Source organism: Equus quagga, chromosome 1, assembly GCF_021613505.1.
Source record: "Equus quagga isolate Etosha38 chromosome 1, UCLA_HA_Equagga_1.0, whole genome shotgun sequence".
Taxonomy (NCBI): Eukaryota; Metazoa; Chordata; class Mammalia; order Perissodactyla; family Equidae; genus Equus; species Equus quagga.
Genome location: NC_060267.1, coordinates 140,934,247 through 140,995,194, shown reverse-complemented (window position 1 = coordinate 140,995,194; position 60,948 = coordinate 140,934,247). Strand labels below are relative to the sequence as shown.

General features: G+C 43.1%; 1 protein-coding gene across 1 annotated transcript; it reads right to left on the bottom strand.

The window, feature by feature from the left end:
• Window positions 1–9,751: 9,751 nt before the first annotated feature.
• ZNF445 (zinc finger protein 445) lies at window positions 9,752–39,313 on the bottom strand. The gene is made up of 7 exons (XM_046682591.1): window positions 39,174–39,313; window positions 22,302–22,870; window positions 19,743–19,911; window positions 19,309–19,385; window positions 18,878–19,004; window positions 18,274–18,378; window positions 9,752–17,292 (listed from the first exon to the last, which is right to left on the bottom strand). The coding sequence occupies exons 2-7, from the start codon at window positions 22,737–22,739 to the stop codon at window positions 15,131–15,133; spliced, it is 3,078 nt and encodes a 1,025-aa protein (XP_046538547.1). The 5' UTR covers window positions 22,740–22,870; window positions 39,174–39,313; the 3' UTR covers window positions 9,752–15,130.
• Between the last annotated feature and the right edge of the window lie 21,635 nt (window positions 39,314–60,948).

The window sequence follows — 60,948 nt, the reverse complement described above, 5'->3', positions numbered from 1 at the left end:
ACAGCCGTCTTCCAAGCTGTTTACAGGACCTTGCACAGGGTCTTCAGGGGCTTCCAGCCTGTCACAAATCATGACCTGGTTTGACCTTTAAAATGTCTCAAAATCTAATACTGAAGCCTTTCTTGAATGTTTATTTTATTGCTTTCCATATATACATATATAATTCTTCTAAACACTTTTTAAAACAATATCGTGTTTCATTCTTTGTGCTAACATGAGCTTTTTCCATTTTAAAAATTAAAAAATATGATCATTAGGAATAAGAAGTCAATAGATTAAAAATAAGATAGGACACAGATGACATAAGGCCTAAGTGAACTTCAACAAGATCCTCAATGCCATTTTCCTGGAGGAGCACAGAGAGGAGGGGACAGGAAATTGGAAGAAGTGACAACATACAGAACACAGAGAGAGAAAGCTCTGGGGAGATAGAACAGGGAGGGGGGAGGCCACATCAGACTGAAGACTGGGAATTCTCCAAAATTAATGAAAGACAGGAATTCTCAGAGTTTGGGATCCCACTGAATCCCAAGTAGGAAAATGTAGGGGCTGGCCCCGTGGCCGAGTGGTTAAGTTCGCGCGCTCCGCTGCAGGCGGCCCAGTGTTTCGTTGGTTCAAATCCTGGGCGCAGACATGGCACTGCTCATCAAGCCACGCTGAGGCAGCGTCCCACATGCCACAACTAGAAGGACCCACAACGAAGAATATACAGCTATGTACCGGGGGGCTTTGGGGAGAAAAAGGAAAAAAATAAAATCTAAAAAAATTATTTAAAAAAAAGGAAAATGTAAAACATCCACACTTAGTTACATTGTAGCAAAACCACAGAACATTGAAGACACTCTTGAAAGCAGCTAAAGAAAATAAATAAATGACAACATCAACAATGATGGAGTTTAGTGGAACATCCTTAACATACTGAGAAAAAATTATCACCCCAGATTTGTGTGCTCAGCTAATTATTCAAGAATTAGGGAAATATAAAGACTTTTAAGATAAAAAGTTCACCACAATCAGACCTACACTAAAGGCATGTCTCAAGCAGCGTTTCTTAACCTCAGGATTCTTGACTTTTGAGCCAGATAATCCCTTCTGGTGGTGGGGGGGGGGGGGGGGGGGGGGGGGGGGGAGGGTCAGCCAGTGCTGTGCGTTGTAGGATATTTGGCAGTGCCCCTGTCCTCTACCCACCAGATGTCACCCTCTTCCCAGTTGTGACAACCAAAATTGACATTGCCAAATGCCCCCTAGTTGAGAACCATTGGTCTAAAGGATGTTACTCAGGGAAAAAGAAAATGATGCCAGAGGAAGCTATAATGGAGACAAGGTGAGGGTCCGCCAGTGTCCATTCTCCACTTTTCCCTAATAACAGAAACCCAGCTTTGAGCTGGGCAGAGACTGGGAGGCTGGTGCTTCAAGTAAAATGTTTGGCCAGGTTGCAGTCTTCTTTAATTTGGAGGGTAGACCACAATTTAACAAATTTGTGGCTTTAGGAAAATGGTAAAAAGAATCCAGAATGGTGGTTTTCTTGGCTCCTTCTTGGCTGCTTTTAGCAAAGTCCTGTAAAAAAGGTGGTCTCTGGCTGAAGCTAGCCAGTATGCCAGGAGAGGTGGAAGGATCCAGAGTGTTGCTAATGTGGGTGACTCCCCTCTGTGGCCTGCCATACATGGACAGTTGCATAATTTGTTTCCTTGCAAGTGTGAAAAAACTAATCACTTCTGTACACTCAACCAAGGCAGTCACGAGCTGTGGCTAATGAAGAGGCAGCCTTTACAGGAGATAACACTGGTACTGCTGGCAAAGAGAAGATTGTGTGGCTTTTTGTAACAAATCTGTCATATTGGCAAATGTGAAGAAATCTGGCACAATCAAGTGTTAACAAGAGGAACTGCTACGATTTGGCGTTATTTCGTAGGGTCGGACATAGGCGTTGCCAGGACAAAAACTGGAAAGAGCCCACTGTCCGTCATGAGTGGACTGGGTATCAGTTGTGGTGTTAGCATACAGAATATCACAAAACAATGAGAATAAAACAAAGTGACTTGCATAAAACTGACATAATTTTGAGCAAAAGATAAAAAACACTTTATGATTCCATTTACACAAAGTTAAAAAATAGGCAAAAGTAAACTATAAAGATGTCTACATCAGTAGTAAACATTGTATAAAACAATAATAAAATGTCTAGTTTATGGGATAAAAACCAAATAAAATAAAAATATTAGACAATAAGATGGAGAGTGTCTTCCGGGAAGGAAGTCCATGATGTATTGTTAAATGAGAAAAGGAAGTGGGAGAGATTCAAGGAGATCTATTTGAGCTTCTGATTATTAATTTTTGCTTTATAAAACTTTATATAAATAATAGTTGCTCATTTTAATTTTTTAATTGGATAAAAATAAAACAAAAAGATGGAGAATTATTAGAGATAGTGTTTCAAAGTAATTGAGGTAGAGATAGTAACCTTACAAATTAATAGAAGTATAACTGTGTGTATATGGTTTTTAAAAGCATGATCTCTTCAAATAATAGAAAGTGAATATAACTTCTAGTATGGTATAGAGGAAATATTGAATTTAAAGCCTTCAATACATCTAAAACAAAAGTAGAAAAAGAACATCTTAGATAAAGCAGGACAAATTAAAACACACACACAGGGGCTGGCCCCGTGGCCGAGTGGTTAAGTTCATGTGCTTCATTTGGGAGGCCCAGGGTTTCGCCGGTTCAGATCCTGGGCAGGGACTTGGCACTGCTCATCAAGCCACGCTGAGGCAGCGTCCCACATGCCACAACTAGAAGGACCCACAACTAAAAATACACAACTATGTACCAGGGGGCTTTGGGGAGAAAAAGGAAAAAGAAAATCTTTAAAAAAAAAAAAAAAAGGATTACAAAATCTTGAGGCAGTTATGTAAGGAAAATGAGCAGTAAGGAGGGGGTTTAGAAAGGTCTGCCTTCAGGCATGATAGACTCCAGGGTCCCTCATTGTTCTTTTCTTCTGTCAGTGAGGATGACTATCCTACAGGTATTCCTTCTTCCTGGAGGCCGTCTTATTCCTTGGGAAAATTTGTTAAGATTGTCAAGAACAAAGCTATCAGAATCCCTCAGCAGGGGTATGTGCACAGGATCAGGGCCAGGAAATCATGAAAGCGTGTAATAATTTATAATGATTACGTGCTGGAAGGGTTTTAACTAGGAAAAGGTCATTTAGTGTAACAAGATGGCCTCACTTACGTCCACTTAAAATATTAGCAAATTGAATCCAACAATAGATGCTTTAAAAAATACATGTTTGGATTTATCTTAGGAATTCACAAACGATTTCACATTAGGAAATCCATGTAAGTCCCCATATCTGAACAGAAGCAGAATAAGCCTGTGATAAAATAAGACACTCATTCATAATTTTTAAAAATATTGACAAACTAAAACTATAGAGGAGCGTTTCCTTAACACAATAGAGGTAGTATTTTAATCATACAAAAAACTTCATACTTAACAGTGAAACCTTAAAATGATCCCCTTTAAAATCAGGAATCAGATGAGGATTCAATAGTGTAAAATTAGCCAGTTCATTACAACGTGTAAAAGAAATAAAAGAATAAAGATTGGGAAGGAAGAAACAAAACAGCCGGTAGTCATAGTTGGTAAGATTATCTACATAGAAAAACCCAGGGAATCTACAGACGATGGGCATTGCTACCGTTGAACTGGAATTCCTAAATGCAGTGGGGACGATGGAATCCTGAGGAGGCAGGGACCATGTGGTAACACTCAGTCCCCAAAGACAAGGTGGGTGTGGTTACTGTAAGGGACAGCGGAGGGAGCAGTAATCTGGAGAGTCTGACCCACAGAGGGAGGTCCTTGACGTTAGCTAGCTGATCACGGTGACCCTAGAACTGAAACGGGAGGCAGCCCACTAAGGCTTTATTGGATCTGAGTAAGTGGAGATTCTCCAGGTCTAGTGGATAGAAGTTTGACTTGAATCACCAAAACAGTGACAGTCTACCTCTCAGTTCCCAGACTTAGCTAGATCACAGACCCGGATCTGCTTCAGTAAGGGGTAAGCGGCTCCCTTTGAAGCAGGCCCCTGCTACAACTGAGAACAATTTAGAGTTTTAGTCTTTCTCATCTACCCCAACGCCCCCCAGGGACGTTCACCAGAGTGACCGTGCATTGGGAAGGGCAAATAATCAGACTTTTCTGGGATTGCTAGAGCCTGGTCCTGAACTGACACTAACTGCAGGATTCTCAAAATGCCACTATGGTCTCCTGGTCAGAGTATGGAGGTGAGGTGATCAATGGAGTTTGAGCTCAGATCCATTTCACAGTAGGCCCAGTGGGTCCCTGAACCCATCCTGTGATTATTTCCCCAGTCTGGAATACATAATTGGAATAGACATACTCAGCAACTGGCAGAATCCCCACACTGGTTCCCCGACCCATGGAGTGAAAGCTGTGATGGTGAGAGGCCAAGTGGCAGCCACTAGAACTGCTTCTACCTACAAAACTAGTGGACAAAAGCAATACTGCACCCCTGGAGAGACTGCCGAGATTAGTGACACTGTCAAAGACGAAGCCACATCCCCATTCACCTGCCTACGCGGCCTGCGCAAAACACAGATGGATCTTGGAGAGTGACAGGGGTTTATTATAAACTTAAGCAGTGACTCCGAGGGCAGCTGCTGTTTCCATGTGTGGTTTTGGTGCTGAGCAAATCAAGACATTTGGCACCTGATTAGCAGTTACTAATCTAGTGAATTTTTTTCCCCCTCTAAACCTGTTAGTAAAGACCATCAAAAAGCAGTTTGGTCTCAGCTACGTACACCTTCACTATCCTACCTCAGGGCTACATCAGCTCCACAACCCCAGACACAATCTAGTTCACATTGCTTTGATCATCTTTCCACCGCAGGACACCACACTGGTCCATTATATTGATGATATTATGGTAATTAGATCTTCTGTAGAAAGTAGAAACTCCTCTGAACATTGCTTAGACACACAACATGCCAGTGTGGGAAATAAACTGGGTTCAATTTGGTTAGGGTGAACAGTGTTTTCCAAAATTCCACTCTTTGCAATGTTTCCAATATTTATGTTCTGTACGCTTAAAGGGGCCACCAGAGGCCATTTTACATGGGATTTGCCGGGTCATGCGGTAACTCTATGTTTAACGTTTTGCGGAACTGACAAAACGTTTTCCAAAGGGGCTGCCCTCGAGCCTCAGATAATTCTCAGCTCACAGCAGTCACACACCCCTCAGTGGGGCCTTGGCGCCGGCCCTCCGAGTAGTAGTTTGGGGCTGCCTTGAATCTGATCAGGACCAGCTACATAATGTGCCTGGTCAAGTGCAAAGTGTTCAAAATTATTCCGAATTTCAGGGCAGTGACAACAGGGCGTTAAAGCGAGTGTGAGGCTAAGCACAGGGCCCTGTGCAAATGCACAAGTCGCACACCCGTGAAGCCAGCCCTGGACCTGCGGCAGATATATCTGCTTTGGTGAGGAGGAAACTGAGCTGATGGTTCTTGACCTTCCCACCCTCTCTCCCCAGGTCCGGCCCCTCTGAGATCAGGATCCAGAACTTGTTCCCTAACTCCTGAACCTTCCCCACTCCTCCTCCCCGGGCATCTCCCTTGTGTCCCCACCAGACCCCACAGACATGGGCCTGACATGGGTTCTAGGAGTAGCTCCTAAGACTCCACTGAGTTGCCTGTCCTATTTCCTTCTTCAACAAAATTTCCATATCCAAAACATCCCCTTCTATCTCATCTGAAAAGATAAAAACAACGATGAGGCAGGGGCCAGCCCAGTGGCGTAGTGGTTAACTTTGTGTGCTCTGCTTCAGTGGCCCATGGTTCACCGGTTCAGATACCCAGCACAGACCTACACACCACTCACCAAGCCATCCTGGGGTGCATCCCACATACCAAATAGAGGAAGACTGTCACAGATGTTAGCTCCTCAAGGATGTTAGCTTCCTCAAGCAAAAAGAGAAAGATTGGCAACAGATGTTAGCTCAGGGCCAATCTTCCTTACCAAAAAGACAAAAACAAAAAAACTATGAGGCTTAGCTTCCCAGAAAGCTTAGGGTGCTGAGTGATGGAGAATATCAATTTCCCTTCCTGTGGTACTTTATTTTCTAGTCTTCTTGTCAGAATTTTGAAAAGCTAACCTGCTGAGATCTTATGTGATTGCCTATGCTACCTACTTCATGCGAAAAGAACCAAACAGAGTACACAACACGGATGAATCCCAAAAACAGAAGTTGAGAGGAAAAGGAATCAGACACAAAGGAATACAAACCGTATGAGTCCAACTATTTAAAAAACACTCAAAACAAAGAACAGGTAAAACTCTGTTTAGGGGAGTGTGCTTAGGTGGTAAAAAGGTAAAGAAGTGCAAGGCGATGATTATCATACATCAGAAGACGGTTTGCTTTGTAGGAAGGGAAGGGGAAGTGACTGGGGAGGGCAGGAGACCTCTGGGCTTCCTGCAAAGCTCTAGTTCTGGGTCTGGCTGGTGACTCCAGGGGAGCTCACTTTATGAAACTGCATTGAGTTTTACATTTTTGTTTCATATACTTTGTTACGTTGCACAAGAAAAATATTTTTAAAATATAGTTACTTACACCATACTTCCAGAGTTATTACCCAGAGCTGCCTTCTAAGCCTCCTGATTTTCCTTCACAGGGCCCTCTAAAACTAGAAGTAGTTCTCTAGGTCAAGTCATTCACAATCTTAGGGCCTCCTCTCATTGAGAAAATTATCTGTTCAACACTATTTGGATTTAACTCTGCTTTGCAGTTAATTTTGATCAAACTCAAAATAGGAAACGCAGTCAAATAATTTAAACTAAATTATGAACTCATTGACAGTTTTCATGTTCTTCCCAAGTCTGTTAAAAAACAAAGTAGATAGGAAAGTAATCTGTTCTCAACTTGAGGCAGCCCACCACCACCTCAGAGGCAGCGTCAAGTACTAAATGTGTTCAGTGCCCAAGAACGTGGATCAAGCTGTGTCTCTTGTCAGTGTTCAGCCAATCTGAGACCAGACTATCTGGTTACTTTTATATTTAAAATCATTTTTAAAAGATTGCCAGGTCCAACTAATGTGACCACTGACAAGTGAAAAGTCATCCTAGGGTTGAAGCCTCATAGTGTGTGAATGATGCATTTGAGGACAGGAAACACCGTCATCGCACAGTGGATTACTCCAGTGCTAGTGACCAAGGCTTATCACTTGGACCTTCTACAGTCCACCTCGTGCAGTTAGAATCAGTGCAGCAAGACCTCCTACCCACCCCACACAGCTCCTTCCAGCGACAATGCAGCCACCACGCTTGCTTTCGCGGCTCCAGCCAGACTTCCTTCTCCTCTGGAACTACCTCATTTCTCTTTTTTAACGTATAAAAATTCCTGCTTATGTACACACTAGCATGCACCTTGGTAGAATGAGCTTCTCAGCTGACAATCTGATGAAAGAAACTTACATGTCCATAGAGTAATTGTTTTAATTCTAAAGGGATCAAAAGAAAGGAAAACTTGTGGATTTTCCCCAAAACATTCTATTTTCTCTACGAATAAGATTCATGTGTACAACTAGTACGTGGAAACGTCTGAATGAACGTAAAAGTACGCTTCTCTGGGGTTGCTGACCTCAACATTTAGTATTGGTTTCTGTACGTAACGACTCTTCAGACTCTTCTCACCAGGGTAGAAGCTTCCATGGCCATTTTAAATACATCTGAGGGCCGTCTGTTTGCTGCTCTCATTCAAACCTAAACTCACAAAGGGAAAACAGCCATACTTAAGCCAATTTTCTCTATCTCTTTCCAATATATTTACCATCTTCTTTGATTCACACCAATAGTAATCATCTGTTGAAACCACTTGAACGTCCTATGACCCTTAGTCAGTAGACCCAGATGCGTACAGTCTCCTTGCCTTACCCACTTTAAACGGATTTCACAGCAAAAGGCATGAACTGATGTGCTCCCAGATCAGCTGGACAAGAAAGACAGATGGTTCAACCATGGGACATAAATGGAGGCAAGCTTGCGTTTTTAATCAGTTTTCTCTTAGAATTCAGGGCTACAGGAGCCTGCTGTCTCCTGTCCCCTGTGCTCTGTTGTGGCCTGATCATCTAAATCGCTGCTTCATTTGAGGCAAATCAGGATTCTGCGCTGTATTTATTAAAGTTACTTATTAAATTTAAAATTTATTAATTTTGCTGTAAAATAAATGCTTATAAAGAGAAATATCTTTAGCCATGTTCTTAATTTTGAGACATTCTTCTTGGGGCTTTTATTAAGTTTGAGTTCATTACAACAAGATGAGTAAAGTCACAGCCAACAGCTACTTATTACAAGGTCCACAGGTAAAGTCAACTGATTATGACATAATTTACACCTTTAAGTGACCAGTTGTCCACAACTTAAACACACATAATTTCCTTAACAAGTACTTTTAGTCTCAAATTTCTAGGTCGAACATCCTAGGAATTTTTAAGATAAAATAATTCAAGAAAGCTAGGCTAGTCATTAGCTTACTGCCTCTCTGCTTCAAACCCATCTTTCTATAGATGCTTTTGAGATGAGGGGGTTGGACCTCTTCAATCCACGTCTTTTTTGCCAGCTGGTTCTCTGTCAGCTTCTGCCATCAAGGAATATTAAGAGAGAAGCTACAACGTTGGAGGATGGCGATGATTAATTTTGTGTGTCAACTTGGCTAGGCCACGGGGTGCCCAGATATTTGGTCAAATATTATGCTGGGTGTTCCTGTGAGGGCGTTTTTGGATGAGAGTAGCATTTAAATTGGTGGACTTTAAGTAGATTACTCTGCATAATGTGTATGGGCCTCATCCAATCAGTTGAAGGTCTGAATAGAACAAAAAGACTGGTCTCCCCCAGGCAAGAAAAGATTCTCAGCAGACTGCCTTTTGGACTTCATCTGCAACACCGGCTCCTCCTGGTCCTACAGCAGCTTTCGGACAGGAACTGGAACATTGGCTCTCTGGAGTCTCCATCCTGCCAGCCCACTCTACAGATTTTTGGTTGCCATAATCTCCATAATCACGAGCCAATTCCATATAATCAATCTCTTTCTATATATATACACACATCTTATTGGTTCTGTTTCTCTGGAGAATCCCATCCTAATACAAGGAGGAAGAGGGGACTTGTTCCTCCTGGTTAGTTTTTTATGGGCATTGATTGCTGTTCCCAAGGCTTCATCACAGCAGCAGCGGCAATTCCTTCTGGTAGCAGCAATTGAGTCCAGTTTGCACTTTTGCCAACACGTGGCCCTTCTGCTGAGTTCAGACACGTGTCAGCCCAGCAGTGCTCTCCTCCTCATAGGTCTAAATTCGGCTACACTGGGGCTCTCTTCCAGTGTCCTCCTTTTAACAATTCTAACCACTTCTCTTCGTTCCTGGCTTTGTAGCTTGCCCTGTGGAGGTGGGATTAATACCATACCACCACCCCAAACTGGTTCAGATGTTGAGACTGATGACATCACACAGATCAAGAGGTTAAGAGAGAGTTTATTATTCACATGAGGCTCCCTAGGGAGAGCATGACAGGCACCCAAGCCAGTCGGTTTGCCTTGACTCAAAGGAGGAGCATGCGGCTCTGGTTTTTATTGTGGTTAGGGGTGAGGGTTCCAGGGCAAGGAAAAAAGCCAGGGTTTGCACAAACTCCCCCTCAGGTGCTGAGAGGGTGTGCCTGGGCTTTCTTATCAGCTCAGCCAGATGTGAGGCAAAATGGGGAGCAGGAGGGCTTGAAAGCTATCATCAAAAATGGGGTCAGAGTCTGGAGGGAATTGTGCTAAGCAAAATAAGCCAGACTGAGAAAGACAAACACTGTATGATTCCACTCATACGCGGAATATAAACAAACACATGGACAAGGAAACAGTTCAGTGGTTACCAGGGGAAGGCGGGTTGGAGGAGGACACGGGGGGTAAAGGGGAGCACTTATTTGGTGACAGTCAAGAAATAATGTACAACTGACATTTCACGATATAAACTATTATGAACCTCAAAAAAAAAAAAATGGGGTCAGACTCTACTACAGTTCCCCCAGTCCTGGGGTCGTAGCTGCTTCTCAGTTACTGCCTCCAGGATACCTTAGCATTTTCTTTTTGCCTTTTTAGTTACTTAGATATTTATCTAGCGACAGCTTCTTTGTCAGTTCCTCTTGTTAAAATCACTGATATGGTTCTGGCTCCTGACACAAAACCTCTTTGTTGTTCTTAGCATGGTTAGCATTAATTTAAAAGGTGTGCTAGTTGGTACATAAACGTTTACTCACCTTTCCTGATCTACCTAACAAACTGCAGTGGCTGACTAAGCGTCTCTGTCCACAGGATCCCATTTCTTAAACTTACAAGTCTATAGCTTCTGGGTTCACTTGTTATTTTTAGGCAAGGAGGAATTAAAAGAAATAGAGCTTATAATTTCCTGTAAACTGCATGTCTTGGAGATCACACGTCAATACATGAACATCCTCCTTCTTTTTAACAGTGGCATGGTATTCCATCAGATACACCCACCTGTTGAACCATTCCTTTACTGACAGCCATTTGCGTTGCTCCTGATCTTTGCAGGTGAGGGAACTGAGACCTCGAGAGATTAAGTGGTTCACTCTAAGTAACATCACACAAATGGCAGAGCCAGAATTTCTATAAAATCATAAAATGTCAGAGCCAAACCTTAAGAATATTTTTATTTTTAAATATTTTAAGCAAACAGTTAAAAAAAAGAATCTGCCACACTATCCTGTTAAATCAACATGCTGACCCATCTACACCATTTTTTAAAACAAAATCAAACACACCTGAAGCCCACATGTACCCTCCCTGATTCCATCAGCAGCTCCCACCCAGGGGAGGCAGAGCACGACTTTCACACATCATTCCAATGCATGATTTTATACAATCTTAGTTCATATAATTAGAATCCACAGGAAATACATTATTGTCAAAACAATAACACCACTGTTTACCCTCTGCCAATAACACTTACATGCCAGCCACTATTCTAAGCCTTTACATGCATTACTTCATTAACCACCCCCCGCCCCAATCACCCTGTGAAGTCGGGACTACTATTCCATTTTACAGAAAAAGTGAAACACAAGTAAGTTTAAACAATGTGCCCATAGATACACGGTATGTTTAACTTTACATAAATGGTATATTGGATATAGCTTCTGCAACTTTCTCAGCATTTCTGATTTATCTGTGTTGAAATATGTAATTCCAGTTCTTTCACATTCACTTCCCAAAGTACCAAAAACAACCCATTTATTTATCTGCTTTTCTGTTGATGGAAATTTAGGCTTGTCCCAATCTTGCTACCTAAACAATACTGCAATCAACAATCCTATGCACATCTCCTTCTTCACGTGGAGTTCTTCTAGGGTTTATCAGGAGTAGAATCATTGGGTGGTAGAGTGTACACAACTTTACAAAATTTTGCAAATTGCTTGGCACAGCAGTTGTCACAATTTCCACTCCCACAGCAGTGAGTTCCCATTGTTCCACACACTTACCCACACTAGGACTTTTAAAAATTTGCCAACTTGATGAGTGTGAGATGGTCCATAGTAATTTACATTTCCTGTGCTTGCTTCTCCTCACAACTCTGGGCTGACAAGTCTCTGTTAGCAAACGTGGGGCCGACCACACTGAAGAGGTGGCTGACAGCCCGTCTGATGCCCACTCCTCTCTGTGGAGTTCCAGCCCATCTGGCTCTCCCCAGCTGCCCCTAGGGAGCAAGAGAAGGCTGTGCAGGGCCAGAAGAAGCCTGAATGTTCTCCAGGCCAGGATAGGGGTATTTGATGAGAACTGTGGGCTGGGGCAGTGAAAAACTGTCAACTGGAGCCATATGGCTCAGAACCACCCACAGCTGGGTTCCTAACTAGCAGGAGTACACTTGTGGGTGGCCTCCAGTCAACATTTCACTCAGGGCCTTTTCAAAAAACTCCAATCCTGACTTCGCTGAACTGACTTCAGTTCTATATTCCTTAACAACGACAATGTTATGCAAAATTTCCTCTGCACAGCAAACAGACAAATGAACAGCCTACCCTGGCCTCCAGTGCGCTTAGCCCGGCTGCAGCGGGAGGCACAACTGTTGGAAACCCAAATATCACCTAACAGAGCAGGATACTGGCACCAGGAGTGGTGGGGGCAGGGGAGAGGGCTCAGAGGGATGGGGGTCAGGAAGGGCTGGGCCTTGAGAGTGAGGACCTGGGCCAGCATGGATCGGGGTGTGGCACTCCAGGCGAAGGGAGACAGCACAAGGCAGGCCAGGCCAGGGAGGTTCAGGGAAGGACAACGAAGTCAAATCCAACACTGATTACACCAAAAGGTTTACCAGTTAGCTCCAAGTAGGTAGGTGTTTCTTTTTCCTTTTAGCTAATCTGTATTTACTAACATTTCTATCATGATCACATATTACCCATATAATTAAAATTATTTAGAAACAGGTTATTTAGCAGATTGCATCAGTATAATCACAAACATTAATGGCTCGCCTCAGTATAGAGGGATTTCTGTTGACTTTTATTTCATTCTTTGTACATTTTAAAATTTGATTTGAACGTTTAAAAATAAGTATATCTCATTTTATAAAAATGGCAGTAAAAATTCCCTTATTGGGACAGGAACTCTGTGAGGTGCCAGGTGGCACAAGAGAAAAGGGGTATTTCTGTGGTTGCAGCATCAGCTGATGGGAGCAGGGAGCTGCAGCTCTGTGAGGTCTCTGGTCTTACAGATCAGCCACCTAACCCAGAGCCCCAGGAAACCAAGCCCTCTTTCGCCAATCTCAGGAGTCAGGTAGCATAGCCAGTTACTCAAATTTTACACATGAGGAAATAAGCGCAGATGTGCAGTGACCTGCCCAAGATCATCCTGCCAAGAAAAGGCACACTGAGCCTGGAATCCAGCTCTGATGACCCCAAGGCCCTTCCCACAACCCTGGGCCCTCAACACATGTGACTCTGGTCCCTGCCCAGCTACTTCTAGCGCCAGTTTTTGGCACGGTGACAGTGATGGGACACCAGATTCCAGGCTGCAGCAGGTGCTGCTGTAGGAAGCAAGAGAGAGGCAGAGCCAAGAGGACCAAACCTTCCCGAGTACAAAGCTGAATGGGCAGCAGAACACCAACAGATGCTGCCCCAGTATCTCTCTCCACTACCCCCTGCCCATCCCACGTGACATCACCACACAGCGTCAGAGCTGTCACTTTCACCTGCCCCTGACAATCCAGAGAGGGTAAGATTACCCATACTCTACTAAAGAGGGCATGTCCAAGTTGGTTTCTTCTCAGTACAAGAAACAGCCTGCCCCAGGAGCGTGCCCCTGCTCACAGCAGTAAATGGAGTCTGAGACAGTACTCTACTACTGGGCAAGACATTTGTTCTGATATTTATAATCTGAGCTCTTCAATAAACAGAAGCAATGACTACTGACATAAACTTTAGAAATACCAATCCTTTACCCTTACATCACTGAGCTGATTCTTGCTTTTCGCTTCAACACGAGTGGGCAAGTGCAAGGGGGTGCCTCCCACACCAGGCCACCTTTTCTCCTGAGGGCCTCATACACATGAACTGGTACCTTTGGGTTGAACTCAATGCCACCAGCAGACCCAATGCATGGAGAAGGCTACACGAAGGTAAGAGGATGCTGCAGGGTGCAGAGGTCAGAGATACAACACAATAATCAAGTGTTTACATCTGCTGAGAGCTGAAGGTCTTGTACCAAATTCAGACACGGGCAGGGCGGGGTTGGGGGAGTCCCATTCATGGAAACTGGGAGCAGGGATAACTGCATAAAACTCTTTCAGCCACCGAATTTTACTGAATCCTTAGGTCTGTGGTTAACCCTTGTGAAATGTAATACAGATTCAGACCACACAGTCCTCAACTCAAAACTGTCCAAAAGCTCCCTACCTCCCTTTGAGGCACCCCAAGGCCCAGCGAAGACCCATGATCCTCACACGGGTTGGCCCTCCACCTCTCTTCCAGCTGGCACACTCCACTTTAGCCCAAGGGCCTCCCTGCCATTCCCTGAGGACACCAGACAAGACCCCACCTCCTGTGCCTAGATCTAGAGACCGACAGGCTCACTTCCTGACCTCCTTTAGGTCTTTGCTCAAATTTCACCGTCTCAGTTAAGGCCCTCCCCGATCAGCCTATTTAAAATCACAACCCACCTCCCAATCCAGCACTCCCTCTCCATCTTCTCTGATTCATTTTGTCCACAACACACATCACCATCCAAAATACCATATCTATCTCATTTGTTTATTGTCTGTAAAGATCCAAGACGGCAGATGTTTTCTGTCTGTTCCAGTCACTGCTGGGTCTCTGGCACACATAACAGTGCCTGGCATACGGGAGGTGCTCAGCACATTTCCTTTAACAGATGGACCACTGCTGTTGTGCACACCTGTGGGACAGAGACGGCGACGGGGCACTGGTAGAGCTCCATTCTCCAGGTGATCGAGCCCAGCACCCTGCTCTCCTCCGCTGGCTGCTGAGACAACTCTATGCCCACAGCAGATATCCAAAGCCAGCTGTGAAGGCTAAAGCCATGCCAGAACTTTCCAGGAGGCATCTAGGGAGACAAGGAGGAGTTCTCTCTGCTGCTGCTTGAAAGGTCAAACAGAATGGGCACCATCACAGGCCAAACTCAAAGAGAAACTTAGGATCCAAGTGGCCCCTTCCCAGCAGCCACAGCCTACCAGGCCACAGACATTCTGTCGAACCACAAAGGGCAATGGTCTCTTTAAAGTCCTTTAGAGTTATGGAAGGAGATACAGAATAACCTTTAGAGTTATGGAAGGAGACCTGGCTGGGGGAGCTCCAGGCCATTGTGCAAAGGCCATGCCTGGGGGCCCAAGCCTCCAGAAGGACCCCAACGAACAAGCTGCTGCTCTTCCCCAGCATCTCATTTTCCAGCAGGTAGGAGGCTGGATGCCTTGAGTTTTTGAAGCCTCAAGATTCTCTGCCACTAGCTTCCCAAACAGAAAGGCCTTTGTGAAGGTTTTCCCTGCACTGCCTACAATTATGAGCTCTCCAGCAGGGCAGTTAGGATCCCCTCACCCCATTGTCAGGCCCCAAGTTAATCTCCACTATGTTTTTTCATATGCCGAGCCAAATTTGAAGTCCACCTGAAGGTCTTCCCACACTCTCTGCATTTGAATGGCCTCTCTCGAGTGTGAAATCTCGCATGGTTAATGAGTTGTGAGCTCTTCTTAAAAATTTTCCCACATGTGCTACATTTGTGGCACTTTTTTCCAACGGGTGTGTTCTGGAGTCCAGCGAGCCTGGAGCTCTGGTCACAAGCTTCCTCACAATCTTTAAGGGGCTTCTCCCCACTTGGTTTTAACTCCTGTGAACTCACCCCTGTATCATGGCAGGACGACAACCCAGCCAGGCTGCCTTCAGACTGTGCCGCTCTAGTGTGCCTTCGCTGATGAATGCAGAGGGTTTGTCTCCCAATGAAATTTTTCCCACACCACTGACATTTAAAAGGTCTCTCTTTAGTGTGGATTCTCTGATGATTAACAAGGCGATAATTTCTATCGTAAGATTTCCCACACAGATTACATTTATAGCGCTTCTCTCCACTGTGTATTCCCTTATGATCTAACAGAGATCGTTTACGTGTAAAGGTTTTCCCACATTCTTGGCACCAAAAACGTTTCTCGCCAGTGAGGATTTGTGGCTGTAGTTCTGGAGTGTTTCCACTTTCATGGTACTTGTACTGCTTTTCCAAAGCGTGAATCCTCTGATGTCGGGAGAAGTTAGAACTCCATCTGAAAGCTTTCCCACACTCCTTGCACTTATAAGGCCTCTCTCTGGTGTGAATCCTCTGATGGATGAGGAGAAATGAGTGATTACGGAAGGCTCTGCCACACTGGCTGCATTTGTAGGGCTCCTCCGTGGTGCCCTCAGGAACCTGGAACGCTCTGTCCTGACTGAGAGATGGCCCATCCTTAGGTTTCCTCTTAAGGGCGTGCTGCTTCTTATGAACAATAAACGTTGTCCTATGACTAAATTCTTTCGCACATTCACTACATCGGTATGGTTTATCCCCTGTGTGAGTTATCTGATGATCAACAAGAGATTTCTTGCGAGTAAAAGTCTTCCCGCACTGCTGACACGGGAAAGCTTTCTCCGCGGTGGGGGCGCTCTGGGGCTCACTGCAGCTGGAAGTCTGCCTCAAGCCTTCCCCACGCTCGTTTTGACTATAGAACTGTTCTTCTTGGTGCTGTCTCACATGACGAGTAAAGTTTGACCTCCACCTAAAGGTTTTCCTACACTTGGTACATTTATAGGGCTTCTCCTGGGTGTGAATTCTTTGATGTTCAAGAACATATGATTTACAGTGGAAGGATTTCCTACACTGGCTACAGTCAAAGAGTTTCTCCCCACTTTGGTCTCTAAAATGATGATCAAATCCTGAGCCATGAGTGAGAACTTCCTCACACTGATTTGATTCAAGAAATTTCTGCTTAGCGTGGGTTTCCTGGTGCAGACGATAGGCAGACATGCGTCGGAAAGCTTTGTCACATAGACTACACTTATAAGGTTTCACACCCGTGTGAATTTTCTCATGTCGCACACAGTTTGAGCTCCACCTGAAGGCCTTCCCACACACCCTACATTTAAATGGTTTCTCCTGCGTGTGAAGTCTCTGATGACATGCAAGATGGTAGCTATTACGGAAGGTCCTCCCACAGTCACTGCACTTATACAATGTCGCGGCTGGGTGAAGATTCTGCCCATGCTGGTGATGAGAGCTAAGGCTGAAGTCTTTTCCATGCGCATCCTTCATATTCCCTTTTAGTCCACCATGAATTCTCTGATGCAGGCTGAACCCGCCAATCGTGAGTCTGAGCCCTTTCCCATAATCTTTGTAGTCACAGTGGTATGAACTCCCTCTAAAGTGTCTGCCATGGCCATGTTTAAGAGATCGCTTCCTTCTGGGAACTCTCAAATAGGTAACATGTTTTAGATTAAGACTATTACTTCTTCCTGATCCTTCAAATTCTTTTCTTGCCCTGTGACTGAAATTGGTCTCTTCTTTCTTAACTCTCTCTTTTACAGGGTTTCCACACTGCTCCTTTAACCTGCTCTTCTGTTCAAAAGATTCTCTGAGCCCTGTTCCCTCAGAAACACTTGTTGCATGACATCCTGATGGCACAGCTAAGGTTTCTGCTTCTTGCAAAGGTTCGTGTTTTAAGATGAACTTGTTCGTTTTAATCTGGAGCTCATCTCCTGACACAAAACAAAAACACAAGAGAATGTATTCTTCCCACCCCTGGAACCGGAGAAAGCACCAAGGGATAAAAAAATGCCGTGAACTTGGGTGGTGAGGCTTTTGCCTGACTGCCAATACCATTCCAAATAGTTAGGGATAAAGCAAAACATGGACAAGTATCCCAAATGACAGGGGAGGAGGAGAAGCAAGATGGGCACAGGAGCTAGACATATGCAGAATCACATTCAGTTGAAAAATTAAAAAGGTTGAGAGGGGAGTGTTAAACAGCAAGAGAGGGGAGAGGAATCACAGCATAAGAGCCTGATAGGAAGGTCCCCAAAAACCGAGGGGTGGGGCTCCAAGGAGGGCTGGCTCAAAGGACTGGAGATCAAGATTGTCATGGGGGAGGGAACAGGAAAAGAAGAGGAGGAGGAGTAGGATGAGGGCTCCAAAGAACAGAAAGGGGAGGGTATGGGGGATTCAGCGAGAGTGTAGCAAAGGGCTGAAGAGGAGCATCAATAAAAGGAAAAGAGAAATGGTGAAGCCCTCCAGTGGGCAAGAACTGGTACTGAGAGAGCCACTGGGGAAGGGGCAGGGCCAGAAACAAATGTCTAATGGGCCAGTCTGGAGGGGAGAAGTCCAGGGGCCCAGCACTTCTTAGCAAGACCATTAAGGATCTTCCTTATGCAAACAATGGAGTAAGTTCTCCATCATTTACTTAGTGTAAAAGACCTTCAAAAGAGAAGAGGAGGGGCCGGCCCAGTGGCGCAGTGGTTAAGTTCACACATTCCACTTCTCGGCGGCCCGGGGTTCGCAGGTTCAGATCCCGGGTGCGGACATGGCACCGCTTGGCAAAAGCCATGCTGTGGTAGGCATCCCATGTATAAAGCAGAGGAAGACTGGCAGCAGTTAGCTCAGGGCTAATCTTCCTCAAAAAAAAAAAAGAGAGAAGAGGAGATGCAGGAGGAGCAGGATCTGGTAGGTTCTCTGGAACTCACCTGCAGGAGTGGCACCTGGATTCCCCTTAGCTCCCTGGATATTCAGGCCCCACGGCTCCCTTGCCTCCAACCAGGAGATCAGAGCAGGTTTGGTGAATGGCCCCACTGTAGAAGAGAAGGGGAGGGGATGGGAAGGTAGATGAATCATACAGAACTACTCTCCAGGACCCTCTCAGGCCTGAGGTCCTAGTCGGGAAGGGGGAAAGGCCAGGGAGGGAGGTGGAAGAAGCCACAGCAGGAGGCCCAGACAGCCATTTCTAAAGCCTCAAGCAGAGACAAGTTGCAGCCAAAAGGATCATGAGGATTCTCTGGAGGTGGGAACCACATGACAGCTCAACCAGTTAAATCAGCCAACGTTTTCTGGATGCTTAAATGGACTAGGAACTTGATATGTGTTACTTTTAATTTTTGTAATAACCCGGCATGACAGATATTATTATCCCCATTTTTCAAGAGAGGAGACTGAGGTGATAGATTAAGTGATTTGGTCAGTAGTTACAGAGCCAGGATCTAAACCCAGGACAGGCCCCTTTCTATGTACCATCAAGAAAACTAAGAAGGCAGAAGTAAAGGTGGTAGAAGCATGGGGACAACGATGCCTTACCCAAAGAAGCCATATTCCCATAATTCTCCAGCATCACATCCCGGTACAGGTTCCTCTGAGCAAAGTCCAGCCATCCCCACTCATCCTGGGAGAAGGTCACCTCCACATCCTTGAAAGTCATAGCCTCCTGAAAAAACACAGTCCTACAGTGCTACACCCTAGAGCTGGTCCACAGCTCCTGGCTTGTAGGAGAGGATGGGGAAATGGGGCTGGCTCTGAGTGAGTACAGGATGGGTCTGGTGAGGGTGAGAGAGAAGACTATTACCCAGCAGAAGAGCTCTGGGCTCAAGAGGGGTACTCTGGTCTCTGGGACATAGGTCCTGGGTGTGAGGTCACTGGACAGAGAGGACCCAGGATGAGGGGGAGCTACAGCTACTCCATTCGGCAGCAACGATGGGATGTCAAGAAGGACTGAAAGTCTGGTGGCTCACCTGAGGCTCAGCTGTCACCTGGTCTCCTGAGCACCCCTCTCTCTGAGAAAGAGCAGGCACCTGGGCAGCAGAAGAGTCTGAAGGGGAAGAAAGAACCATGAGAGAGGGCAGCCCAGTTCTTGGCACCCCACTGAGAAGCCCACTCTTGCCCCCACACAGAGGTTTCCTGGGCCCAGGAGCAGGTATGGACTGTTGTTAAACACCCATTTCACATTTCCCCAGTGTCGGCTGGGGAGTGGGGAGTGGGGAGTGGAAGGTGCAATGGGAGGAGGAGCTAGGCAGACAACGGTCACAGAAGGGACAGAAAGGACACAGAGCTAAGGGCCAGGACAGAAAAAGATTCTCGTGAGAGGACAGATAGTGAAAAGACAACATTATAGGAAACTTGGGAAGGATGGCATAAGGCTGGGGTCTTAGGGCCAGGCAGCGAGTACCGGATTGCCCAGCCAGGAAGTCACGCACTCCTATTTCATAGGGAGGCTCCAGGTGGTCCCCCAGAGCAGAGCTGCTCCTGAGAGGTGAAGCAGGGGGCCATATCTGTGCGGCTCGCAGGGCTCCTGTACCCATCCAATGCACATCTGGGCTCTGGGCAGGGGCTGGGTCCTGGCAAGAAGAAAATGTGGTGAGAGGATCCCCATGGGAATCAGAAAGCAAACTCAGAGAAGAGGCCACATGGCCAATCCCTAAAGGGCAGAGGTCCGGGGTAGGGAGAGTGAGGGCCTTTATTATCTACAGGTAGATGGAAAAGGAGGAAGAAGCCCAGGGAGGACCCCCTCACCCCTCAGCCTCCCTGGGCTCTCATGCGGGCCATGGAGGAGACAGGTGGAGCCAGACTCCAGCTCGACATTAAAAAGCAGCTGGCAGGTCAGTAACAGCACTGCTACTGCTACGGTGACAGCTCCCCAACAGCCCTCAGCCCCCATCCCTAGCCTGAAACTTAGAAATGAAAGAGAAGAAATTTATCCCTGGGAATTAAAGTGATAATGGTTCACAGCAGAGATGCAGTTGAATAATGTCTACCAAGTATCAGGCACTGCTCTGGGCACCGGCACGCAAAGTGACCTCACAGAGGCAGGGTGGCTCCCAGGCTGCACTGCACACCTGCCGGAAATGGTAGCACTGCTAGAGAGGCAATGCTAATTGTGACGGTCAGCCAGGGAACCAGAAAGGCGAAGTCTCAGGTACAAAAAATGGCAGTGCCCATTCAAGCAGAGACCTGGAAAGAGGAGGCCTTTGCCCAGAGATTTCAAGTAGTTCTGGTCTCTGAGGCAAGGCCATGCCTGATGTAGAAATGAGTATGGGAAGCTACTGCCAACGAACTTCAAGGTTTTCTGGTCCTGTGGCCAAGACGTTCTCTATGCTGATAGGGACGAATCTTAGCCTAAGGCCATTAAACATCTGATCAGATAAAGCTACAGACTAAAGACGATACACTCATCACAGTGTTTTATCTCCTGTTCCTCCCAAACTCTACCCAAGGGAGAATAAAGAAACAATAAGAATATTGTGGCACAGCCAAATGAGTTTATGAACAAACTTCCTCAGGCACTGGTTTCTCACATTTTGGCAATTTCGATGAACCACAGCATGATTCTGTAACTTTATATGCATCTTGAATATTTCTGTTCATTTTTCAGAATTTGGGAGGCTTTCTCCCAGACCCTGTTTTTTGTTTTCTAATTTCTAACTAGCTTTCACCCAGGTAATTGCTGGTTGGCTTTATGCTCATCTGATAATGTTTTCATGGATTTTTTAAACCTTACATCTAGCTCTAAATGAGTTGAATAAAACCAAGCCACAATTTTGTGCCTACCATATACCTTATTTACTTTAATAAATCATTTTTAGATCCTTTTGAACACCTCAATGTTTTGGTAAAAATGATAAACGCTCTTTTACAAATTTAAAAATAGTGCCCAACGTTGAGCAAAGAGGCTTTCTTTTTTAATAGTCACACCTTGTATTGATTTCTTACCATTTACTGCTGGTAGACCATGTTCAGATGTGTTACTTGATTGACTTAACTCTATACTGTTTGGGGGAGAAGTATGCCAAATATGTTTCAGGAATCTTAAAAGTAACTTTGATTTATGCAGAATCATACATGTAGAATTACACATATTCTTATAGGAATAACAATTTTAAAGAAGCCTACAAAAACGGCAAATGCTCTTTTAAAAGAACATTCCGCAGATACAGGCAGTACTGAGAAGCTCGCCCGTCTTGGGCAGAAGAGGCAGGAAGCGTGCGCTTTAACTGACCCGCTGCCCTGCTGCCAGCACCCAGACTGTCAGTTCTGACTCCCAGCAGCAAGGCCAGGGCCAGATGCATCGCACGGTAGGCGGTGAAATACATACTGAACAAATGCTCACTGTTAGATGAGTTTTGCATTTCCTTTTCAATAAACTGAGGCTCTGAAAGGAACAACAACAAGGGCAAGAACACTGAGGTTGCAGAATGAAGTCTAAAATTGAGGTCTTCCAACTTCCTAGCCCTTGGTTGCCCCTCAGCCCTCTTCCTCCCTCCTGCCCTCGCAAAGAACAAATTCTCAAAAGCTTACTGAGAAAGAAGCAATAAGGTACATGCAGACTGCTCCTCCAGGTCTTCACATGTACTCAGATGCCAAGGGTCCTGACTCAAACCCTCCCCATTCAAAAGACAGCATCCCTACTTTACAGGTCAATATCAAGCTTAAACGAGACAATATGTAGAGATGTACTTTGTATGCTGTAAGTCACTGTGTCCAAAAACTCATTGCTGTTACCCATGCCTATTTGCTGACCCTCTTCCCGGAGCTAACAGTCCTCTGGGAAGGCGGGACAGACTGCCTGCTAAAAGGTCCAGTTCTCAGATGCTCAGGTGCCATGGGAATGAGAAGGGAAGATTTCCCCTAGATCCTCAACTCTGAGGGTTCAGAGGCCCACCCAACCCCAGACAAGCTGGCTCACTGACAGGTGGAGTTCACTGGGCACCACACACTTGCTCACACTCACCCTCTGTGGTGTTCCATCAAGATCCCTCTGCAGCTCCTCCAGCAGGGCCACAGCCTCCCTACCACTCTCAGGGTGATGCAGCTGCACCCATGTCCGGAGCTCCCCAGGCAGGATGCTCAGGAATTGCTCCAGCACCAGCAGCTCCAGGATCTGGGCCTTGGAGAGAACGTCAGGCCTCAGCCACCAGCGGCAGAGCTCCCGGAGCCTGCTCAGAGTCTCCAGGGGCCCAGAAGACTCATGGTAGCGAAGCTGCCTGAAGAGCTGGCGGAACAGCTCCTGACCAGGACGGTTGAGTGTCTGTGGCCTGGCGGCCTGCACTGAAGTGTAGCCTTCATCCTCTTCTTCCTTCTTTACCATCTGAAGGCGCCTTCGCTCCCTTGAAGCCTGGGCCTGAGCTGGATGGATAGCATACCACCTGCCTGGAGGCATCACTCTCATTCAGGGTCTACCCAGCAGAGTGCAAACCAAGTCTGCAGTAGCCGTGTTGCTGCTGGGACCTCAGGATTCTCTTTTCAGCACTGTAGTGGACAATGCCATTTGCTGGGACATCAGCCGTCACTGGCAAGAGACTGAAAGAAGCAATATTACCGTTCAGGAGGGATGTGAGAATGATGGTGCAGTAAGATCCTGTTAGTTGAGATCATCTTTGAATGTATGAGAAGAGGGCGTTTGAGCATTTGTACAGTGGTGCCTTCCAGTATCAAGCAGACCAGGGTAAGACCACCACGAATTGAGGTAAACTAAGAAAATATCCCAGAGTAATAAAATATGTACAGGGCTTGTACGCTAAAAACTACAAATGACTGATGAAAGAAGTCAAAGAAGATCTAAATAAATGGATAGGCATACCATATTCATGTACTGGAAGACTTGACATAGTACACAGACCAATTCTCCCCACAGAGACCTACAGGTTTAATGCTATTCCTATCAAAATCACAGCAGGATTTTTTGTAGACATAGACAAGATTATTCTTAAATTTACGTGGAAAGGCAATGGAACTAGAATAGCTAAAACAATTTTGAAAAATAATAAAGTGTGAGGAGTCAGACTATTCGATTTCAAGACGTATAGCTACAGTAATCAAGACTGTGGTATTGGTGAAGGAAGAAACAAAAATTAATGGAATAGAAAAACCTATAATAGACCCACACAAATATGCCCAAATGATTTTCAATAACAAATGTGATTTTACTAATACTGTAATATAATATTTAAAAATATCTCAGGGGCCGGCCCCATGGCCAAGTGGTTGAGTTCACGTGCTCCACTTCGGCAGCCCAGGGTTTCGCCGGGTCGGATCCTGGGCGCAGACATGGCACCGCTCATCAAGCCAGGCTGAGGCGGCATCCCACATGCCACAACTAGAAGAACTCACAACTGAAAACCCACAACTATGTACCAGGAGGCTTTGGGGAGAAAAAGGAAAAATAAAAAATCTTAAAAAAAAAAAATCTCAAATAAGCAATTCAAAAAGAGTAAAAAAACTACTGATTGGAAACCCCTAAATAACTATGTGACCCACCAATGGGTTACAAACTACAATTTGGAAACTACTAATCCAGCATCCCACTCAACTCCTTATTTCCTTTTATAATTCATCATAATGGAGTGTGTCCAAGGGTTCAAGCCACTATCAGGAGTCAGCAGAGCTTAGTGGAGAGAGTAGAGAATATGAACTAAGACAGACCTGGGTTCAAATCCAGCTCCCTACTTACTAACTTTATGACTATGGATGCATCATTTTATCTCTTAAAATCTGTGTGGCCCTGCTGTATAAAGTGGGGATGGTTGTGAGGCCTAAATAAAAAACTAACTCGGGCACATTCTGGGATCTCAATGAAGGTCTGTTTCTCCACCCCGGAGAAGGAGCTGGTGCTACAGGCCATGTCACTGTGCAGGAGTCTACCCTGCAGATGTGCCCAACCAACTTCTGATAAAGGTGCAAAGAGCAATTCAAAGGTGGAAGGACAGGCTTCTCAACAAATGCAGCTGGAGCAACTGGACATCCATAGGCAAAATAACGAAAGTTGACTTAATCCTCGCATCTTATACAAAAATCAATTCAAAACGAATCATTCGCTTAAAATGTAAAACATTAAATCATACAACTTTCATAAAAAAGCATAGGAGGAAATCTTCAGGATCTAGGGCTAAGCAAAAAGTTCTTAGAATTGATACCCAAAGCATAATCCATAAAAGGAAAAATTGATAAACTGAACCTCATCAAAACTAAAAACTTCTGCTCTGGAAAGACTTTTGTTGAGAGAATAAGAAGACAAGCTACAGCCTGGGAGAAAATATTTACAAACCACACACCTGACAAAGGACTAATATCTGACTATATAAAGAACTCTCGAAACTCGATGGTAAAAAAAGTGAACAATCCTATAAGAAAATGGACAAAAGACGTGAAGATACATTTCACCAAAGAGAACATACAAATAACAAATAAGCAAATGCAAAGATGTTCAACATGATTTGCCATCAGGGAAATGCAAATTAAAACCACAATGAGCTATCACTATCATTTATCAGAATGGCTAAAATAAAAAAACGACAACACCAAATGCTGTTGAGGATGCAGAGAAACTGGATTACTCATATATAACTACCAAGAAAGCAAAATGTTACAGACACTCTGGAAAACAGTCTGACCATTTCTTAAAAACTAAATATGCCACTACCATACAACCTAGCAATTGCATTCCTAGATACGTATCCCAGAAAAATGAAAACCGATGTCCACACAAAAACCTGAACATGATTGTTCACTGCAGCCTTATTCATGATAGCAAAAACTAGAAACCACCCAGATGTCCTGCAATGGGTGAATGGTTAAACTGAGGTAAAATCATACTGTGGAATACTACTCCACAATAAAAAGAACGAATACACACAACAACATGAACTCATCTCCAGAGAATGATGATGAATGAAAAAACCCAATCTGGAAAGGTCACATAGTGTATGATTTCATTTATATAACATTCTTGAAATAACAAAACTACTGCAATGGAGAACAGATTAGTGTTTGACAGGGTCATTAAGGACTGGAGGGCGCGGGAGAAGTAAGTGTGGCTGTATGTAATAAAGAGTCTGACTTCATTTTTGACTATCGGCTACTTTCAAGGCCCACCACTCCTCCTTTCCTTCTTGCCAATATCCGGGCAAACAAATAAAAAAGCCCAGATGCTCCCTCCTTCAGTGCTGGCGGGAAGTTCAAAGCACAGAAACCCTGGCCTGTGTACACAAATCCTCACTGCAGCCCCATTCTCTAACCGTAATAAAAGCCAAAGCCAGTCACCTCTCCTTGCTCTCTTCAGCCTTTTTTAGACCAGCTCTGGAGCCAGCCTTGCTCTTCCCAGAAGCCTCATTCAGCAGGTAATAAATCTCTTCATATCCTTGCATGCACATGCATGCACATCATCAGTCTCAACACCCAAATCAATCTTGTTTTGTGGCGGGGGGGGGGGTAGTCTATCCCACCAATAAGGGGTGACAACAACACTATAAAAGGGGACCATGAGGGATCTCTATGCTGATGGGAATGCTCTGTATCTTGACTGTATCAATGTCAATATCCTGGTTGTGATACTGCACTACAGTTTTGCAAGGTGTTATCATTGGGACCGTGGAGGGGAAACTAAGTAAAGAATACGTGGGATTTTCCTGAATTATTTCTTACGACTATACGTGAATCTATAATTATTTCAAAATAAGAAGTTCAGTTTTAGGGGCCAGCCCCATGGCCAAGTGGTTAAGTTCACGCGCTCCGCTGCAGGTGGTCCAGTGTTTCGTTGGTTCAAATCCTGGGTGTGGATATGGCACCGCTCATTAAGCCATGCTGAGGCGGCGTCCCACATGCCACAACTAGAAGGACCCACAACTAAGAATATACAACTATGTACCCGGGGGGCTTTGAGGAGAAAAAGGAAAAAAAAAAATCTTTAAAGAAGTTCAGTTTTTTAAAAAAGAGTAAATGCTCCAGTGGGCAATGCACACTCCTAAATATCCAGTGGATCAAAGAAGAAATCACAAGAAAAATTAGGAAATACTTCGAGATGAATGAAAATGAAAACACAACACGCCAAAACTAATAGGATGAAATTAAGGGAGTGCTTAGAGGGAAATTTATTGCTGCAAATGCCTACATATTTTTAAAAAAAAGAAAAAGAAAAAAAAGCAAAGAAAGAAAAATCAATAACCTAACCTTCTACCTTAATACACTGGAAAAAGAAGAGTAAACTAAATCTAAAGGAAGCAAAAGGAAAGAAATAAAGATTAGAGTGGAAATTAATGAAATAGAGAATAGAAAAAGTAGAGAAAACCAATGAAATCCAAAGTTGGTTCATTGAAAAGATCAACAAAATTGATAAACTTTTAGCTAGACTGATAAAGGAAAAAAAAGAGAAAACACTCAAATTACATAAATCAGAAATGAAAGAGGGAAAATATCACTGACTTTACAAAACAAAAAGAATTATTTAAATGTATAATATTTGCCAATAAATTAAATATTTTAGATGAAACAAACTCCTATAAAACACAAACTATAGAAACTGACTCAAGAAGAAATACAAAACCTGAGTAGACTTATAACAAGAGATTCATTTAGTAGTAAAAAACTACCCAAAAAGAAAAGCCAAGGCCCAGATCGCTTCATTGATGAATTCAACCAAATATTTAAAGAAAAATTAACACCAATTCTTCACAAACCCTTCCAAAAAACAGAAAAGGAGGGAACACTTCCTAATTCATTCTATGAGGTCAGTACTGCCACAATACCAAACCAGACAGACCAATACCTCTTATGAATATAAATGCAAAAATTTTCAAAAATACTCACCAACTGAATCCACCAACATATAAAAAGAACTATACACCATGACCAAGTGAGAGTTATTCTAGGAATGCCAGGTTGGTTTAACACAGCAAGACAGTAAAAACGAAAATCACATGATGATGTCAACAGGCACAGAAAAAGCATTTGACAAAATCCAAACTTTTCATGGTAAAAGCACTCACTAGGAATAGAAAGGAACTTCTCAATCTGGTAAAAAGCATCTACAAAAAGTCCAGTTAACATCATACTTAATGGTTAAAGGCCAAATGCTTTCCCCCAAAAACTGGGAACACGACAAGGATGTCCACTCTCACCTCTTCTATTTAATACTGTACAGAAGGTTCCAGCCAAGACAATTAGGCAAGAAAATGAAAGGGGAATAAAAAAGGTATCCAGATGTGAAAGGAACAAAGTGAAACAACCTCTATACACAAATGACATCATCTGTATCTAGGAAATCCTACAGACTCCACTAAAGCTATTAGAACTAATAAGAGCTCAGCAAAGTTGAAGGACATAAGATCAATGTGCAAAAACAATGGTATTTCTATATAGTAGAAATGAACAAACTAAAAATAAAATTAACAATTCAAATTACGATCACATGAAAAAGAATAAAATACTTAGGAATGAGTTTAACAGAAGAAGAGCAAAACTTATACCCTGAAAACTACAAAACATTGTTAGAAGAAATTAAAGATTTAGATCACTGGAAAGATACTCTGTGTTCATGGGTCAGAAGACAAAATATTGTTAAGACGACAATACTCCCCAAATTTATCTATAGATTCAACTCAATCCCTATCAGCACCCCAGTTGGCGTCTTTGTACAAATTGAAAAGCTGATGCTAACATGGAAACTCAAGAGACCCTCACAATAGTCAACATAATCTTCAAAAAGAATAAGTTGGAAGACTTACACTATTAATTTCAAAACTTCCTTTATAAAGCAGCAGTCCTCAAGACAATGTGGTGCTGGTGTAAGAAAAGACATACAGATCAATGAAATAGAATTAAGAGTCCAAAAATAAACCCATACATCTAAGGTCAATTTATTTTTGACAAGGGTACCAAGACCACCCAAAGGGGAAGAATGGTCTTTTCAACAAATGGTGTTGGGACAGCTGTATGTCTGTCTATATTAAGAAGAATAAAGTTGGACCCCTACATAATATAATACACAAAAACTACCTCAAAATGGATCAAAGACCTAAATGTAAGAGCTAAAATTATAAAATTCTTATCAGAAAATGTAGATATAATATTTTGTCACATTGAATTAAGCAATGCACGCAAAAAAACAAAACAGATAAGCTGGACTTCGTCAAAATTTAAAACTCTCATGCTTCAGAGGACATATGAAGAAAGTGAAGACAACCCACAGACTGGGAAAAAATATTTGCAAATCACATATCTGATAAGGGACTTGTACTTAGAATATATAGAGAACTTTAACAATTCAATAATAAAAAGATAAGCCAAAGCAACCTCGAGAAACAAGAACAAAGCTAGAGGTGTCGCACTCCCTGATTTTGAACCATACTACAAAGCTATAGTAACCAAAACTGTATGGTACTGGCACAAAAACAAACACAAAGATCAATGAAACAGAGAGCCCATAAATAAACCCATGCTTATATGGTTAACTAATCTACAACAAAGGAGGCAAGAATATACAATGGGGAAAAGACAGTCTCTTCAATAAATGGTGCTAGGAAAACAGGACAGCTACATGTAAAAGAATGAAACTGGACACTTTCTTACACCAAATACAAAAAAAACCCCTCAAAATGAATTGAAGACCTAAATATAAGACCTGAAACCATAAAACTCCTAGAAGAAAGCATAGGCAGTAAGCTCTTTGACACAGGTCTTAGCAATATTTGTTTGGACCCGTTTCCTTAGGCAAGGACAACAAAAGCAAAAATGAACAAACGGGACTAAATCAAACTAAAAAGCTTTTGCACAGGAAGGAAACCACCAACAAAACAAAAAGGCAATTTACTGACTAGGAGAAGACATGTGCAAACAATATATCCGATAAGGGGTTAATAACCAAAATATATGAAGGACTCATACAACTCAATATCAAAAAACAAACAATCCAAAAAAAAAAAAAAACCAAACAATCCAATTAAAAAATGGGCAGCAGACCTGAATAGACATTTCCCCAAAGAAGATATACAGATGGATCAATGGACACATGAAAAGATGTTCGACATCACTAATCATCAGGGAAATGCAAAGCAAAACCACAATGAGGTATCACCTCACATCTGACAGAATAGCTAATATCAAAAAGACAAGGGGGCCGGCCCGTGGCCGAGTGATTAAGTTCTCGTGCTCCGCTTCAGCAGTCCAGGGTTTCACCAGTTCCAATCCTGGGCACGGACACGGCACCATTCATCAAGCCACGCTGAGGCAGCGTCCCACATACCACAACTAGAGGGACCCACAACTAAAAATAGACAACTATGTACCGGGGGGCTTTGGGGAGAAAAAGGAAAAAAATAAAATCTTTAAAAAAAAAAAGACAACAAATAACAAGTGTTAGTGAGGATGTGGAGAAAAGGGAACCCTCGTACACTGCTGATGGGAATGGCAACTGGCGTAGCCACTCTGGAAAACAGCATGGAGGTTCCTCAAAAAATTAAAAATAGAATTAACACGTGATTCAGCAATTCCACTTCTGGGTATTTATCTGAAGAAAATGAAAACACTAATTTGAAAAGATTTATGCACCCCTATGTTTACTGTAGCATCATTTACAATAGCCAAGATATGGAAACAACCTAAGAGTACATCAGTAGATGAATGGATAAAGAAGATGTGGTACATATACACAATAGAATATTACTACGCCATAAAAAGGAATGAAAGTTTGCTATTTGTGACAACATGAACAGACCTAGAGGGCATTACGCTAAATGAAATAAGTCAGAGAAATACAAATACCACATGACTTCACTTATATGTGGAATCTAAAAAACAAATGAACAAACAAAACAGAAACAAACTCATCCATACAGAGAACAAACTGATGGTCACCAGATGGGAGAGGGGTGGTGCAATGGTCAAAATAGGTAAAGGGAATAAGAGGTACAAATTTCCAGTTATAAAATAAATATGTCATGGCATGGGATAGAGTCAATAATATTGTAATAACTTCATATGGTGACAGATGGTTACTGGATTTACCGTGGTGATCATTTCATAATGTATATAAATGTCAAACTGCTAGGCTGTACTCCTGAAACTAATATAATATTGTATGTCAATTATACTTCAATTAAAAAAAAAGAATTCTGAGACTAACCTGCCTCACAATAAAAAATAATAATAACACTAATTTGAAAAGATTTATGCACCCCTATGTTTACTGTAGCATCATTTACAATAGCCAAGATATGGAAACAACCTAAGAGTACATCAGTAGATGAATGGATAATAATAATAATAAAAGAGCACAATTAAAATTGGACAAATCATCTGAATAGACATTTCTCCAAAGAAAATATAAAAATGGCTGAAAAATACACAGGACACTCAGCAATATTAGTCATCAGGGAAAAGCAGATCAACATCACAATGCGATACCACTTGACACCCACTAAGATGGCTAGAATCAAAGTCAGAAAATAACATGTGTTAGCAAAGATGTAGAGATACCGGAACATTCCTAACTGCTGATGGGAATGCAAACTGTGCAGCCAATTTGGAAAACAGTCTGGCAGTTCTCCAACAAGTTAAACATAGTTAGTACTTGCAATTACCTTCCTAGTATACCCAGGAGAAATGAAAATAGATGTCCACAAAAAACTTGTACACAAATGTTCACAGCAGCATTATTCATAACAGTCAAAAGGAGGAAACAACCCACATGTTCATCAAGGATTTCAAATTTATTAGCATAAAGCTCTTCACATACTGGTATTCTCTTAAAGTTTAAAAAGAAAAGTCCCCTGTATCTATAGCTTTATCTTCTTTCTGGCATACAATCTTAGCAATCCAGGGATAGAGGGAAACTCTCCCAGCTGAGGTGGGGAAAAACAAAGAGAAATTTACAGCAAATGTGACATTAAGTGGTGAAGATATTAATGGCCCTGCAATTAAAATCAGGAACAATCACACAATGAAATCCTAGCCAATACAATTAGATAAGAAAAGGGAAATCTGCAGAAATCTGTTAGAAAAGAAAGAAGGGTCAAAGCTAATATTATTCATGAATGATACGAACATCCAACTAAAAAACCTAAGAGAATCAACTGAAAAACTGTCAGAAGTAATATGAGAGGTCATTAAGGAGGTCAAATATATAATCACCGTGTAATCAATAACTTTCCAATACACAAGCAACAACCAGTTAAGAAGAGAATAAACATAAGAGCAACAAACCAAAAAAACATAAAATATGCATAAATAAAGCTAATAAAAAAATGTACAAGACCTTAATGGGGAAACAGAAAACTGCCAAAAGACAAAATAGATCTGAATAAATCTTAAGTACAAAAAGACTAATATTTTCAAGGCTACTACTTAATACTTCCTAAATTAACATGAAAAGTCTATACAATCCCAACAAAACCCCAATATAACTTTTATTCAGACTTGATAAACATAAGCTACAATTCACACAAATGAGTACAAGCCAAAAATAGCCAAGACAATTTTTTAAAGGTGGAAAGATTTGTTCTACAAGACAACATGGCTTATTATAAGAATACAGTAACTAAAACAGTGAGTATTATTGAAGGAATATACAAATAGCAGATAAAAGGAACAGTACGGAATCCTGACATAGACTTATACACATACAGATCTGGCATATGACAGAGGTAGCATTACAAGACAGTGGGAAAGAACAGATAATTGAGGGACAATTGGCTAGGCAAATTAAAATAAAAGCAAAATCATAAGCAAAATGAATTCCAGTCAAAGACTTAACTTCAAAAACAAAAAAGAGAGTAACAACCCCAGGGTAAGATAGCATTTTTTTAAAAAACAAAATGAAAAGAATGATATATGACATCAGTATTTAAAAAGCTCTTCTTAAAAAAAAGAATAAAACCACTGATAAAAGTGTAAATTTTTACCCACAAGGAAGGTCTGAAAGTCTAGTAGTCTAGAAGTTTAGTTTTAGTAAAACACATTACTTATGCCCTAAGAATTTCATTTCTAGGACTTGCCCCAGGGATTTTTCTTCTGGGGAAAACAGTTGCACAGATATACACACATTTGCACAGACATTCGCACAAGGGATGACTAGAGTACTCTTTGTAATAACAAAATATTAGAAATAATCTACCTGACCATCAATATGGCTAAATAAAAGTGCAGCACTTTATAGGATGAAATACCATACAATAGTTAAAAAGATCGTACTAGACCCTTAAGTGTCGACGTAATTGTTTCACTGTTCACTGGGTGGTCAGACTGTGCAGCCAAGGTTAAAAAGCAGGTAAAGTGTGACCCACAGAAGAGACCAGAGCATGATTCTAAGCTGCTGAGAACAGACCACACACACACCAGACTCAAGGGGTAGAGCACTTACTGATAGCAAGAGAGGTGAGAAAGTACACCAGATTGAACCCCTTGCAGTCCATTGGTCCCCCATGACCAACAGTTCCACTCCACAGCTGATGCGGTGCGGGTGGTATGGAAGCAAGCACCACATTTCATGCTTCCATAGAAGGACCTCGACCCCTCACCCGTGGGGTCTGAAATACAGAGAGCAGAGGTGGGCCTGAGAGCCCCTGACACATGCACTGAAGCAGAAGAAAGGGGTATTTACATTAAGCACTGAACAAGGAAAGACAGTCCCTCACACAGAAATAAACGCAGCAAAGGCTGTGAGGTGAGGGGCTCTTAATTTTTTCACAAGATGTTCCCAGCTTAAGGCCACTCATGCTGCTATCAAGAGAGAAGCTGGGCTTGACTGCTCTTCCCAACAATAACAAAAACATATGCTAAGTTAAAAAGAACATCATAGATATAACTGTTAAAAAAACCTAAAATCATATATATGTGAATATAAGTGTGTATCCGCGTGATGTACACATAAGTACTCAAAAGAATTAAAAATAGCCTAGAAGGAGTCACAAAAACTCTTAGTGACTGTGGGGGTGGAGAGGTTGAGAATAGTAATTAAAGAAGACTTCAGTTTATTTGTAGTAACCTGATTTTTTTAACATGACATTTATGTACCAGTCTTTCTCTTTTCTTTTTCTTTTTTAAGAGTGCACATAGAAAATGATGAATGCAAATATGCCAAAATATTAGAAGTAGTTTCTCTTGTGTTGGAAATATGCCTGATTATTATTTTCCTCTTTATATTTTTTCTTTTCCCAATTTGCCAAAATAAAAAGTAAACTAAAAGGCAAGTTTTAGAAATTACAGTTATGAACTCATTTATGTCTTAAACAAAATAAAAATAAAGCCCAGTTTGCACATGCACAGAAAGTTCTGAAGCCTTGCCACCAAAGTGTTTGCAGCTGTTGTCTCCTCTGTTTACTCATGTTCCCTGAATTATTACACATTACTTGTACAATCAGCAAAGTGATCAATAATTCTGCTAAAAAACCAAAGCAACTGAGAATCAGCTCCCAGGACTGAAGAGCTCAGCACCAACCAGAAGGGGTACACATCCCTGAAATAGACTTGGATGCAAATGGTGGCTACAGTTCAAGCAACTGCAAAAGGGAAGAGAAACCCAGGTGACCTTAGTTCTGATTTAGCCACTGAGTCAGCAAGCAAATCAGAGACGCCTAGATGAACAAAGAGAACAAGGTATGAAAAAACTGGCAAGTGAGGCAGAGAACGAAAAGAGCAAAACGCTGCCTATACAGAGTTCATCGACCTCCCTGCCTTCCACGGATGCTGGGATCTGGGGCCTACGTGAAAGAATGTGTCTGGGCTTGGAGCCGGAGATAGCCACTTCGGCCCTAACCCCAAGGCACAAGTTGCTAAGACAATGTCCTGCGTCACGTTCCTTGTCTGGGCTGGCCACCCCGATGGGCACCTGACCGGACTACAGAAATATCCCATCCTTGGGAACAAAAAGATAAAAAACATCCCATCCATGGGAACAAGAAGAAATAACTCAAAGTATCTAAATGTCTGAAGCCCAGAGTTAGAACCTAGATAATCTCAAAATAAAAGGGAGTCACAGGCATAGAACATTTGGAAGTCTCACTGAGGAGACAACCCTCTGCCCCAGACCTGAACAATCAGCACCCCCGCCCGACATGAAACTTTTGGGACTTCCCTGGCTGACTGCGGTGTGGATGTTGTAAGTACCGATTGTAGCTCTCTGCTTTTCTTTTTCCCCACTTTATTTCCTGCTCTTTGTTCTGTTCCCCCCATCAATAAACTCTGATTTGCAGAGAACACGCAAAAGAAAGTAGACAGAGGATATTAAAACAAAACAAAAGTCTACAAAGAGGTGTGAGATGGACAAGCAGGTCTTGGCATTTGTTGCAAAGTGGCCTATGACTCCACACACCGAGTCACAGACGATGGTCGTCTTCCCCTGAAACCGAGGCACCCTCCAACTCCCACCATGTAAGCAAATTTAAAGAAATCACTACCTTCACCCAGAAGCCATCATCTCCTACATTCGCTACAAACATCCGGACTCAGCAAGTGCTGCTGGGACTGACAAAAACGAGAGGACCGTACACTGAGATGGGAAGAAGGAAGCACGCCATCACCCAGCTAAAAGGGAGAAACTACAGCCCTGCTCCAAGGCACGGAGAGTCAAGCGAAGAACTACATTAGGGATCACGCATGTGAGGAGGCTGCCCTAGTTCGGGCAGACAAAGGAAGCCATGCTGTGCAAACAGGGGGACAGGTAAGAAGAAACAGTCAGAGAAAACAAAAGCAAAGGAAAACGAGAGAAGTGATAAAGCAAATCACTGAAGGCCTATGAAAAGAGACTTAGAGACACAACGACAAAAGACGCCTGAAGAGGAAAGGGTGCTTCAGGAGCAGGAGGGGCAGGCTCCAGCCCTGCTGAGCTCCAGCAGCTCAAACCGGAAGAAGGAAACTGCTCAGGACGAAGCAGAAAGTCAGCGAGGGAGACAGCCTTTCACAGACAAACCCGCAGAATGGATGGGAGACAGAAGGAAAACTGAAGTATGAAAAGAACTGGAAAACCGCTCAGGGTGAGGAGAAATCTGGCAGGGAGCCTAAAGAGAATGAGCTGGAGGCCAGGGAGAAATATTTCAAAGAAATGCACCCAGTGGGGAAGATAAACAGCATCGACCTATCTCAGGAAATTGAGACCCACAGTGAAGTGAGCACCAGAAAGAAGCCTCCAACCTGGCCTGTTCTGAAGCAGCTGCTGCAGAAACATCCAGGGGCCACTGAGCCATTTGTAAAGAGGTGGTGAGAAGACCGACAGGCAGGAAAAGGAGCGCGACAGCCTGTGAGCACGCCCATAGACGCCAGGCCTTCCATCAAAGAAAGGGTGAGCCCAGCCTCTGCGACCATGAACATGGACAAAGCTGAAGACCTCCTGGGCCTTCAGGCTCTGAGTGAAAGACCCAGAGCAAGGGAAAGTGATGGGGGCCAGAGAGCTGAAAGCGCCCCACTACATCAGGTATCCAGGTGCCTCAGATTCCTCCCAAGCCCAGCCAGCTTTTGAGGACTGAAGAAAAGCTCCATCCATCAACTTGTTAAGATGATATCATAAACGTTGAGGCCCCAGGTCTGGGGAGCAACCTGAGCTGGATCAGGCCTCTTCTCCAGAGCTTCCTCCACACCCCAACCCAGGTCATTCCCACAATGAGAACGGCTTTGAAAAGACAACGAAAGTCCCAAGCAATCACCTGGGCATTTTTCAGGGACATTTTCTTCTTTTTGTCATTTTGCTCCTTCATCACACGTGCAATGTAATTTTGTTTGTTTTCCTTTTTAAATCCTCATTAAGTTGTCTCTTATTCTCCTGTTTTCCCTACCAGTGTCAGGGCCATAAGTTTTATTCTATACACTGATAATAAGCAAACAAGTTTCTAAGACTATTGTCACTAAACAAAGACTGCTTCGAGCGCATTTTTAAATGTTAACATGACATTTACACCAATAGATCAATTAATAAGCTCAAACCTAGTACCCAAAACTTCATTTCTAAATACCATTCTCAATCGAAAGGAACCAGGGTTCCTTGAAGAAATGGTTGATTCCAGCTCTGGGGGAGGAAAAATAAAAGATGAGTATTTCATGGTGCCTGAAATTCAGGGAAAGACACAAAAAGATGGGGGCATGTCGAGGGGAAACAGGAGCCAACTTAAAAGAGCTCCCAATTGCCAAAGCTACAACAATTTAAGCAACAAAATAAATAATAATAGCACTACATTATAGCCCAAAGAATAACCACTCAACATCACACCCTGATATCACTAACTGAATAAACAAACAAAAGGGGGAGAAGGCACAACTCTGCCTCACAAAGAACTCCAGTTAATAAATGTAGAAGGAACGACAAAATGAAAGGCACCATTAGAACCTCACAGTAATAAGTGCTGCAGGCAAGAGGCACCGAGGAATGCCAACTAGTGGGTGACACTTAAGGAGAACCAGGCTATTTCTAGGCAAAATCTCCAAGTACCTTCCCCCAAATGATAACTAATCACAAAGGCAAAGACGGTAACTTGACAGTGGTGGAAAGTGCCAGACACCACTGGACCAAGATGACTGTGCCAGTAACAAGACATATCGACCTCATCCTCAATCTAAGCAGACATCTGACAAAACCAAACTGAGGGTCATTCGACAAATACAAATACAAAATACTGCCAAAGGGTCAAGGTCACGTAAAACAAGGAAAGACCGAAGAACTGTCACAGGTTGAAGGAGAATAAGGAGACACGACAACCCAATGGAATGAGGGATTCTAGACTGGATCCTGGAACAGAAAAAGGACATTAGCAAGACACTGATGAAGTCTGCATAAAGTCAGCAGTTGAACTCGCAGTACTGTACCACTGTAAACTTCTTAACTTTGAGGATTGTACTGTGGTTATGCAAGACAGGAACTTCAGGCAAACTGGGTAAACAGTTAAGGGAACTCTGTACACTTCTGCAACCCTCTGCAAGTCTACAATGACTCACAATAAAAAGGTTCTTAAATCGAAAAAGTGTGTTACCTTGTAAAATTTATTTCTATCTTAGATATTAAGGATTAACGTGGCCATCAAGGATATTAAATACTGTCAATTCTTACCTCCAATTTGGATTCATCCTTTCATTAATTTAACAGATATTTACTGAGCACCTACTACGTCCTAGGCACTGAGGTCTCAGAGGCGAATAAAGCAGACAAAAAGCACTGCCTTGAGGAGCTTACGGGAAGACACACAACGAAATAAAATACATGGTATGTTAGAGACAGGTGCCATGCAGTATAAGAAAACAAGGAGGAGGGTGATCAGGGAAGGAAAAGTACAAGCCCAAAAATTCAGTCTTGCAGAGCACACAGGGGTTCACCTGAGGGAGCTCTTTCACAGTGTTTCTGATATAAAAATACTGAAGATTGCAAAATAATTTGTTATGTTTTATGGTTAATATATTTTTAGTCTCAAGTAACTCTCTGACATCATAGAATGCTTATGTGCTAATACTTGCGGATATCAGGAGCCACAGAAAACTGTATGGTGGCATAGTTACTATTTTTTATACTTTGTCAGTTTCCCTCCTAAGTACATACCGAGGTTTATCTTCAAAACATTCACATTTCTTTCAGCTACAGTAAGGATTAGTTTTTTAACCAAAAGCTGTCTGCCTTTCTTCAGCATTAACATAACACATAAGAGCAGCCTCATCCATCAGTCCTTGAATACGCACACAGATATACATGTATATAACCGACAGAAGTTTCCTGATATCCTCAGTCAAAATATGGCTAGAAACATTCCCTGACAATTCCTTGCAAAGTAAACGACCTAGTATTAGTGGGTTTTCAGTTTTGAACCGCAAACAGTTTGAAATAGGATGGTGGTCTTTCCTGGCCACCACTTTCTATTTTCTTAGACTAATGTTAAGTGAGAGTGGTTTTAGGCAATACCTGTACCTTCTATTTTAAAACTGCATTTTACAAACTACTCTTTCATTTTGAAAATAAACACCCTACCAAACAAGATTCTGCTTTTTTGGTAAAAGTATCACTTGTTGAGAATTTAGAGCTTCATATAATGTATACTATGGGAAATAAACTGCAAACGAAATGTTTTCTTTTAATCATACTTGCAAAAATATGTCTTGGTGGTGTCATAATGCTAGCACTAATTTTAACCAATATACGAACAAATAACATTCCGCAAGCTGAAGATATGACTTTCAAAAGCAACAGTATGAATGTACTTAAGGTCACTGAATTAAACATTTTAAAATGGTTAAAATGATAAATTTCACGTATCATATGGTAAATGTTATGTGTATTTTATCACAATACTAAAGTTTTTTAAAAGCGATAGTATACAAATATGGAATCATTATGTTGCACACCTGAAACTGTTATGTCAATTATACCTCAATTTAAAAAATTTAAAAACATATGGATTATATATTAAAAAGGTAAAAACACGATCCCATTCCGTAATAAACATATATATATATATATATATATACACACACATGTATGCGAGCTTGCATACTTATACACAAACTGGAAAACGTCAGGAAGCCTCCAGGAGAACACACTAGCGGACTGCGGTTACTTTTACTTTCCTTACTCTCCCCGCGTCATCTAATGGGCCGTAATGAGCGCGCTTTGTTTGCATAATCGGGAGAAGCGATAACGCACAGAAATCCCTCCCTCCGCGCCCCGGGCCCCCGGGCGCCGAAGCTCCTCCAGCTGAGCCCTCAGCACGGCGGGGACCGGATCCCCGGCCAGACCACCGCCCCGGGCGCGGCCTCCAGCCCGGGCCCCACCGCCGCCCGCCGGCCACAGCCGAGCACCCCGCCGCGCCCCGGGAACCCCGCGGGCGCACAGCAGCCCCCGCCCCGCCTGCGCCACCCGGCCGCTCACCGACTCCCGCGGCCGCCCGATACTCCGCCTGCCCGCCGCACCGCACGCCCCGCGCCCGGCTCCCGCTGGCCCGTCGCGCACGCGCGCCGCCGCCCCGGGCCTCCGCGGCCTCTCTAGGAAACTGGGAGGGCCACCGTCTCGGCTTCTTCCGGCCCAGGGTCGCGCTGGCCGGTCTCCGAGCCCAGCCGAGGGGCTCGTCCCCAAGCCCGCCGCCTGCCCTGTGGACGCCTGTCCTCCGTTCGCCTAGGCCCATTCGAGCCCCAGAGCTCTATCAGTCTCGGCGTTTTCCCACATCCCTGTTGTGTGTGCAGGGCTGCCCTCCCTCCAGGCAAGAAAAGGATCCAAAGCTCGGGGTCAAAATAGGGACCAGCAAGATCTAACTGACCGGTTCTGGTTGGCAGAGCTGTTAAAGGGCCACTCATTACTCCCTGGGGCCTCCTTCAAGTTGGGAAACCAGATCCTAAGGGAGGCTAGCTTCCAGGACAACCTCTTCCCGCATCACCGCCACAACCGGGGGTACATGCTCATTCCCAGCCACAGCCGCAGAAACATTACCTTCCCACAGCCTCCAGAGTAAATTTTAAAGATCTTCTTGGCTCTCATGCAGCAATTCATGAATTGTGCAGCATCCAATCTAGCAGATAGGAGTTCTGAAGAGCTGTATACAAGGCAAGATTTCATAGGCAGAAGGGAGTGTGACCAGGGAATCAGGCAAAGAAAGGGCTACTGCTGTCTGTCAAGTGTTTTTCACACAAGAAGAAGCTGTGTTCTGTTTTGCAGAAACTAATGCCCCCATTTTGCAGATGTTGCTATTTGGCAGAGATACATGTTTGCAGCAAGACCCCAGCAAAATGTTCCGGCACCAAACGTCCTAAAGTTACCTTAAACTCATTAGCATCTTAAATTGTCTTCCTCTGGGAGGGTCTGAGCAGCCATTTTCAGATTGTGAGATATATGTTATCACGTGTTTGCCTGCTACACATGCACCCCAAATGAACACTGTTGTTTTACAGATAAACCTGTTATCCTGTGCTCTCTTGTGTATCAAGTGTCCACCAGCTCTGGGAAACACCACCCTGGGAGCTATCCCTGGTGTTCTCCATTGCTTATGCAAGCAATAAAACTTTTCTTCACCTACTTTTGCCTTGGTTGTACTTTTCAGCTCTGCACTCATCAAGAGATAAACTCATTGAGTTTGGTTAAAGGAGCAGGAAGAAGAAAGTTATACTAGGGGAAAAAGTGGATTGGTTATCGCAAGGTTATTTTCCTTATAAAGGATGGCAGGGGTTTATCAGGCAGATTACCTAACTAATGCTGATCAGGAAATTCTTTTTTTTTTTTTAATTTGTGCCCATCTTCCTCTACTTTATATGTGGGACGCCTGCCACAGCATTGCTTGACAAGCAGTGCATAGGTCCATACCCGAGATCCAAACCGATGAACCCCGGGCTGCAGAAGCAGAATGTGTAAACTTGACTGCTGCACCACAGGGCCGGCCCCCAAGGAAATTCTTGATTGACTTGTTAAAGACAAAAAAACAGGCCTAAAATTGAGTCACTCAGGCTAAGCCCCACATAACCAAACCAAAACTTAACTTACTTATAATTTTGGCTCTCCTAGAAATAGAATCTTAAACCAGTCAATCAGGATTCACTTGATCAATATTAGTTAGTAATTTGCCTGATAAACCCCTGCCATCCCTGATAAAGTAACCTTGCAATAAGCAATCCACCTTTTTACCTAGTATAACTTCCTTGTTTCTTTTCCTTCCGCTATAAAGTCTCTTGCTTTGTACAGCTCTTCAGAGCTCCTTTCTATCTGCTAGATTGGATGCTGCCTGATTTATGAATCACTAAATAAAGCCTATAAGATCTTTAATATCTGAATTTTGTTCTGTAACAGACTAGTTTCAGATTCCATTTCCAGGAAAGCTGAAACTGTAACTAAGTTAAGCTTGGTTTGGTGACATGGGGCTTGGTATAAGTGACTCCATTTGAGCCTGTTGTCTTATCTTTAGCAATCTCCCCCTTTCGATCACACTCTCGGCCTGAGATATGTGGTCAAAATTTAAGGCATTAGGACTACTCCCAGCTACCACTCTGGAGTTCTTGCAATTTTTGCTGAATCTCTGTGTTAATCACAGGTCACAATGTCAAGTTCACATTCCTTAAGTTGGTCCTTCTCTTCATTACTTTTCTGACATTCTAATCTTAGATCATTTGCTTGGTAGTTAGCAGCCGCAAATGTGCATTTAAAGCTTTTGAAGGAATACAGCACAGCAGGAAGACTACTATGATTATTATGAACAGGATAATTCCCAATGTCTGGAGTGCTCTTCAGAGCCATGGTCCCCAAGACCCAAAACAATCAGAATCAAACAAGTCAAAGAAAGATCCTACTGAAAGAATCACTTTCCTAGGCCAAGTGGCTTGTTCAGTGATCTTGTGTAGCTGAGTCTCAACTTTCCTTGAAGTGTAAGTATAACAAGTTGTGTTGGCCACAGCACAGACACCTCCTTGCTCAGCTAAAAGATATCAAGGGCTATCATACTATCAAGAACAACTTTGGGACCTCAACACCCCCACTAACACTACGGGATAGATCATCCAGATAGAAAGTCAACAAGGAAATTGTAGAATTAAATGAAAAACTAGACCAGATGGACTTAATAGATATATAGAGAGAGAGAACACTCCATCCGAAAACAGCAGGTTACACATTCCTCTCAAGTACACATGGAACGTTCTCAAGGATAGAGCATATATTGGGAAACAAACAACAGCTGTGGCCAGAGAGTTTAAGAGTTTTTGTTGGGAAGTCATTGCTTTAGCAGTCAATTCTGTGATATCTTCAAGAGTTAAGGGAAGGTTCCTAATCATAGCCTCATTTGCATTTACTCCTAGCCAGAGGAGTAGCGATCTGCCAAAAGAAGTGAATTTTGAATCATGAATGCCTCCTGGTAATTTCATTTGGTTTGATAATGCAAATTGAGCGCAGCTGACCAGTGAGATGTCTCAATTTGATTGCAGGCAGTTAGGGGTACAGTTAGATAACCCAAAGGGCACCATCAGGTTAAGTGCCAGCCATCTAGGGATTCATCAGTGCAAGAAGTATGCTTTTCCTTAAAACCACCACAGACAAAAATAAACCCTGCTGGGGCACACCTACTCCCAATAAAATATTGTTATTAACGGATTCGTTCACTGAGATTTTTTCACTTGCTCAGTTAAGCCATGGATCGGTTAGGTTTTGATCATGCTCAGGAAGGTCATTTCCTATTCTAAAATAAAAGGTAATTCTAAACTCTTTGCAGAGAAGGGTGCTTGTGGGAAAATGTGCAGCTCCAGGCCAGGGGCAGTTTGTGATTAGATAATCATAAAATCATGGTAGTGAGAACGTATTGATGTTTTTAAAGGTATCCCTGTCTGTCTGAGTTCGTACAGTTATTGTAACTAGGGAGCCAGGCAAAGAAAAGCGTACTAAGGACCTGATCAAAACTAACACTATCTGTTGAGTGTTTTGCAGAGAGAAATTTTCAGGAAGAGCCTAACCACAGAAGGTTCCCACAAGCAAGCTAACTGAAGCCGGTTCTGGCCGCCTCACACTGCTCCAGAATGAACTAAAGTAAACTGTCTTCATTATAATCTCCTCGAAATATTAAACTCTCCACTCAGGGCAAGACTTATCTGCTGTTTTCTAACCATGTGATGTCCGAAGACACACGATCAATGATTGTACTTGTGCTGGAATTCCCTCCCCTATACATGATGACAAGGGCATCCATAGCTATTATTCACAAATGCTCCCCATGAAAAGAAGCCCTAAGCTGTGCTCTGGGAGATACTGCTTTGGGAGTTATCCCTGGTGATCTCCATTGCTTGTGCAAGTAATAAGCCTTTCTTCACCTACCTCATCTTGATTGTTCTTTTTGGGTCTGCACTCACTGAGAGACGAACGCATTGTGTTCAGTTACATTATGACAGGAGAAATGTTAGAGCCAAATGTTCTGGCTGTAAAAGTTGGACTCTGTAAGTGACTTCTAAGGCGGGGGGTGGGGGGTTGATTATGGTTTACATTGACATTGGGAGTGGAAGAAAACTTGGTCACAGGGAGGACCAGGGGGTCTCTGGCATCATGGATAGATCAGGGGTTTTGATGACAAATCCAACAGTTTGAAAGGCTATCTCCCTTAGCAATGGCCTGGGAGATATGGAGAATGGCATTATTTCCAGGCCAATGCCAAAGTGAAAGAAAGAAAGAAAGTGTTTCATGTTTGAGGTTAAAGTATGAAGTCTTGATTGGCATCTTGAGTGGAAGCGGTCTACCACATGAAGTCATCAGCTTCCTGGTCAACATGATTTTAAGGTCGCCAGCACAAGAGGACCAAATGTCAGGAGAATCTCTTTTCAGTTGGGAGATATGCAACCAAGGTTCAATGCCTTCTAATTCTTCAGCAGTGTCAGTGGTCAGGAGCACTTGGTAAGGTCCTTTCCGACAGGGTTCAAAGTCCATTTTCTTCTGGTGGCATTTCCAAAATACTCAGTGGCCAGGCTCCAAACCATGACCAACAGGACCCTTTGAATTGGGATCTGAAAGAGTTTCTTTAACCTGCTGATGATAAATTTTAGCATAAGACACTAAAGGCTTAAAGTAGTTGGTCATATTAGCATGAGATAACAAGGGATCAGCAGAAGGTTGTATACCGAGAGATACTGGCCTACCTGAGACTGTCTCATACAGAGTGAGTTTGTTTCCCAAGAGGGTACTGCAAACAGTCAGCAAGGCCAGAGGCAATACTTAAGGCCAAGGGAGTCCAGTAATTTCAGCTAGTTTATAGATTTTTGAGTTTAAGGATTCCATTAGTTCTTTCAATCTTGCCTGATGATTGAGGGTGATACAGACAGTGATAATTCCAAGACGTTTGCCAAATTCATGATTTTTATCCAAGTTCATGACATGGATGTCTTGGTCACTAGATATTGTGGAGGGTATACCCCCAGTGGGAAACACATTTTCCAAGAGTTTCTTTCCTACTGTGAGAGCATCAGCCTTGTAGCAATGAAAGAATTCAACTCATCCAGAGAACACACACATAATAACAAGAACATATTGGTAACCCATACTAGGTGGTAGTAGAATGAAGTCCAGTTGCAGGTGCTCAGATGGTCCAGAGGGAGGAGGTTTGAGGCCTCTGGAAATGAAAATAGTTTTTCCAGGATTGTGGACCTGACAGGTCAGACATTGGTGGTAAACAGTTTTTGGTATTTTATGGAAGTCTCCACACCAATATTTATTTACCGTTTGACTCATCTTAGCTGCACCATGGTGGGTGAATGAATGCAAGAACCAGAAGATGGAGTTTGCCAGGGAGCTAGGAAGAACCAAACAGCCATCTTGGGTCTCCCATAGACCCAAATGTTCGTTCGATTTACAACCATTGTTTGCCCATTGTGATTTCTCTGTTTCAGGAACAGACTGTTGCCATGTTGTAAGGACCTTGGGATGACAAAAGGCAAAGTCTGACAATAAGGGGTCTTTTTTTTGAGGAAGATTAGCCCTGAGCTAACATCTGTGCCCATCTTCCTCTACTTTATATGTGGGAGGCCTGCCACAGCATGGCTTGCTGAGCGGTGCCGTGTCCGCATCTGGGATCCGAACTGGCGAACCCCGGGCCACCAAAGTGGAACAAGGACACTTAACCACTGCGCCACCGGGCCGGCCCCTAAGGGGTCATTTTTTTTGCAGAAGCAGGATGGACTTCATTGATATGTGCCACAATCTTTACAGTTTCTGTTGCTGCTGCCATTGCATGAAAGTCAGCCATGGAATTTTCCTGATACTCAGTTTCAGTCCTCTTGGTGTGAGCCTGTTTTGATGACAGCAATCTCAGAAAGTAAAGGAATAGTAGCAGGAAGGTCATTTACTTACTGTCCATTTTTTATTGGAATCCCAGTAGATTTGAGTCCCCTGTGTCTCCATAACACCTAAAAATTATGGATGACCCTGAAGGCAGACTGGCTGTCAGTATAAACTTTAACAATTTGTCCTTCTAATAATTGACATTCTCTGGCAAGGGCACAGAGCTCCTCTTTGGCCTGATTTAGCTTGTGGAAGTTTTCCCCTCTCAGGTAGTTCATGCCGGGTAGTCACAGCATAGCCAGCTTGGAAATTCTCTTTCATTTTTACAGAATGACCTATCAACAAACAAAATTAGATCAGGATTAGTCAAAGGAGCATCTCATAAATCCAGACGTGGTGTCCCAGAATGGGATATTATTACCTATCACTCATGGGCTTCACCTTCATCAGGCAAGGATAGCAACATAGCAGAACTAAGAATGTTGCAAAGTTTAAGATGCAGGTTAGGTGGTGAAAGCAGAAGGATCTCATAGGAGGTTAGTCAGCTTGCAGAGGAATGCTGAGTCATTCAGAATTAAGACGACTTTGGACAACACGTGGGATTTGCAAATGTAATTTCTTAGGCTTAAATCAGCTGAGCCTTCTACTAATTCTGAAGTTGCACCTATAGCCTTAAGGCAGTTGGGATAGGCACACGCAATTGAATCAAGTTGCATGCTATAATAGTAAATAGGCCTATGCTTATTGCCACGTTCTTGTGAGCATTCCCAGGGCTTGGTTATCTCTCTCATCCACAAATAAGGTGAAGGGCTTTGATCAGTTAGGTCACCCTAGGATACGCAGTTCTTGCAGTACTTGCTTTAATCTTATAATGGTCTGCTCATGTTTATTTTCCCAAGGAAGGGGTTCAGGGACTGAATTTTTAGTAAGTTCATAGAGTGAAGTTGATAGAGAACAATCAGGAATCCACAGTCTACAACGTCCAACCAGGCCTAGCAATCCACGAAGCTGTCGCTTAATAGTGGGTCTAGGGAATTTTTGAATAAGCTTAAAATTCCTTTTGGAGACAACTGAATTCCTACAGCTCTTAGATTCTGACCTAGGTAATGAAGAGTTTCCAAAGATAATTGAAATTTCCTTCGAAATTTTATGTCCTTTCTCAGCTAACTGCAACAGTGAAACGGAATCCTTTACAGAAGCTTTTCCGGTAATAGCATAATAAGAGGTGGTCTACACACTATAGAAGGGTTGATTTCCCAGGGAACTGGAGGGCACTTGAATCTTGGTGGAGCTAGGTGGTGTTTTAGGTTTCCAGCCTTGGAGTTGTTGCAGCCGTAAGGTTACTAACTTGGAGGACCTTTGTTTATGGTCTTGTTCTAAGGTCCTTTCAAAGTGCTCATCTATGGCCAAGAGTTCCATCACACTCATGGCTTCACATCTTATTTTCTGACTTTCACTCAATCCACTAATCTCGGCAGAAAATACATTTACAAGTGAGGCAGCTAGAGCAGGGTTGGGTAGCATCACCTATAACACAGAAACCAGAATGCCATAGGAAGAGAGCTTCCACATGGCTTTAAAGTCTGCCACAGATTCATCTTTCTTTCCTTTGCAGGTTTGAATAATAGACCACTCATTAAGGGCAGGGAAGACTCTAGGTATAGCTTTTAAAAGATCTGTTGCTATTTTATGAGCTTTTCCTGGTTCTTAAGGAGACCATGTTAGAGACAAAGGATCTCAAATATCATTCTCAGGGTTACACCATTCTGCTTCCTGCAACCATTTTTGAGCTTCACCAAGGTCCTACCAGTATGTGCACAAGCTGATAAAGATCTGGCAGCCCGGGGTCATAGGCCCTGATGAGGACTCTAAATTCTTCAGAAAACTTTTGAGGCTCCTCCCCGAGTTTAGAAAATTCTTTAACTATGGCCCTTAGTTCAGCCTTTGACCCAGGAGTAAAAGATACCCAAAGGGGATCACCAGCAGTCTCGGGTGGTCTTATTTTAAAAGGTAACTGTTTAATAGTCTCTTCAGAGTGGAAACACAGTTCAGGCAGAGGATTAGTAGACAATGAGTACTCAGGTAAAGGAGGAATATGGGGAGCAGTAGGAGTTATGTCAGTCTTACAGTCTTTGCTTTTGGTTGCCTCTTGTGTCTCTAATTTTTCATTAGCTTATTGCAATGAATCTTTCAATGAAGCTTTTTGGAATCTTGAAGCCTTTTGGAGGCTTCTGCATATCAATTAAAATAGGTATCCCATTCCGTTTGTTTGATTTGAACCCTTGCTTTCAAGAGCACTTAAATGAATGACCTTGTCTAACTGGAACATTCCCTATAATGATTATTGTAAGTCTAGTTGTCTTTTGTAAGATTTTGCCATTTTGGTAGATGTCTACAGCTTCCGAGACCACAGTTCTTAGACATAAAATAAGCAGGTGTACCAGAAGGTGAAGCACTTGGTTCTCTGGAACTTGAGGATCCCTTTTCTTGAGTTAAGCCTTGGGCCTCTTTGAACCAAATTAATACCTAAGAGGGATATGCCACTAGGTTGGGGATTTTGTAGTGTTTTACAGGGTATCTCATTACATGGAAATTTTCCTGAGGTTGATGGGTGACCTAGTGTTGATCTAACCTGTTCTGACCAATTTATCCTAGCACAAGAGTCTTAGATTTAGATGGTAAGCACTCAAATAGCTTTTAAGTGCTCCATCTGTGCACACCAATTTTGCAACTTTGGCTTCCAAGATTCCCACTAATAATATATCTATTATTCCTTTACCTTATGTGCACGTTAGCAGAAACCAACAGTAACTGAGGAAATGGAACTGTGGATGCCAGCAATAACCAAAGAATTGTTACTGTGGACTAACCAAGGGCTAAGGACTAGCTGTCTGTTAGATCCTCCTGTCAGTCTGGACTGACCCATTAACCCTGCACTGGAAAGTCAATAAGAGTGGAGAGTTCAGACGCAAAGGAAGCAGAGCTCAGATCCAAGAGAAACTTATCCACAACCTTTGGAAACAGCAAGAAAGACAGAGAACTAAAAGAGTCCAGGGGGTGCCAATGACTGCATTTCCCATTGTCCATGAGGCTGTAAGCAGTCTCCTTTGGATCCCATCTTCATTCCCCAAACTGTTAGAAAACAAAACTCAACAGAGTAAATTTTAAAGGTCTTATTGGCTTTTATTCAGCAATTCGTGATCGGGCAGCATCCAATCTAGCAAATAGAAAAGAGCTCCAAGGAAAGAGATTTTATGGACAGAAAGGAGCAGGAACAAGGAAGTTATACTAGGCAAAAAGCAGATTGCTTATTGTAACTTTACTTTCCTTATAAAGGATGGCAGGGGTTTATCAGACGGGTTATCTAACTAATTCTGATCAGGAAATTACTGATTGGTTTAAGATTTCACTTCTGATAGAGCCAAAAGGCTAACTAAGTTAAGACTCAGTTTGGTAACACGGGGCTTAGCGTAAGTGACTCCATTTTGGGCCTGTTGTCTTGTCTTTAACACTCCTATTGGTGAGTTCTAACAAGGCTCACCTAGTGGGTGAAAAATGGGTCCGTTCAAAAATATGTGGAATCCTGCAGGAGTTGGTTTGGGTGTAGAGAGGTTGCTTGAAGCAACATCAGGAGACTGCCCAGCCCCTGTAAGAGCAAATGTCTTCTATCAACAGTGCCAGAGAACCTGGAGGGGTATGGAGTCAATGGCACGAAGACCATCTGCTGCCATCAGAGGACATGCTGCAAGCTGCTGTGCCAAGGGGCCAGGGAGCTGCCTTGGCTACCCTCTGGTATAGGCTTCCTAGCAGCAGACCTCAGCATGTTGCCAACTGATCTTTCAGTAGGAGGGATGCCCATCTGTGCCCTGAGGCTCTGCTCCACTCATCTGAACCACCCCACGTGCCTATTCAATGGCCAGTCACCAAGGATGGAAACTGAGAATGGATCCTGGCACCAGAGAGATGGTGATGAGGTGGAAGAGAAACCAATGGCACCTTCCAACAGGATAACTGAGGAGAGTTCAAGGGGTGATTTGTAAAAGGTGTAAGAGTTAAGGAAATATGACATGGGATGGTACAGAATCCCAGGGCTAGCAATGTTTGGAAGTTATTACCACCCCTAGGAGCAGGCTACCCAACAGAAGCCGTCTGTGGCCTTCAGTGGAGGGACACAACCAACCCATGGTCTAGGACAGAGGGAGCTGGGGAATAAGTACTGGACCCGACTCTCTTTCTGATCTCCTGCCAGGGTCTGCCACTGGCCCAACCCAACTGGAAGCTGGAGATTCTGTTCTTCAGCCCACATTGGAGGTCCAAGGTCAGCCTCCCAAGTCTCAGCGCAAGGTTGAGAAGGACCAAGAGTGAATATGGAGGGGCAACTGGAAAATATCCAACATACCCAGAAAGGAAAACGGCATCAATGCCTAATTTCTCCATTGCTTTCCTCTTGAAATACTGTTCTTAGGTAACTTGACTACTGGGGGCTATGGGGGAAAGAGGAAAGAGTTTTGAGTTTTATCTGTTTGGGAATCACATTTTCGCCTCATAGAGGAGCATGAGCAGGTTCTCTGTGTTTGGGGTGTGCTCACCAGATGGTTTTCAACATGACAGGCAGCTAACATGGACAGCACCCAGATTGGCATGGGGGAATGGATCCACCAGACCAGCCCCACCAGCATTTGCAAAGCTGCCGGAGTAGCCACCGGGAGAGCAGCGCTGTTCTGAAGTCCTGCATGGCTTCTTGAAGCTCAGCTCACCCCTGCCAATGCTACCTGATTTCTCTGAGAGCCATGGCACAGAGCCTGTCACAAGGAGGTTTCTTCCCCCCTCTGGTGGGATGCCTATTCTTGTGAGCTCTATTTCCTGTATGCTTTACCTCCTTGCAGATTGGACCCATTTGCTTGGTATGAGCCCTAGGCAGAGCTTCTCCAACTTTGATGAGCATATGAATAACAACCACTTGGGGTTAAACTGGTTTAACTGGTTAAACTGCCGATTCTAATTCAGGAGGTCTGGGGAGGGGCCAAAGCATAGTTCCGACAAGCTCCCAGGTGTGCTGGTGTTGTGTTCCTCTACCAGGCTTTGAGTAGTAAACAACGGTAAATGTAAATCACTGGCTCTTAACTTCGCTTCACACTATAATCCCCTAAAGAGCTTTTAAAGAGTCCATACTGCTTTTAACCTAAAAATAAAGAGCCAAAATGAGAGGCAGAGAGGTGTTTATTTTGGGATCAAAGAATTAGAATTCAGGGAGCACAGATTCAGGTAGAAACCCAAATAGTGTTCTGCTAGGGAGTAAAGGTCAGGGGTTTTAAAGGCAAAGAAAGGAGGTTTGCATTACAAAGAATGTTAATAGAGGTTGGTGGCAGAATGCTAATCCTCCCTAAAAATAATTGATTGCTAAGTCTAGCTAGAGGGAAGCAAAAGTCCATCACTGTGATGAGATGCAGATTTCCTGCAGTTTACTCAGCTCAAAAGCTCACATTCTGGGGCTGGCCCCTTGGCATAGTGGTTAAATTCAGCACTACTTTGGTGGCCCAGGTTTGCGGGTTTGGATCCCAGGCGCAGACCTACACCAGTTGTCAGCTATGCTGTGGTGGCAACCCACATACAAAGTAGAAAGAAGATTGGCATAGATGTTACCTCTATGAATCTTCCTCAGCCAAAAAAAAAAAAAAAATGTTCATATTCTGCTGGATGAGGATAGCGTCTAAGACCCATTTCCTTGATAGCTTCCCAACCCTTAGACATAAGTGACTCCATTTTGTTTCACATTTCACATTTTACCCATTTTGATTGAGATCTTTCTCTGAAAGCATCACTGATGAATCATAGATTTTAGTCCACGTTACTGGGATGGACCTGTCCCACAAGGTCATATCCCACATGGGGGCGGTGGCGGGGGGCGGATTTTTTCTTCTAACGGTTATGAGACAGGGAAAAGGCAGAACCAAAGGCCATCTCTGAAGCAGTAACAGATACCTGACCACTCCTGGGAGCCAACCAGTGGCCTGATCACAAGCTTGGTGCCTGGCCTGCAGAAGATGACCACCTGGACAAGAGACTAACCAATCCCCAGCTGCCCACCTCAACCCCTAGAAATCAGCACCCCAAACCCCATCTGGGGCTGGTTGGTCAGTTTCCACCCAGTCAGCCTGGCCTGCTCTTCTTCCTCAGGTAGATTAGTCTACTTTTTCTCTAATCAGCCTAGCTTTTCTCTCTCAATAAACTTGTGTAATCTATCCTGACCCACTCTTTTTTTTTCTGCTTTTTCTCCCCAAATCCCCCCAGTACATAGTTGTATGTTTTAGTTGTGGGTCCTTCCTGTTGTGGCATGTGGGATGCCACCTCAGCTGGCCTGACGAGCAGTGCCATGTCCGTACCCAGGATCCGAACCGGTGAAACCCTGGGCCACTGCAGTGGAGCACGTGAACTTAACCACTCGGCCACAGGGCTGGCCCCCCCACCTGCTCTTGAATTCTTTCCTGTGCGAGGTCAGTAACCCATACTAAGGACCGGGTCTGACCTGGGACCCTGGTCCCACCTGGTCTGGTATCATCTCTTCCAAGGAGTCACTGTCATAAGGATTAGCCCACATTTGAGCAACAAGGAGGCGGTCAGGACATGACTCTTAGGCAGTTTCCTTGCCCAGGAATTTCATCTGGTTACCTGCAGGTTCAGGTGAACAAACCTTACCTATCATTTCCACACACTGAGCAGCCATCATCTTGATGATTGTAGAAGTTCTGGGGCCAATCCAAATGAGTAGCAGCATAAGAAGTTTAAACACAAGTTCACACAGCGAAATGCCAATAATAGTCATAAACAATATTCGAAGTCCTGCTCTCATCCATGCATCGACACCTGAAGAAGCCAATGAAAACACTGAAAGGAAACCAGAGGGTGTCATTAAAAGACATTGAGCCAGAGAGATCCTGTGCTATTTTTAAAATTTTTCTGAGTTCTAACTCAACTTCACCAGAAGAGTTGATCCAGGTACAGCAGGAAGTGTTGACTATGCACAGATGCCATCCTGTTCTGCAAGGAGATAATACAGTGCCATTCAGTTATCTACTACAACCCTTGCTATGGAATCCAGAGATCGTTGTTATTGAGCCAAGGCTCTGTTACCTCACAAAAATGAGGTTCTCTTACCCGATGTGTGTAAGAAAGCCAATTAATTACGGCATTGGCTTTTGGGAAAACAGCTTAATTGCTACTGAAACCAGAAAACAGTTAGCCATTGATGATTAAGTAGCTAGTAACTAAAGTTTTTTTCCTTTTTTGCAATTACTGATTATAGCTTTTAGCTGTTCCCCTGCCCATTGTCAACTGTGCTGCTTAGCCAATATGCTCTCTGACTCCCACTAGGTTCCTATAGATAACATCTCCCTAGAGCCTGGCTTACCATGGTAATGGGCGTTTGAGCTGTTTTTCAGGAATTAGAACCCCTGGTCCACTTAAGGCTGGTTGAGACCACCAACCCATCCACTGGGCCTGTGCAGATGTCCGATAAGCAACCTTTTGACATCAAGAGGCCAAAAGTTTCACCCTCAGATCACATTAATGCCGCCATTTTGTGAACAGGCATCCTATGAAGAGGCGTAAAGTCTGACTGCATTTGCGCAGGTCATCATCAGTTACCTCACCTCTCCTTACCCCCAATCCCCTAGCTCCACATATCAGACTATCTTGCCCCCCTACCCCACAAATATCCCTGAGTCCCCGTTTTTGGGGAGGCGGATTTGAGATTCATTCTCCATTTTCCTCACTTGGCTGCCTTGTGATTAAACCCTCTCTCTGCTGCAATCTTGTCATCGTGTTTGGCTTTCCAGGCAACAGGCAAAAGCAAACCTGGTTCAGTAACACTAGAGCAATCTGCAAGGAGATGGGGGAGGGATGCCCTCAGATCCATCTCCCCAGTTCAGAATTTGGGGCGAAATTTAAGAGGTTAGGGAGAATAAGCTGGCACACAAAAGTGCTGGCAGGACATATGTTGATTGGTGGGCTTCAGGCATTTATGGTAAGGTTCTAAACATTTATGGTAAGGTTCTAAACATTTATGGTAAGGTTTTAAACATTTATGGTGAGGTTTTAAACATTTATGGTAAGGTGGGGAAAGAATTTTAACACCGAATCTTCCTGGATGACAGACCCCTCACTTCTGATGAGAGACTGACTTTCAACTTCTGGTTGTGTTCTGGTCCTTTGATGCGTGGGGAGAATCTTTGGTTCTTCAGTCATTTCTGGTCCAGATTTCTTCTTCTGTGCATGTTCTGGCAACGTGACTTTGCAAATTTTCTGAAAAATAATTCTTAATCACTCTGATGAAGTGATGGAATCTGTTCGAACTGACTCTAGTGAGCTCCTGGTTATAGCTCAAGCAGTAGAATTTGCCAGTTTAGCTATAGTTGAGGAAAAATTTTTTTATCAAGTGGTCTTATGAACTACACCAATCCAAGAGAGAAATCCCTTGGCAATGGTAATCAATGGAGAGTAGAGGGAGTGTAAAAAGGGAGTCGCCAAGTCTCACCTCGATCTGTGAGACAGAAGTTGGGTTTCTTCTCTAACAAGAAATTGAAATGGAATACTATAGTACCCTGTCATATGCCAGCTATCTGGACATTCATAAGCTCACAGTTCCTCACTGTAATCACACACAAAGGTGTACCTGGAAAAGGCACATAGTATTCAATGCCTTCTAGTTATGTAGCAGTGTCAGTAGTCAGAAGCACTTGGTAAAGTCCTTTCCAATAGGGCTCGAGGGCTGTCTTCCTCTGATGACGCTTCCAGAATACCCAGACACCAGGCCCTAGACTTTGACAAACAGGATCCTTTAAATTGGAATCCAGGAAAGCTTCTTTAACATGTCGATGACAGACTTGAGCATGAGACATTTGAGACTTATGGTAGCTGGTCATACGAGCATAAGACAATAAGAGATCAGCAGAAGGTTGTATATTAATAGACATCGATCTGCTGGTAACTGTCTTACGTGGAGTTAGCTTATGTTTTCCAAAGAGGGCACTGCAAACAGTCAGCCAGACCAAAGGCAATACCTTAAGGCAGGGGAGTCCGGTCTACAGGTATGTAACAAAGCTCAAAGACAATTAATAAGACTAGACTCTAATACCCACAAAGGTGCAAACAGAGCTTCTCTCTACAATTACCCTCATCTTTTTTTTTTTTTACCAAAGGTAATCACAGTAAAACTAATTTATTTATATTAAAAATTTGGCCTGATTATTTATATAGGTGAAAATAAGAATATTCACTTAGAGTTTCTGAATTCTGAAGGGATCAGGTAGGAAGAGAAAAGAAATGTTTCATCTTTGTTCACAAAGGTATGTCTTACTAAATTGTTGATAGCTGAAAAGAAAAGATTTCTTTAAATCTGGAAAAACAAAACATTAGAGCATACTCTTCAGTTTATGTAGTCCCGTATAATTAATATTTGTTCTGCTTGAATCCAGTTTTCCCGTTAGTTTTCTTGACTTTGCCTGACGATTGTGGCCGATAGGGACAGTGATAATTCCAAGAAGTTTGCAAAGTTTTCGTTAAGGCTGGTACGTGGGTGCCTTGACCGTTGGAGATTCTGGAAGGCATACCCCAAGTGGGAAGCACATTTTCCAACAGTTTTCTTTGCCATTGTGAGGGCCTCAGCTTTGTGGCAAGGAAGGGCTTCAACTCTTCTAGAAAACATACATACAATAACAAGAACATTTTGATAGCCCATACTAAGCGGCAGTTAAATGAAGTCCAGCCGCAGGTGCTCAAACAACCCAGAGGAGGAGTTCTGAGGCCTCTGGGGACAGAAATAGCTTTTCCTATAGTGGGTGAAAGAATGTAAAAACTGAAAAAATGAGGTTTACCAGGGAGCTAGCAAGAGCCAAGTGGCTGTCTTGGATTGCCCATAGCCCTGACTATTTGTTGAATTTACAGCCATTGTTTCCCCATCTTAATTTCTTTGATTCAGGAGCAGACTGTCACCACGTTATAAGGACATCAGGATGGCAAAAGTCTGGCAATGAGGGGCTATTGTTTGCAGAGGCAGAAAGGACTTCAACCACATATGCCACTCTTTAAAGATTCTGTTTTTGCCTTTACATGAGACCAAGCTAAGGCACTTTCCTGATATTTCGTGTGGGCCTCAATTTTGACGAAAGACAACATTTTATACCAGGACATACTAGACTCCCAGGAATTTTACATAATTTCTGGAACTCTTACAGCATATACTCATAGAGACATAACATAATGAAAACTTAAGGTTATTTCTTATTTGACAATGCTTCCCATGTAATTTAACATATCAGATAAGCCTAATTAGTTTAATATCCCTCTTTTTATAGAGAGAGAAAACAAATCTTGTGAGATGTTTTAGGGATCCTCAGAAAAATTCCAAAGTTAGGTATGGGTTGAAAAAAGACTTCAGGGGCAAGCCCCATGGCCGAGTGGTTAAGTACATGCACTCCACTTCAGCGGCCCGGGGTTTACCAGTTTAGATCCTGAGTGCAGACACGCACACAGTTCATCAGGCCACGCTGTAGCAGCATCTGACATAGCAGAACTAGAATGGCCTACAACTAGGATATACACCTATGTACCGGGCTTTGGGGGAGGGGAAAAAAGAGGAATATTGGCAAAAGACATTAGCTCAGGGCAAATCTTCCTCACACACACAAAGACTTCATTTAGAATCTGATTTGGGGCGGGGGGTGGGGGGGAGCCTGGTGACGCAGTGGTTAAGTTTGCATGTTCTGCTTTGGCAGCCCAGGGTTCACTGGTTAAGATCCCGGGTGCAGACCTATGCACCACTTATCAAGCCACACTGTGGCAGGCATCCCACACATAAAGTAGAGGAAGATGGGCACCGATGTTAGCTCAGGGCCAGTCTTCCTCAGCAAAAAGAGGAGGATTGGTGGCAGATGTTAGCTCAGGGCTAATCTTCCTCAAAAAAAAAAAAAAGAATCTGATTTGGGGAAGTTTGTCAAAAATATAAAAGAAAGTCTTAAAATACTTGCCTAAACAGGACCACAGATCATTATATCCTTATGAAACCTAATATTTAATTATCTATTTAACCAAAGTGACAAAAAAATTTCAAAGACAAATATAGAAGTTTACACAGCTGCAAAACCTTAGTTCTTTTTAATAGAAAAGACTCAGCTTTTAACATAAAGCACAGGAAATTATTTTGATAAAACATAAAATCTCTGCCTTTTAGGCAGATTACTCAAAAAATGAAGAAAAACTTTTCATAATCTACTTATCAAGAGTAGACTAGGGGGCCGGCCCAGTGGCACAGCAGTTAAGTGTGCACATTCCACTTCCAAGGCCTGGAGTTCGCTGGTTCAGATCCCGGGTGTGGACATGGCACCACTTGGCAAGCCATGCTGTGGCAGGTGTCCCATGTATAAAGTAGAGGAAGATGGGCACAGATGTTAGCTCAGGGCCAGGCTTCCTCAGCAAAAAGAGGAAGATTGGCAACAGATGTTAGCTCAGGGCTAATCTTCCTCCAAAAAAAAAAAAAAAAAAAGAGTAGACTAAAAGGCCAAGAAACTTTGTCCTAATAACAGAGAAAACGAAATTATAATTTTGCACCAGCTTATTTTTGATATTAAGACTGACAATTAAATTCATTCCAATCTTAGCCAGCTCGACCATGCACAAAGCTCTTTTCTCAGGGTCCCTCTTCCACAAACTTTCTTTTTAGCACTTGGAACTTGTTCTTTCTTTTTTCCCATAATGAGTTCCACTTTAGGACAAATTTACTTTCTTAACAAAAATGTCTCCATTCCTTACACCTTCTTTTACTGAAAACATGCATTTTTCTAATAGTATGAATTTTTTTAATATTGTACAAGACATGTTTACAAATAGACCCAAACATCTTTCAGTTTTTCCATAATAAGAAACCAATAGTAGGTAAACCCCTGTTCAGTAGTTAATGTTTTATTATTTTATGTTATCTGGAAATGATCTAGATATTCAATGAATTTTCCATCATTTAATTTCATTTAGCAAAACTCTAAAGTTTCAAGTTACCAAAAGATTTAGGGAAGCTATTTTAAAGTAGACATACCATAAAACATAATTATTGCACCTAAAAATCCTTATATCATTAACATCTATATAAGTCATTTGTTCTTAACAATCATAGTTAGATTATTCATGAAAATTTCATGAGACATTAAGGCAGTTATCTATCATCTTAAGTCAATTTTTTTTTTGCTGACAAGTTTTATAACAGTGATAACAGTAGCTTACTTGATTAATAACCCAGGTAGCATAAAAGTTGCATGTTTGCATTCTATCCAATGCTGATATCCCTGAAGACATGTCTATTTTAATGAAACCAACAAACTTAAGCAAGCTTTTATTTACCAAAGAATATTTTATATCATGTTAACTTGAAAAACATTTGGGTCTGTATCTATCATATTTAGAAATAATTTATATAAGTGCTTACATTAAGTTTATTAAATACAACTCTTTTTAGAAATTAATTTTGTTAATAGCATCTGGAGGTAGAAAAATATCACACAGATATAACATACATACATATAGATAGATAGACACAGAGAGAGATCTTATAGCTTTTATTTAAAAATTTTCAAGGCCAGCCCCTGTGGCCTAGAGGTTAAGTTCAGCGCACTCCACTTCAGCGGCCCGAGTTTGGTTCCTCAGCACAGACCTACACCACTTGTCTGCCAGTGGCCATGCTGTGGCAGCAGCTCACTTACAAAAAGAGGAAGATTGGCAGCAGATGTTAGCTCAGGGTGAATCTTCCTCAGCAAAAAAATAAATAAGAGAGAATAAAAAATTTCAGCCGTGAATCAGGTACAATACAAAACTCACTAGCTTATAAACAATTGTTTCTCTAGATGATGGGACAAGTCAAGGTACCTGCTTAACAGTTTTTGGTGGTGGTGGTGGTAATATTTGAGGAGAAGATTTTCAAGATTTATATTTGCTATAGACAAAGAGGCAGTGAAATAGATTTTGGGTAAGAGAGCCTCTCTAGTAGCCTGCATTTAAAGCACAACATTTTTCCCCTTTTTTTTCCTTTAGCCTCTGGCTTTACTGAGTGAGCAGGCCAAGGTTAGTCTCAGCTGACTGTGGGCTGTTATCTCCTGGGGTGTTTACATTCTAAAGACACAGTAAAATTTACAACTTCGAAGGACAGAGAGAAAAAAATGCAAGTTTTGTCCTAGGAGTTTCTGAGTAATTGCGATTTAAAATTTTCCTTCAGTTTTAGGAATTGGGCCTGGTCTTAATAAGAGTTCCCATAGAAGTTCCCATTACAAGCCTTTTGAGACAAATAAGGGAGGTTTTATGATTGGTGAAAGAGAACAGGTGGAATCTGAACTGCCTTTAAAGCTGCATTTTCAGTTTTGCAAAGACTTGTAAGACAAGGACAGTTGCTCCCCATTCCCTGGATATTGGGTTGTAACCTAAATGACATCAGAGGTTGATTTACCCGTCCGACTACACGATCCCTCATTTGCTTCTTCCCCGCCGGGTACATAGCTTTATTTTAAACTGAGGGAAGAAGGCCTATAAAAAATTCCTATCAGGCTCTGAGTATCAGATTTAATTTGGCCAATTTTGATGGTAGAGCTACTAAAAAAAATCCTTTTAAATCTCTTTTTAATTTTCAGCCAGGACAAACAGTAAAAGTCTCTGGCAGTATTAAATAACCCTATTAATTCTAATTTTAGTTTCCCCTAGGCTGTTTAAGGGAATAATGTGGCAGTTTACCAGGAAAACTCTGAGACTTGTGTCAACTCTGGGAGGTGCCCACATGGCAGTACTCTCAGTGATGCAGCCTCGGCGAGCCGAGGAGCCAAAAGAAAGATATCTTGGACTCTTAAGTTCTGGTGATAGTGCTCCTTTATTCAGAGAATAGCATGGGGACAGGACCCATGGGCAGTGAAGAGCTGCACTGTGTTGAGGGTTAGGGTAAATTTATAAGGCATGGGGACGTGAGTCATTTTTACTAGACAAATGGAAGATATGTAAAAAGTCATTAAAACAGTATCGGTGCAGGTGGGGTCTGGTTACTGTGTGGTCGTATAAATTTAGATATGAATGGGGTCATATAGATTGGGATGTAGGCTGGGACGCCTTGGGCTCCTCTCCTTGGGGCAACCTTGATCCACGTCATAAAGAGTAGATACGGGGTGTTTGTAAGGCCATTTACTCGGTGGACTTTCATTTACAGTTGTGTAGTCTTTTCTTTTAGGTATCTCTATATCCTTAATTTTTCTTTAGCTTTTTTGCAACGAAACTTTCAATGAAGCTATTTTAGAGTTTTGAAGCCTTTGCTTTTAACAGCACCTTTTAAATGATCTTCTCTAATTAGAACCTTCCTTCTCCTGGCCATTGTAATTTTAAATCATCCTTAGCAATTTTGTTACTGCTCAAAGATGGGGTTCTCTGCCTTATGTGCACAAAGAACCAATTTTTATGCCCCTTGCTTCTGATAAGAGTCTGAATTTCAAGTTCTGGTTGTTTCCTGGTCCTTTGGTTCCGTGGTGGGGAGGGATCTTTGGTTCTGGGTGTTATTTCAGGTCAAGATTTTCTCCTCTGCACATACTCTGGCTATGTGAGTTGCAGTTTTGGCTTTAACCTTCTGTTGATAAGATGAGGTCCCTTTGAACTGGTCCTAGAGGGCCTGTGGTAAAAGTTTTGGTCCATTGAAATAGAAATTTATAAGAAAAGGGGTCATAGTTCTTAAATATAAAACCAATTGGAGTTCCCTAGGAGGAACTTCTCAGCAAACAAGAACGACAATAGAGAAATCCCCCAATTTAGTTACTCAAGACAAAGGAAAATCTCTTGCTGAGGGAATCCCTTCCTGCAGCAATAGCAGCTGGGCCGGCACTGAGACAATCATCTCCTGGGCAGTCGCCCCTGATCCCCCAAAAAAGGCACTGACCCCAGGGACCGGCTGGTGGCAGAGTGGTTAAGTTTGCGCACTTCGCTTCAGCAGCCCAGGGTTCACCCATCCGATCCCAGGCACAGACCTACCCTGCTCATCAAGCCATGCTGAGGCAGTGTCCCACATACATAACAGAGGAAGACTGACACGATGCGATGTTAGCTCAGGGCCAATCTTCCTCGCAAAAAAAAAAAAAGGCACTGACGTTGACCAAATGGAGGGAGGTCAGAACCTGAGAGCACCCACAATTGGAAGAGTCAGCAATCTGTGGAAATGGTGAACCCAAGGTGGCTCAGGTATGTTCTGTACCAGGTTCCAGGGGAGGCCAGTCCAGTCCACAAAGGTGAGGTCCCACTTTCTGACACTATCTATGTTAACCTAAAAATGAAAACCCAAAATGAGAGACTGAAAGGAAAATGGAGGCACTATGGACAATCAGACCAGACCAGTTTCTGGGCAGACATGCCTCAGCATGTGCGCTGCAGGCCGCGCATGCGCGGAACTGTGTACGTAAACACCCTTGTGTAACCTTTACTGGCTGTGCGCCAATTTTGCGCGACGGTCCTATAAAAGTGGCCCTAGGAAAAGCCAGGAGCTCCCTCCTCCTGCTGGCCGGCCGAAGAGATTAAAGCATGTCTACACTGCCATCGGCTCCGCGCATCTTTTTCCAACTCCCCAAACCCTGTGGTCCGGTCCGCAGCTGTTCCCCTTCTGCATACACCTGGCTTAGTCAGGCAGGATTCCAAAGTGAGGGGACCCACAGCTCCTGAGACTGACGGGACGGACATGTGGCCACCCACTTGTATGTGGTTCCCGGTGGCGGATGTCCTGTTGAATTGGGCCCCTGCGGAAGGGAGGGAGCCGTGGATGGTACCCCCGTCAGCATCCAGACGGCTCTGCATAGCCTTGGGGAGCAGGTGCTGGGACGGCTGGGTGGGCTGTTTTGGACAGCCCTACGTCGCAACACGG

What these genes read in the sequence shown, in the direction of transcription:
- ZNF445 (XM_046682591.1), bottom strand. Translation starts at nt 22,739, where the DNA reads ATGAGAGTGATGCCTCCAGGCAGGTGGTATGCTATCCATCCAGCTCAG. An exon ending in TTGATGGAACACCACAGAGG is followed by an intron (nt 19,912 to 22,301) that starts GTGAGTGTGAGC and finishes TCTTCTTGCCAG; the next exon opens with GACCCAGCCCCTGCCCAGAG. An exon ending in AGGTGACAGCTGAGCCTCAG is followed by an intron (nt 19,005 to 19,308) that starts GTGAGCCACCAG and finishes GTGTTTTTTCAG; the next exon opens with GAGGCTATGACTTTCAAGGA.